This window comes from Hyla sarda, chromosome 10, assembly GCF_029499605.1.
Source record: "Hyla sarda isolate aHylSar1 chromosome 10, aHylSar1.hap1, whole genome shotgun sequence".
Lineage (NCBI taxonomy): Eukaryota > Metazoa > Chordata > Amphibia > Anura > Hylidae > Hyla > Hyla sarda.
The window spans coordinates 132,666,072-132,738,160 of NC_079198.1; the positions used below are offsets into that span (position 1 = coordinate 132,666,072).

The following is a 72,089-nucleotide window of genomic DNA, read 5'->3' on the forward strand; positions in this document are numbered from 1 at the left end:
ATTGTAATGGATGTATATGGGTATACTTGTATATATCTAAAATGCCCATTTGGGATGGGGACTCCATGCTTCTCTGCTACTTGCTCAACCCTCCCCCATCTGCTCTCTCCCGTCTCGCCCCCACTATCGAACATAGGAAATTGCTGGCTAGCGCGTAAGAGGACTTAAAGGCCCCTGAAATTTAACAAAGGACTAAACCTCATATGATGCTTAGACTAAGAACATCCCACTAGTGAGGGAGGGAACTTACGTTAATTACAAAGGTTATATAAGGTTGAACTGTTTGAAATAAAGTTCAGAAGAAGAGCACGCAGATCTTTAAAGCATTTTAAACTGACAATAGCTCTGTTTGATTTACTTTGGTATACTTCGGTATATAAATTCTGTATAATACTATAATATATATTCATTTTATATTATATAAAGATTAGAACTTTTTTATTCATATATATCAGAGTATTTATTCTGCAGTATATATTGGGAAATCTTAGGCTTGAATACAATCTAAACATTGTCTACATCTGAGTTCACACATCGTAAAATTACATTGGAATTACAACAGTGTGCACTGATGCCTCCTATTCTGAAGACATATATAAAGTACAATATTACATGAAAAGTATAGCCATTTATTACCCCATTTTATGGCTGTATTTTTCATGTGATTTTATAATGTGTGTATATTCAATATCTACTTCTCCTTGTGAGCTGCAATGAATAAGAGAGCCTTATAGTCAAATAGGTCACTCACAATCGTACTCTTCTTAACCTTACAGTAATCTATAACAAATCCTTCTCCAACTAGAGTTTTCCTGACAAAATCCTCATCATATGTAAGAAAATGGAACTTGTCTTTCCCGACTGTGAAATATGTCATATCTAAAGCTCCAAGTAATATGAGATGTCCTCCAGGTTTTAATAACCCTGAGAACTTCCTGAGATATCTCCTGTAGTCATCTTGGTCTTTGCTGATCTTATCTAGGAGCCCTGCGCTGATGATACAATCTGCTGGTGGTAAGACTATCGGATCCATCATATTTTCCTTCTCAAGGTCACATTTCATCACATGTTGAACGGCCGATCTCACTTTCTCTTCTTTATCCTGTAACTGGTCACTAAAAGAGATCAAATCATATGGACAGTCTACATCAGTTATATCAGGATAAAAGCTCAGTAGTTAATATTGGAAAATTTTTATTAAAACTTGAAGGCTGTTGAACATGATGGATATTTGTCTTTTTTCAACCACACTATGTAACTTTGGTATACTATGTATAAATCTTATAGAACTAAGCAGCAGGCCCCTTAACTCCTCTCTCTGAAAACCCTTCTTTTCCTCCAACGCTCTCCAGTGATTGCTTTTTACCTACCAGCAAGGACGAGGGGGTCACATTTCCAACTCTTCTCTCAAACCACTCAGCAATCTTGTTCCTGATCCCTCCCCATCTCCCACACACCTATTTCAATGTGACCAATTAAGATACTTTTACCAAACAAACAAGAACGTCCTGCAACTCCACCGCCCTCTTTCACAGTTCGACAGGCTGTGTGTCACCTCTGGTCCTGTGACACGTACTGTTAGTATCCTATATGCTCTTCTACTAAATATAACAACAGACCAACCCCTTCCTTTCAAGGCTTTAAGGATTAAGGTTGTCTTTCCTTGGAAGAGGACTGGCGCAAAGCGTTTATTAAATGTCACAGATCATTCATATCCTGCAAGGCTCAGGAGACTATAAAATACTGACTAGGTGGTACAGAGTCCCTGCCATGCTAGTGACATTTTACCCAGGAGTCCCTGACACTTGCTTGCGCTGTAACTCGACTAGAGGCATGATGTTGCATGTATGGTTGACCTGCCCACCCCTGCCCAACTTCTGGACAAAGGTCCTTGACGTCATACACCACGTCACTTCTGTCCACCTCACACCTACCCCTGAGGTCACTCTTCTTTCCATTCTCCCTCCCTTCGAATCTGCAGATACTTCCCGCATCCTCTCCTATCTCCTGATGGCCGCAAGGACGGTCATCCCAAGATTGTGGAAATCAACAGTTCCACCCGAGATACCATCCTGGCTTCAGGAAGTGTCCCATATTCATAGAATGGAAAAACTGGTGGCTGACACTCACAATCAGATTTCACACTACACTATGACATGACATCTATGGAATTCCTTTCTGACCTCCCCGGACTTCACTAGCTTACATCTAACTGAGTGAACTCTGTCTACACCCCCTCCTGCAAACTGGATTCTACACATCATCTCCCCCCTCACATCAATCTCCTACGTCCCTTCAGTTCCTACTGCCCTGGCTCATTGTATATGGCTGCATGTTGCTGGAGGTCCGGAATGTGTCCTACTCGCAGGTACTTTTTTGTACATCTCTGTGATGCTACCATTTCTATCTTACAACTCTTCTTCTACTTTTCCTTATCTCCCTCTATCCTTCCTCCCTTTCACTTCCTTCCTCTTTCTCTTTTCTCCCTCCTCTCTTCCTCCATATTCCTTCCTTATCCTTACCTTTTGGCCATTGATTGTTGTGTACCTGTTACCTGCTTAGGCTCTTTCAACAGTCATTAATATATCTTATTTGACACCTCCTTAGATGAGATCCTCATCACTTGCTCCAGTATGGCCAGCAATATTGCACCATGTTATATTAATATTTGTTCGTTTAACTTGTCCTGCCTTGCAATTTATTACTGTTTTGTGTCTTTTGACTTAGGAATGATGTGTTGTGGAGATATTGCTACCACTATACTGGTCGCTTTATTCGATTATTACTGCTGATTCAACTTGTGAGTCTTTGACTCCTCTATTTCAATTCTTTTTGTTGTATGAAAAATTTGAAAATACTTTTTGAATAAACTTTGACTTTGAAAAAAAAAAGAACTGAGCACTGCCAACGGAAGGTGTGAGCACTGGCACCGCAGCTTATTTGCCCTGAGCTCCCACCTCCTGATAAGGTGAGATAGAGTGACAAGCGACACTGCAAAGTGCAGGACTATCATCAAGATGACAAGAGACACCATGGACTACACAAAGGAAGGGCCAGAGGCGGTGCTGGAGCCCAGACAGGTACATGTTACAATCAAGTGTCAAAAAGCTATACAGCTTAAAGGAAATACGGTCATCCTGTTCACCCACACTAAACCCAATACATCGGGTTATAGTACGGGTTAACAAGAGAGCGATGCGGGTCTCTGACTAACATACAGTACATACTTGCAGCCCGACGCCTGGTCCCTCTGAAGATCCTCACCTATCTTCCCTGAATTGCGCGCTAGAGGTGGGCCCGCCGGCTGAATATAAATATTCATGGTTGCTGGTCAAGTGCCTATTGAGAGCTCAAGTGACCAGCGGCCATGAATATTCAAATCCAACCGGCAGGCCTGCCTCCAACATGCAATTCAGCAAAGATAGAAGAGGATCTTCCGAGGAACCGGGTGCCCGACAGAAGGTATATATATATATATATATATATATATATATATATATATATATATATATATAAGTCAGAGATCCCGCATTGGTCTCCTGTTCACCCGCACTGTAACCCGTTGTATTGGGTTTAGTGTGGGTGAACAGGATGACAGTTTTCCTCTAACCCGACTGAGACCAACGACGTACAGGTACGCCCTTGCGTCCTGGGACTTAACCCCATGTCGCCGATTACCGCAAATCATCAGTCAATTCAGACTGGCGATTTGTGATGATTCTTTGTCAATTGGGTACATTCACATGGGCGGGGTTTACAGTGAGTTTCCCGCCTCAAGTTTGAGAAGCAGCAAATCTTTCGCTGCAGCTCAAACTCCCAGCGGGAAACTCTCTGTAAACCCATGCCTGTGTGAATGCACCCTAAAAACACCACACTACACTACACAAAATAAAGAGTAAAACACTACATTACATACACACCCTTACACAGTTAACCCCCCCCCCCAATAAAAATAAATAAATAATGTCTCGTACGGCAGTGTTTCCAAAATGGAGCCTCCAGCTGTTGCAAAATAACAACTCCCTGTATTGCCGGACCGCCACTGACAGTCCAAGCATGCTAGGAGTTTTTCAACAGCTGGAGGCACCCTGTTTGTGAAACACTGCCGTAGATTATTTTGGCGACAGAGCCAAGTACAATGCCTGTATCCGGGTCCGTCCCTATACAAACCCCTAATTTAGGCCACAAATGTGCATGGCACTTTCTCACTTTGGAGCCCTGTCATATTTCAAGGCAACAGTTTAGGGCCACATGTGGGGTATTTCCCTATCCGGGAGAAATTGTGTTACAAATTTTTGGGGAATTTTTCTCCTTTTACCCCTTATGAAAAGGTAAAGTTGGGGTCTACACCAGCATTTAAATGTAAAATTTTTTTTTCTACCCTAACATGCTGGTGTTAACCCATACTTAGCATTTTCACAAGAGGTTAAAGGAAAAAAAATTCTCTTGAGTACGTAAATACCCCACATGTGGATGTAAAATGCTCTGCGGGTGCACAACAGGGCTCAGGAGTGAGAGCAAGCAAAAAAAAAAAAAAAAAGAACATTTGGAAACTACACCCCTCCCGGAATGCAACAAGGGGTATAGCTGCGTTTCCAGGCTCGGAAACTGGAAGTTTTCAGGACTGGAGATGTAACGTAACGCCACGCCACACCCCTCTCGTGATGTCACATCATGCACCCCCCTTCATGTCTATGGGAGGGGGCATAACGGCAATTACCCCCCTCCCATAGACATGAAGGGAGGGGGCGTGTTGTGACTTCACGAGGGGACATGGTGTTAGGTCAGGTCTCCAGTCCAGAAATTTCCGGTGTCCGAGCCTGGAGAGGCAGATGCACACAAAATGTGGGTGTTGCAGGGAGATCACGGGGGGTCCCATCGGCGGGCCCCCTGCGATCAGACATCTTATCGCGTATCCTTTGGAAAGCGATAAAATATCTAAAGCCGGAATATCCCTTTAAGGTGAAAATGGGCTTGGTCCTTAAGGGGTTAAAAAATTCTAGGATCTACCTTCATATCTCTTGTACAGTAGCAACATGACCAAAAGTTTTCCACTAATATTAAGCCAAATACTTCACCTTTTATTTTCTTTTTCTACATGAAGTTTTGTTGCATGTCCCCAATCGAATGCTCCTGTCCGTGTGTCCAGCCATCTCTTCAGCTCCAGGATACATCTGTCAGTGACCTTCAGGACTATGATGTGTCTGAAAAAATCACAGGCTGAATATAGATGATGGACCATGGGACCAGCGCTGAGGTCAATCAGGACATCTCCTTTCATGTGACCTGCAATAAAACAAAATAAAAATAAATAAAAATATAATAAATAAATAAATATATACATACACACACACACACACACACACACACACACACACACATATATATATATATATATATATATATATATATATATATATATATATATTTACATATACAATACAGACCAAAAGTTTGGACACACCTTCTCATTCAGAGTTTTCTTTATTTTCATGACTATGAAAATTGTAGATTTGGGCCTCTTTCACACTATGAAATAGTTCCGTTTAGGAACTTCTGTCACAAGTTCCGTCACTATTTCGGGAAACCCGGCCGTTAGAAAACCCCTGACGGCCATGACTAAATCGCATTGCAGCCTCTGGGATTTTGTAACTGCCCGTTTGCACCCGTATATGCCTGTAATTCATTACGGACTTTATATAGTGACGGGACATTGTGGCGGAAAAATTACACCTGTGAAGTGAAAACCATTTAAGGTGACTGCCTCTTGAAGCTCATCAAGAGAATGCCAAGAGTCTGCAAAGCAGAAATCAAAGGAAAAGGGGGCTACTTTGAAGAACCTAGAATGTGACATATTTTCAGTTGTTTCACACTTTTTTGTTATGTATAGAATTCCACATGTGTTAATTCATAGTTTTGATGCCTTCAGTGTGAATCTACAATTTTCATAGTTATGAAAATAAAGAAAACTCTGAATGAGAAGGTGTGTCCAAACTTTTGGTCTGTACTGTATATATATACACATATCATACTGGAACATCTAACATATTAAACCCTGAGAGATGTTGTAGACAAATGATAATTGGGGATGAGCGAATTTAGTCTGATGAACCCGAATTCGTTACGAATTTCAGGAAAAATTTGATTTGCAATGAATGCGAATATCTTTGCGATTCTGTTGCGTAAATTGCTTCATTAAACTCCATTTAGTGCGGTCCAGGCTCCAGGGCATCTAAAATGGCGGATCCACATGTGAGGACATGGGGCAAGGAATCTTGTGAAGGCGGGAACAAGGATAGGTGGGATGACCCTGAATCACATGCAGGATTGCAGGATGCAGCCTATCAGCAGCCAGTAACCCCTGTGATGTCACCACCCTATAGAATCAGCAGCCATATTGCGGCCAGTCACTTCATCCTTACACTGCAGAGAGATAGATAGGGACAGACAGCGCTGTGTGTTACACAGAAAAGCTTTTCCCAGCAGTGATTTACCTCCTAGTCAAGTCATCATTCTGTTGGACAGAGAGCAGTTTGTTTTTCACAGGAAAGAATTCTTACTGCAGCGATCCACCTCCCATTCACTGTCTACAGCGTTCTATTATAGAGAGGGGCAGAGAGCTGTGTGTTGCACACAAGAACAGCACAAGCACAAATCCGGCCTAGAAGCACTAATAAGGAAGGTAGTTAGTTTGAGAAAGTCCGGGCGTTCGTACCTGGGACCGCCCGCATGCATCTAACCGCTTCTAACCTCTACCGGTGACAGCAGTGACAACAGCTACCTCTAGCCACGCACCTTATCTGACAGCAAGAAGGAATACATTAAGGGATGCCTCATCACGGCACGGGGACCTGAAATCATCAGGCTCTGTATTATAAAGTATTACATCCCCTATCTACCTATTTCTAAGGTGGCGGCTTGCGTTATAGTATGCTACATCATCAAGCTACACTGTATCCCCTCTTTTAGAGATCAGGCTACAACTGGATGCGACTCCTAGGTCATTTATTCTTAACGGGCATTCCATACCGTTCTATGACCCAAGCACATGCTTTTATATCTACACCTCCTTCATATGATCAACTTGATATTGTCTAAGTGAGAAGTTGGATCTAGATGTTGGTATCTTCCCATAACATCTACTCCATCTGCACTACTCCCTGAAGAGTTGTGCCGCTTTGTATTTGGCAACAACAAAATGCGTTGGAATTTATGCATTGTATAACTGTGTGCAAATATTACATATTATGCAAACTTTGCAAAATTGCAAGTTATATACCTCACTAGTGGTTTGGAGGTCTAATAACTATACACTACTGTTGACCAACATATCGTCCTGTCCTATTCCTTAATTAGGGTAAGGTAGGAGGTTCCAGCTGCTGGCTGGCCATCGCAAGGAGAGCCTCCCTGCAGTAATAGGCAGGGGGCCTGGTGCCTAGCAGGGTCAGGTTAGTTGTGGTCACAGTGTTTGGCCAATATCTATTTGGCTAAGTACGGTGCTTTGTAGTACTTGATTAACTTTGTGGACGTTATATCTGTTTTATGCCTGTTTAAATTAATAAAAGCTATATTTTACCACCATAAAGTGTCCTGGGAAAACTCTGGCTCCGATGTGGAGGTCCACATCTCCACCATCTCAGTCAGTCATTCCTCCAGCAATCCATCGGCGGAGCCATGTCCAAGAGACAACGGTATGAGCCCACTCATCCAACAGCGCAGATGCTGAATTTTCCTCTGTCCAAGTTGCTGGTGCTGCAGTCCCTCACTTTTCACGTGGTGGACTCTGCACCTTTCAGAGAACTGATGGCTTGTGCGGAGCTGAGGTGGAGAGTCCCAGGCCGTCATTTCTTTGCGAAGAAGGCAGTACCAGCCCTGCACAATTTTGTGAAAGAGAAGGTGGGCAGATCCTTGAGCCTGTCGGTGTGTACCAAAGTGCACGGCATCACTGACGTCTGGAGCTGTAACTATGGTCAGGGGCAATATATGTCCTTTACAGCCCACTGGGTGAATTTGGTTCCTGCACAGCCCCAACATAAACTTGGACAGGTCACGCCGCATCATTCTTCACATTCTCGGCCGTTGGTCCTGTGACAGTGTGCGACTCAGCGTCCTCATCCTCCACTGTGTCCTCAGCCTCCACTGCACAGACAAGTCTCATTGCCCCTTCAGCATACCATGTGTGCAGGGAACGGCGGTGTCACATTGTTCTTCCCATGGTTTGCCTTGGCGAACGAAGTCACACAGGGAGAAACTGCTAAAAGTAATTAATTGAGAAATCGAATCATGGCTTACTCCATGAAAACTGGAAATGTGAACCAGGATGACTGACAACAGGAAGAACATCTTGTCTGCGCTGTGACAAGGAAGGCTGAGCCATGTGCCCTGCATGGCCCACATATTCAATCTGGTTGTCAAGCGGTTCCTCAAGTATTCCCCCATCTGCAAGACATCCTAACAATGGGAAGGAAAATTTGCATGAACTTCAGTCACTCATACACCGCAAAGCACACCCTCCTTGAGCTGCAGCATCAGAACATTATCCTCCAACATAGTCTGATTTGCGACATTGCCACACGTTGGTATTTCACCCTCCATATGTTGGATCAACTACATCGAACAGAGAAAAGCCATCACCAATTTCTTGATGATCCAAGCGGATAGGGGGACTCCCCTGTTTAACTTCAATGTGAACCAGTGGCAGCTCATACAGGATACCTGCAGTTTGCTCAGGCCCTTACAGGATTACGGGATGAACAAGGTCATTCCACTGCTTCACTTCCTACAACAAGTGTTGGAAAAAATGGCTGGTCAGGGCACTGGAGACGTGGCGCCCACATTTCACGGCCATATGAGCCCTGTGGGGGCTGAACTGGAGGAGGAGGAGGGGAAGGGGCACAGTGGAGCACAGTTTAGGTTTCGCAAAATGGGCGTTTTTTCGAGTCATATGACAGGAAAGATGGAGTAGGAGCAGCTAGTGGGTTATGAGGAAGGTGAGACAGAGGACCCAGACACACTGTTACGCCGAGCGCTCCGGGTTCCCGCTCCTCCCCGGAGCGCTCGCTTCACTCCCTCCGCTGCAGCGCTCCGGTCACGTCCTCTGACCCGGGGCGCTGCGATCCTGCTGCCAGCCGGGATGCGATTCGCGATGCGGGTAGCGCCCGCTCGCGATGCGCACCCCGGCTCCCCTACCTGACTCGCTCCCCGTCTGTTCTGTCCCGGCGCGCGCGGCCCCGCTCCCTAGGGCGCGCGCGCGCCGGGTCTCTGCGATTTAAAGGGCCACTGCGCCGCTGATTGGCGCAGTGGTTCCAATTAGGGTTTTCACCTGTGCACTTCCCTATATTACCTCACTTCCCTTGCACTCCCTTGCCGGATCTTGTTGCCTTAGTGCCAGTGAAAGCGTTCCTTGTGTGTTCCTTGCCTGTGTTTCCAGACCTTCTGCCGTTGCCCCTGACTACGATCCTTGCTGCCTGCCCCGACCTTCTGCTACGTCCGACCTTGCTTCTGCCTACTCCCTTGTACCGCGCCTATCTTCAGCAGCCAGAGAGGTGAGCCGTTGCTAGTGGATACGACCTGGTCACTACCGCCGCAGCAAGACCATCCCGCTTTGCGGCGGGCTCTGGTGAAAACCAGTAGTGGCTTAGAACCGGTCCACTAGCACGGTCCACGCCAATCCCTCTCTGGCACAGAGGGTCCACTACCTGCCAGCCGGCATCGTGACAGTAGATCCGGCCATGGATCCCGCTGAAGTTCCTCTGCCAGTTGTCGCTGACCTCACCACGGTGGTCGCCCAGCAGTCACAACAGATAGCGCAACAAGGCCAACAGCTGTCTCAACTGACCGTTATGCTACAACAGTTGCTACCACAGCTTCAGCAGTCATCTCCTCCGCCAGCTCCTGCACCTCCTCCGCAGCGAGTGGCCGCTCCTGGGATACGCTTATCCTTGCCGGATAAATTTGATGGGGACTCTAAGTTTTGCCGTGGCTTTCTTTCCCAATGTTCCCTGCATCTGGAGATGATGTCGGACCTGTTTCCCACTGAAAGGTCTAAGGTGGCTTTCGTAGTCAGTCTTCTGTCCGGAAAAGCCCTGTCATGGGCCACACCGCTCTGGGACCGCAATGACCCCGTCACTGCCTCTGTACACTCCTTCTTCTCGGAAATCCGAAGTGTCTTTGAGGAACCTGCCCGAGCCTCTTCTGCTGAGACTGCCCTGTTGAACCTGGTCCAGGGTAATTCTTCCGTTGGCGAGTATGCCGTACAATTCCGTACACTTGCTTCAGAATTGTCCTGGAATAATGAGGCCCTCTGCGCGACCTTCAAAAAAGGCCTATCCAGCAACATTAAAGATGTTCTGGCCGCACGAGAAATTCCTGCTAATCTACATGAACTTATTCACCTAGCCACTCGCATTGACATGCGTTTTTCTGAAAGGCGTCAGGAACTCCGCCAAGATATGGACTCTGTTCGCACGAGGCGTTTCGTCTCCTCGGCTCCTCTCTCCTCTGGTCCCCTGCAATCTGTTCCTGTGCCTCCCGCCGTGGAGGCTATGCAGGTCGACCGGTCTCGCCTGACACCTCAAGAGAGGACACGACGCCGTATGGAGAACCTCTGCCTGTACTGTGCTAGTACCGAACACTTCCTGAGGGATTGTCCTATCCGTCCTCCCCGCCTGGAAAGACGTACGCTGACTCCGCACAAAGGTGAGACAGTCCTTGATGTCTACTCTGCTTCTCCACGTCTTACTGTGCCTGTGCGGATGTCTGCCTCTGCCTTCTCCTTCTCTACAGTGGCCTTCTTGGACTCTGGATCTGCAGGAAATTTTATTTTGGCCTCTCTCGTCAACAGGTTCAACATCCCAGTGACCAGTCTCGCCAGACCCCTCTACATCAATTGTGTAAATAATGAAAGATTGGACTGTACCATACGTTTCCGCACGGAGCCCCTTCTTATGAGCATCGGATCTCATCATGAGAGGATTGAACTTTTGGTCCTCCCCAATTGCACCTCGGAGATTCTCCTTGGACTTCCCTGGCTTCAATTTCATTCCCCAACCCTGGATTGGTCCACTGGGGAGATCAAGAGTTGGGGGTCCTCTTGTTCCAAGAACTGTCTAAAACCGGTTCCCAGTAACCCTTGCCGTAACTCTGTGGTTCCTCCAGTAACCGGTCTCCCTAAGGCCTATATGGACTTCGCGGATGTTTTCTGCAAAAAACAAGCTGAGACTCTACCTCCTCACAGGCCTTATGATTGCCCTATCGACCTCCTCCCGGGTACTACTCCACCCCGGGGCAGAATTTATCCTCTCTCTGCCCCAGAGACTCTTGCCATGTCCGAATACGTCCAGGAGAATCTAAAAAAGGGCTTTATCCGTAAATCCTCCTCTCCTGCCGGAGCCGGATTTTTCTTTGTGTCCAAAAAAGATGGCTCCCTACGTCCTTGCATTGACTACCGCGGTCTTAATAAAATCACGGTTAAGAACCGCTACCCCTTACCCCTCATCTCTGAACTCTTTGATCGCCTCCAAGGTGCCCACATCTTCACTAAATTGGACTTAAGAGGCGCCTATAACCTCATCCGCATCAGAGAGGGGGACGAGTGGAAAACGGCATTTAACACCAGAGATGGACACTTTGAGTATCTGGTCATGCCCTTTGGACTGTGCAATGCCCCTGCCGTCTTCCAAGACTTTGTCAATGAAATTTTTCGTGATCTGTTATACTCCTGTGTTGTGGTATATCTGGACGATATCCTAATTTTTTCTGCCAATCTAGAAGAACACCGCCAGCATGTCCGTATGGTTCTTCAGAGACTTCGTGACAACCAACTCTATGCCAAAATTGAGAAATGTCTGTTTGAATGCCAATCTCTTCCTTTTCTAGGATATTTGGTCTCTGGCCAGGGACTACAGATGGATCCAGACAAACTCTCTGCCGTCTTAAATTGGCCACGCCCCTCCGGACTCCGTGCTATCCAACGCTTTTTGGGGTTCGCCAATTATTACAGGCAATTTATTCCACATTTTTCTACCATTGTGGCTCCTATCGTGGCTTTAACCAAGAAAAATGCTGATCCCAAGTCCTGGCCTCCTCAAGCAGAAGACTCCTTTAAACGACTCAAGTCTGCCTTTTCTTCGGCTCCCGTGCTCTCCAGACCTGACCCTTCCAAACCCTTCCTATTGGAGGTTGATGCCTCCTCAGTAGGAGCTGGAGCTGTTCTTCTACAAAAAAATCCTTCCGGGCATGCTGTCACTTGTGGTTTTTTCTCTAGGACCTTCTCTCCAGCGGAGAGGAACTACTCCATCGGGGATCGAGAGCTTCTAGCCATTAAATTAGCACTTGAGGAATGGAGGCATCTGCTGGAGGGATCAAGATTTCCTGTTATTATCTACACCGACCACAAGAACCTCTCCTACCTCCAGTCGGCCCAACGGCTGAATCCTCGCCAGGCCCGGTGGTCTCTGTTCTTTGCCCGATTTAATTTTGAGATTCACTTTCGTCCTGCCGATAAGAACATTAGGGCCGATGCTCTCTCTCGTTCCTCGGATGCCTCAGAAGTTGATCTCCCTCCGCAACACATCATTCCACCTGACTGCCTGATCTCCACTTCTCCTGCCTCCATCAGGCAGACTCCTCCAGGAAAGACCTTTGTTTCTCCACGCCAACGCCTCGGAATCCTCAAATGGGGTCACTCCTCCCATCTCGCAGGTCATGCGGGCATCAAGAAATCTGTGCAACTCATCTCCCGCTTCTATTGGTGGCCGACTCTGGAGACGGATGTTGGGGACTTTGTGCGAGCCTGCACTATCTGTGCCCGGGATAAGACTCCTCGCCAGAAGCCCGCTGGTTTTCTTCATCCTCTGCCTGTCCCCGAACAGCCTTGGTCTCTGATTGGTATGGATTTTATTACTGATTTACCCCCTTCCCGTGGCAACACCGTTATTTGGGTGGTCGTTGATCGATTCTCCAAAATGGCACATTTCATCCCTCTTCCTGGTCTTCCTTCTGCGCCTCAGTTGGCTAAACAATTTTTTGTACACATTTTTCGTCTTCACGGGTTGCCTACGCAGATTGTCTCGGATAGAGGGGTCCAATTCGTGTCTAAATTCTGGAGGGCTCTCTGTAAACAACTCAAGATTAAATTAAATTTTTCCTCTGCATATCATCCCCAGTCCAATGGACAAGTAGAAAGAATTAACCAGATCCTGGGTGATTATTTGCGACATTTTGTTTCCTCCCGCCAGGATGACTGGGCAGATCTCCTTCCATGGGCCGAATTTTCGTATAACTTCAGGGTCTCTGAATCTTCCTCCAAATCCCCATTTTTCGTGGTGTACGGCCGTCACCCTCTTCCCCCCCTCCCTACCCCCTTGCCCTCTGGTCTGCCCGCTGTGGATGAAATTTCTCGTGACCTTTCCATTATATGGAGAGAGACCCAAAATTCTCTCTTACAGGCTTCTTCACGCATGAAGAGGTTCGCGGATAAGAAAAGAAGAGCTCCCCCCGTTTTTTCCCCTGGAGACAAGGTATGGCTCTCCGCTAAATATGTCCGCTTCCGTGTCCCTAGCTACAAGTTGGGACCACGCTATCTTGGTCCTTTCAAAATTTTGTGTCAAATTAATCCTGTCTCTTATAAACTTCTTCTTCCTCCTTCTCTTCGTATCCCTAATGCCTTTCACGTCTCTCTTCTCAAACCACTCATCCTCAACCGTTTTTCTCCCAAATCTGTTCCTCCCACTCCTGTTTCCGGCTCCTCGGACGTCTTCTCGGTCAAGGAAATTTTGGCTGCCAAAAAGGTCAGAGGGAAAAATTTTTTTTTAGTAGACTGGGAGGGTTGTGGTCCTGAAGAGAGATCCTGGGAACCTGAGGACAACATCCTTGACAAAAGTCTGCTCCTCAGGTTCTCAGGCTCCAAGAAGAGGGGGAGACCCAAGGGGGGGGGTACTGTTACGCCGAGCGCTCCGGTTTCCCGCTCCTCCCCGGAGCGCTCGCTTCACTCCCTCCGCTGCAGCGCTCCGGTCACGTCCTCTGACCCGGGGCGCTGCGATCCTGCTGCCAGCCGGGATGCGATTCGCGATGCGGGTAGCGCCCGCTCGCGATGCGCACCCCGGCTCCCCTACCTGACTCGCTCCCCGTCTGTTCTGTCCCGGCGCGCGCGGCCCCGCTCCCTAGGGCGCGCGCGCGCCGGGTCTCTGCGATTTAAAGGGCCACTGCGCCGCTGATTGGCGCAGTGGTTCCAATTAGGGTTTTCACCTGTGCACTTCCCTATATTACCTCACTTCCCTTGCACTCCCTTGCCGGATCTTGTTGCCTTAGTGCCAGTGAAAGCGTTCCTTGTGTGTTCCTTGCCTGTGTTTCCAGACCTTCTGCCGTTGCCCCTGACTACGATCCTTGCTGCCTGCCCCGACCTTCTGCTACGTCCGACCTTGCTTCTGCCTACTCCCTTGTACCGCGCCTATCTTCAGCAGCCAGAGAGGTGAGCCGTTGCTAGTGGATACGACCTGGTCACTACCGCCGCAGCAAGACCATCCCGCTTTGCGGCGGGCTCTGGTGAAAACCAGTAGTGGCTTAGAACCGGTCCACTAGCACGGTCCACGCCAATCCCTCTCTGGCACAGAGGGTCCACTACCTGCCAGCCGGCATCGTGACACACACCTTGACAGTATGCAGTGGAGAGGGAGGCAGGGAGTCCCTTCAAGTCAATTGCAAAATTGGCACGATGCATGATTAGTTGCTTGCGTAGTGACTGCCTTATTGACCCTCGCTTCAAGCACAAAATGGCCCCTTTTTTACACCCACTGAGAGGGAGGACAAACTGACCTACTACAGAGAGATCCTATGTAGTCAGTTGGGATGCCTATCGTCCACATGGTCCATCCTCTTGCAGGTCTGACTTGGGGGGGCCCTCTGCACTAAACGTCCATTGCCATGGCTGCTGCGGAGGGTAGGGGTGGCAGGAGCAGTACCAGCTCCATCAGCAGTCTGAGTCTACAGTTGCTTATGAGTAGCTTTCTTCACCCGCATAGTGAAGCAACTCATCAGCAGCAGGTAGACCTGGAGCAGGACCTGAACCAGCAGGTGGTGGCATACCTTGACTCGACCATGCCAACACACCTTGAAGATCCTTCTGGAGAGGACTTCTGGGGAGGCAAACTTGATTTGTGGCCGTAACTAGCAGAGTTTGCCTTGGAAAAGCTGTCCTGTCCGACATATCGTGTGACATCAGAGTGGGAGTGTAGGGCGGCGGGGGCCATAATAACCCCATGAAGAACTTGTCTATCCACGAAAAATATGGAGAGACTGAACTTTGTGAAGAAGATGAATCAGCCATGGGTGAGCCAGGATTTCCACCCACCAATGCCTGATGCATCAAAGTAGATTGACCTTGGTGCCACACAAACACTTCACAAATATGGATAGTGCTAAACATATTTAAAGGGGTATTCCGGGCAAAAAAATATTTTCCCCTATCGAAAGGATAGGGGATAAGATGTCTAATTGCGGGGAGCCCGCTGCTGGGACCCCCTGCGATCTCCCTGCAGCAGCCCGCATTCTATGCGTAGCTGCGTCTGCAGTTTCGGAAACCGTTGAGTTTCCAAGATGGGGACGTGACGTCACGCCCGGAATACCCCTTTTAGGCGCTGTTCCGCAGTTACGAACATTCCTCCGCATCAGACCACAAGTAAGTATTGAGGATATGCATTACGTAAAACTTTACTTTTAATAATATTCTCAGAATAAAGTATATGTTTCCCAATTATTTTTTTAAATCCAACAAAAGGAAAGGTGTGCAAAAAACACCATGTGCCACCTACAGTAGGTCTTTACAGGCAAATTTTTTACCCCCACCTGCTACAATGGACAATACATTGTTCCCTTCCACCTTTTCGAGGAAAGTGTTAATTGTGTTAAAAAGTGCGGCCCCACACAGGAACCAGTCCCTATTTCCACCTAAAAACCCTTGGAAATGGCAGTGTTTGTTTGGAAATAGGGAGAGGTTCCTGTATGCGGCCGCCCTTTTTAGGGTGAGTAGCACTTGCGAAGAAGGGAATCAATAATGCAAGAGTAGGGCCTTACAGTAAAACGTTTTACCCCAACCGGTTACAATGGACCGTACATTGTTCCCTTCCACCTTTTAGAGGTCTTTGCATCACATCAATACTTGGTGGTGTAGGTGCCACATGGTGTTTTTTTTGTACACCTTTACTTTTTTTGTACTGGAATTGCCACCCATCGCATCACTCTGTCACTGGTTCACTTTCAGGACTCCTGATGCTGCTGCCTCCTTCAGGCTGTCACATTCTGCCACCAAATGTTCTCCTCATGCTGATGCCAGCTCCAGGCTTTCTCATTCTGCTACCATACGTTCTCTTCATGCTGATGCCAGCTCCAAGCTGTCTCAGACTGCCACAATATGTTCACCTCATGCTGCTGCCACCTCCAGGCTGTGTCATTCAACCAACCACTATATGGTCCCCTCATGCTGCCGGCACCACCATGCTGTGTTATTCAGTCCCTATATAGTCTCCTCATGCTGCCGCCACCTCCACGCTGTGTCATTCAGCCACGATATGGTCTCCTCATGCTTCCACCACCTCCAGGCTGTGTCATTCAGCCACTTGATGTTCTCCTCATGCTGCTGCCAACTCCAGGATGTGTCATTAGGCCACTATATGGTCTCCTCATGCTTCCGCCACCTCCAGGCTGTGTCATTCAGCCACTCTATGTTCTCTTCAAGCTGATGCCAACTCCAGGCTGTGTCATTAAGCCACTATATGGTCTCCTTATGCTGCCGCCAACTCCAGCCTGTGTCATTAAGCCACTATATGTTCTCATCATGTTGCTGCCACCTCCACGCTGTGTGATTCAGCCACTATATGGTCTCCTCATGCTGCCACCACCTCCACGCTGTGTCATTCAGACACTATATGGTATCCTCCTGTTTTTCAAACCCCAGGCTCTGTTATTCAGCCACTATATGTTTTCCTCATGCTGCCGCAAACTCCAGGCTGTGTCATTCAGCCACTTTATGTTCTCCACATGCTGCCACCTCCACGCTGTGTCATTCAGCCACTATATGGTATCCTCATACTGATGCCACCTCCAGTCTCTGTCATTGTGCCGCTCTGTGACAGTGATTCTAATAGTGACCCCTCTGATCTTCATATTATACTGAATAACAGTATTGTTTCACTAACCCAGCACACACCCTATGCGTGTAACAGCAAGGAAAAGTGTGCTACACCTTTATTGAGGTTCTCTGTATTACCATAAATAGCCATTTTTAATTGTGATTCGCTGCAAATAAATTTGGACCAAAAAAATTTTGGGGGGAAAATTCAGCAAATCCGTCCGATCAAATTTTTCAAATATTTATTCATCTCTAGCTATGACATATCATTGAACATTGTATACAATCTAATGATTGCATGTAGTAGTCCCCTATGTGAACTAAAAAAAATTGTAAAAAAGTAAAGAAAAATAGTTAATAATTAGCTTTTTGCATTCATTCCAGGCAGTAAAAGAGAGAGAGAGAGGTGGTATCTGGTAACTATAAAAGCAAGTACACTAAGCGACTGTTTGAGCTAGTGATTGTGTGTCTGTATACAAGAGTGTGAAATATACAAGTGAGTGTAAGTATAAAAGGGTGAGGGACTTAAAATTAAGGGAATACTGTAAGAATTATTGTGAGAATTGAGTGCATTTCTGTGTTTTTTTTCTAGTTATTTGTCTTGGAGGAATACAGGTGGAGAGTGGGTGGAGTAGTTAAATAATTATCAGCTGATAAATTGCAGCTGTTTGCAGCCAGCTATCCCTTTGCATTCACTTCCAAGCAGTGGAAGAGAGAAAGAGAGGTGGTATCTGGTAACTATAAAAGCAAGTACACTAAGCAATTGCTTGAGCTTGTGAAATATACAAGTGAGTGTAAGTATAAAAGTGAGAGGGGTTTTAAATTCAGGGAGTTTAACTGAAATATTTGATGCATTTCGCCATGAACCCATGCCTTCCTCAGGTCAACTTACAATGCCCAAGATAATGCTTGTTGTGGTACTGTAGAGCTGGGTAGAGTTCCTGTGTGCGTCTGTGCTGCCGCGACCAGCGACCGGCAGCAGCACAGATGCACACAGGACCTCTACCCAGCTCTACATTACCACAACAAGCATTATCTTGGGCACTGTAAGTGGACCTTAGGAAGGCATGAGTTCATGCCGAAACACGTTGTCCCCGTTATACCCATAAAAGCATTTTATTGTACTGTGCTGCTCGAGTCCTCGCTTCATGTTCTTGTTGTGTAGCGCCTCTGTCAAACCGGCTATTTTCTGCCTTATCTGTCTACCATTACTATCGGCCCGATACCGGTAGGAGCGCAGCAGCCAACTAACGCCATTGACCCAGCCCATGTTTATCGCTGCACCAACCAATCCACGGTTGTACAAGGTGGGTATCTCACTGTGGTGTGGTGAAGGGCACACACCAGCAGATACCCCTCATCAGGGAGCGCCCCCTGTGTTTTTTTATTCTTCTCCAAGCATCCAATGAAACAAAGGAAATGGAGTGGTTGATGTCTGAGGAGCATTATGACATAGTGGGTATAACTTGGTTGGATGATACCTGTGACTGGGCGGTCAACATACAGGTTTATAGTCTATTCAGGAAGGATCGGACAAAATGGAACGGGGGAGGAGTTTGCCTTTATGTGAAATTGAGTCTGAAGCTCGCACTGCGGGAGGATATATGGAAGGGAAACGATAATGTGGAGTCATTATGGGTAGAAATATATGGAGATAAAAATAAAAAATAAATTCTGATAGGGGTTTGCTATAAGCCACCAAACATAATGGAAGAGCCAGAAGATCAATTACTGAGGCAAATAAACAAGGCAGCAAATCAGAATGATGTGATAATAATGGAGGACTTTAACTATCCTGATATAAACTGGGAGACTTCTGACTATAGCGGAAGACAATTAACTGTCCTAAATGGTGCAGGGCTCGACCAGAGGGGGCACCCTACTAGACTTAATATTAACCAACAGACCTGAAAGAGTAACTAATGTGCAGGTAGAAGGACACCTAACAAATAGTGATCAAAATACAGGATGGGCCATTTATATGGATACATATAATACAGATAAAATGGGAATGGTGGTTGGTGATATTAACTTCCTGTTTGTGGCAGATTAGTATATGTGAGGGGGGAAACTTTTCAAGATGGGTGATGACCAAGGCGGACATTTTGAAGACAGCAATTTTGAATCCAACTTTAGTTTTTTCAATAGGAAGAGGGTCATGTGACACATCAAACTTATTGGGAATTTCAATGTATTTTAATGTAACTTTATTCTTTCATGAGTTATTTACAAGTTTCTGACCACTTATAAAATGTGTTCAATGTGCTGCCCATTGTGTTGGATTATCAATGCAACCCTCTTCTCCCACTCTTCACACATTGATAGCAACACCACAGGAGAAATGCTAGCACAGGCTTCCAGTATCCATAGTTTCAGTTGCTGCACATCTCGTATCTTCACTAGTGTTGCTCGCGAATATTCGCAATTCGAATATTATTCGCGAATATCGCATATTCGCGAATTCGCGAATTTCGCGAATATAGCGCTATATATTCGTAATTACGAATATTCGTTTTTTTTTCGTTTTTTTCTTCACAGTACACATCACAGTGATCACCCCTCTCTGCTTCCAGCTTGTGTGGTGTAAAGAAGGCTGTAATACTACTGTGTGAGACTGGCGTGCAAAAATTCGCATATGTGAAAATTAGCATATGCGGATTTTCGCATATGCGAATTTTCGCGTATGTTAATTTTGTATATGCTAATTTTCACATATGTTAATTTTCGCATGCGCGAAAATAAAACGAGAATGTAACGAATATGCGAATATTCGCGAATATATGACGAATATTCGTCCATATATTCGCGAATATTCGCGAATTCGAATATGGCCTATGCCGCTCAACACTAATCTTCACAGCATAGACAATTGCCTTCAAATGACCCCAAAGATAAAAGTCTAAGGGGGTCAGATCGGGAGACCTTGGGGGGGCATTCAACTGGCCCACGACGACCAATCCACTTTCCAGGAAACTGTTCATCTAGGAATGCTCGGACCTGACACCCATAATGTGGTTTTGCACCATCTTGCTGGAAAAACTCAGGGAACGTGCCAGTTTCAGGGCATAAGGAGCGAAACACATCATTATTAGCAATTTTGCATATCCAGTGGCCTTGAGGTTTCCATTGATGAAGAATGGCCCCCTTAGACTTTTATCTTTGGGGTCATCTGAAGGCAATTGTCTATGCTGTGAAGATATGAGATGTGCAGCACCTGAAACTATGGATACTGGAAGCCTGTGCTAGCATTTCTCCTGCGGTGTATATAGTAGTATATAGCAGTGTATATGGATACTGGAAGCCTGTGCTAGCATTTCTCCTGCGGTTTTGCTATCAGTTTGTGAAGAGTGGGAGAAGAGGGTTGCATTGACAATCCAACACAATGGGCAGCACATTGAACACATTTTATAAATGGTCAGAAACTTGTAAATACCTCATGAAAGAATAAAGTTATGTTAAAACCAAGCACATCATTGTTTTTATTGTGAAATTCCCAATAAGTTTGATGTGTCACATGACCCTCTTCCTATTGAAAAAACAAAAGTTGGATTCAAAATGGCCAACTTCAAAATGGCCGCCATGGTCACCACCCATCTTGAAAAGTCCCCCCCCCCCCCCACATATACTAATGTGCCACAAACAGAAAGTTAATATCACCAATCATTCCCATTTTATTAAGGTGTAAACCTTAAATGGAACACCCTGTATAATACATAATAACTTGTTCTTCAATAAGGGAATCTCTTGAGGGGCCACAAAAACATTGAACTTTAGGAAGGCAAAGTTTGATCAACTCAGGGAAATGCTTAAAGGGGTACTCAGGTGGAAAACCTTTCTTTTTTAAATGAACTGGTTCCAGAAAGTTAAATAGATTTGTAAATTACTAGAAGTAAACAAGAAACAACAGTGGCACCGATACCTTAGGCCTCCTAAGACCACGAGATGGAGACGGCGTCCCGCTAGACTGGAAATCCACCCTGGCAGCGGAGGTGCTAGGACAATAAAGACCGTAGTCACTAAATTGTAGTAAATAAAGAAAAAAGGTGTCCTGCACTCACCGCTTCTATCCAGGTAATCCTGCTCCCATCTCGGGTCACGACTCGAACACGGAGGACATGGGTTGTGGAGCGCTCAGAGGCGACTGCCGGCGGTTTCACGCATAGGAATGCGCTTCATCCGGCCTCGGATGAAGCGAGGCCGGATGAAGCGCATTCCTATGCGTGAAACCGCCGGCAGTCGCCTCTGAGCGCTCCACAACCCATGTCCTCCGTGTTCGAGTCGTGACCCGAGATGGGAGCAGGATTACCTGGATAGAAGCGGTGAGTGCAGGACACCTTTTTTCTTTATTTACTAAGATTTGTAAATTACTTCTATTAAAAAAATCTTAATCCTTTTAGTACTTTTTAGCAGCTGTATGCTACAGAGGAAATTCTTTACTTTTTGAATTTCTTTTTGTGTTGTCCACAGTGCTCTCTGCTGATACCTCTGTCCGTGTCAGGAACTGTCCAGAGTAGCATAGGTTTGCTATGGGGATTTTCTCCTGCTCTGGACAGTTCCTGGTACGAGCATCAGGTGTCAGCAGAGAGTACTGTGGACAACACAAAAAAGAAATTTAAAAAAAATAAAGATTTTCCTCCCTAGCAAACAGCTGCTAAAAAGTACTGAAAGGATTAAGATTTTTTTAATAAAAGTAATTTACAAATCTGTTTAACATTCTGGCACCAGTTCATTTAAAAAAAAAAAAAAAAGTTTTCCACCGAAGTACCCCTTTAACAATATAAATTGGGATAATGTCCTCAAAAACAAGAATACCAACACTAAATGGGATACCTTTATCTTAATTTCTCACTGTAAGATGTATGTACCTTATGGGAAATAAATTAAAGAAATCCAATATGGATGAATAAAAATGTTAAGGGGGCAATAAATGACAAAAATAAAGCATTTAAACTACTTAAACATGACGGCAGTGAAGAAGCATTAAAAAGCTGTAGAGAAAAATGTAAAATATGTGAAAAAACTGATAAAAGCCGCAAAAATAGAGACAGAAAGACCCATTGCCAAAGAGAGTAAAACTAACCCAAATATGTTTTTTAACTATAGAAATAGCAAAATGGTTAAAAATGAAAGTGTTGGCCCTTTAAAAATGATGAGGCAGAAGTTATAAATGGGGATCAGGAAAAAGCAAATATATTAAACAAATTGTTCTCCACTGTATTCACAGAGGAAAATGAAATGCCAGGTGAAATACAGCGAGATACAGGTCATGTCACCTATCTAACTGAGGAAGAAGTACAGGTCACCTGTCTAACCCAGGAAGAAGTACAGTGCCGCCTACAAAAAAATCGAAATAGACAAATCGCTAGGTTCAGATGGCATTCACCCCAGTGTTCTAAAGGAATTACGTAATGTAATAGACAGACCCCTATTTTTATATTCAGGGACTCAATAGTAGCAGGGATTGTTTCCCAGGACTGGTGCATCGCAAATGTGGTGCCAACTTTCGTTGTATGTAAATTGTTTGAGGGTTTCTAAGGGATCATATTTTAGAGTATCTTGATAAAAATAAATGTATGACTCCATATCAGCATGGCTTTATGAGGAATCGGTCAAACTAACCTGATCAGCATTTATGAGGAGGTGAGCTCCAGACTAGACCAGGGGGAATCGCTGGATGTTGTGTATCTGGATTTTTCCAAAGCATTTGATACGGTGCCACATAAATGGTTGGTGCATAAAAAGAGAATGATTGGACTGGGGTGAAATGTGTGTAAGTGGGTAAGTAACTGGCTCAGTGATAGGAAACAGAGGGTGGTTATTAATGGTACTTATTCTGATTGGGTGATTGTTATTAGTGGGGTACCACAGGGGTCAGTCTTGGGTCCTATTCTATTTAATATATTAATTAATGACCTTATAGAGGGGTTGAATAGTAAAGTAGAAATCTTTGCAGATGATTCTAAACTCTGTAAAGTGGTAAACACTATAGAGGACAGTGCACTGTGTATAGTAGATAACACTATAGAGGACAGTGCACTGTTACAAATGGATCTGAATAAGTTGGAGGTGTGGGCTGGGAAGTGGCACATGAGGTTCAACACTGATAAATGTAAGGTAATGCACATGGGGAAATAAAATCCGGGCTGGGATTATGTATTAAATAGGAGAACACTTGGGACAACTAATGTGGAAAAGGACTTAGGAGTCTTAGTTAATAGTAAATTTAGCTGTAGTGACCAGTGTCGGGCAGCTGCTGCCAAGGCAAATAAAATCATGGAGTGCATGAATAGGGGCATATATGCCCACGACATGGGAATAATTCTACCGCTGTACAAATCGCTAGTCAGATCACACATAGAATACTGTGTACAGTACTGGTCAGACCACACATAGAATACTGTGTACAGTACTAGTCAGACCACACATATAATACTGTGTACAGTACTGGGCACCAGTGTACAAGAAAGATATAGTTTGTAATACGGGGAATGGGAGGACTACAGGGTAAAGATAACCAGGGTAATAACGGGAATGGGAGAAAGAAACCCAGTACCCAGAAAGATTACCAGAATTAGGGTTATTTAGTTTAGAAAAAAGAAGGCTTAGTGGAGACCTAATAACTATGTATAAATATATCAGGGGACCGTACAGAGATCTCTCCATGATCTATTCATATCCAGGAATGTATCTATAACAAGGGGGCATCCTCTACATCTAGAGGAAAGAAGGTTTCTACACCAGCACAGACCCCCCCCCCCCCCCCCCGTTCTTTACTGTAAGAGCAGTGAGACTGTGGAATTCTCTCCCGGAGGAGGTGGTCATGGTGAACTCTGTAACAGAATATAAAAGGGGTCTGGATGCATTTTTGGAGAATAATAACATTACAGGTTATGGATTCTAGATCTATATGGACAGAAGGTTGATCCAGGGATTTATTCTGATGTCATATTTTTTGCATTCCTCTGGATCAAATCAGTAGGGTTATAGGTTGAACTTGATGGACTCTGGTCTTTTTTCGACCTTATGAACTATGTAAATGTGATTTAACCCCTTCCCTAATAAAAGTTTGAATCACCCCCCTTTTCCCATAAAAAATTAATAATAATCTGTAAATAAAAATAAACATAAATATATGTGGTATCGATGAGTGAGTAAATGTCCAAACTATAAAAATATAACGTTAATTAACCCCTTAAGGACCGGGGGGGTTTCCGTTTTTGCATTTTCGTTTTTTGCTCCTTGCCTTTAAAAAATCATAACTCTTTAAATTTTGCACCTAAAAATCCATATGATTGCTTATTTTTTGCACCACCAATTCTACTTTGTAATGACGTCAGTCATTTTGCCCAAAAATCTACGGTGAAACGGGAAAAAAATCATTGTGCGACAAAATTGAAAAAATAAATGCAGTTTTTTTAACTTTTGGGGGCTTTCGTTTCTACGTAGTACATTTTTCGGTAAAAATGACACCTTATCTTTATTCTGTAGGTCCATACGATTAAAATGATATCTTACTTATAAAGGTTTGATTTTGTTTTACTTCTGGAAAAAATCATAACTACATGCAGGAAAATTAATACGTTTAAAATTGCCATCTTCTGACCCTTATAAATTTTTTATTTTTCCATGTATGTTGCATTATGAGGGCTCATTTTTTTCGCCGTGACCTGAAGTTTTTAACGGTACCATTTTTGCATTGATAGGACTTATTGATCGCTTTTTATTCCTTTTTAAATTATATAAAAAGTGACCAAAAATGCACTATTTTGGACTTTGGAATTCTTTTGCGCGTACGCCATTGACCAAGCGGTTTAATTAACAATATATTTTTATAATTCGGACATTTCCACACGCGGTGATACCATATATGTGTCACGATGCCGGCTGGCAGGTAGTGGATCCTCTGTGCCAGAGAGGGATTGGCGTGGACCGTGCTAGTGGATCGGTTCTAAGACACTACTGGTTTTCACCAGAGCCCGCCGCAAAGCGGGATGGACTTGCTGCGGCGGTAGTGACCAGGTCGTATCCACTAGCAACGGCTCAACCTCTCTGACTGCTGAAGATAGGCACGGTACAAGGGAGTAGGCAGAAGCAAGGTCGGACGTAGCAGAAGGTCGGGGCAGGCAGCAAGGATCGTAGTCAGGGGCAACGGCAGGAGGTCTGGAACACAGGCTAGGAACACACAAGGAAACGCTTTCACTGGCACGATGGCAAAAAGATCCGGCAAGGAAGTGCAGGGGAAGAGAGGTGATATAGGGAAGTGCACAGGTGATCAGACTAATTGGAACCACTGCGCCAATCAGCGGCGCAGTGGCCCTTTAAATCGCAAAGACCCGGCGCGCGCGCGCCCTAAGGAGCGGGGCCGCGCGCGCCGGGACAGGACCGACGGAGAGCGAGTCAGGTACGGGAGCCGGGGTGCGCATCGCGAGCGGGCGCTACCCGCATCGCGAATCGCATCCCGGCTGGAGGCAGTATCGCAGCGCCCCGGGTCAGTGGATCTGACCGGAGCGCTGCAGTGAGGAGAGTGTAGCGAGCGCTCCGGGGAGGAGCGGGGACCCGGAGCGCTCGGCGTAACAGTACCCCCCCCTTGGGTCTCCCCCTCTTCTTAGAGCCTGAGAACCTGAGGAGCAGACTTTTGTCTAGGATATTGTCCTCAGGTTCCCAGGATCTCTCTTCTGGACCACAACCCTCCCAATCCACTAAAAAAAAGGTTTTCCCTCTGACCTTTTTAGATGCTAGAATCTCTTTGACTGAGAAGATGTCCGAGGAGCCGGAAACAGGAGTGGGAGGAACATATTTGGGAGAGAAACGGTTGATGATGAGTGGTTTAAGAAGAGAAACGTGAAAGGCATTAGGAATACGAAGAGAAGGAGGAAGAAGAAGTTTGTAAGAGACAGGATTAATCTGACACAAAATTTTGAAAGGACCAAGATAGCGTGGTCCCAACTTGTAGCTAGGGACACGGAAGCGGACATATTTAGCGGAGAGCCATACCTTGTCTCCAGGGGGAAAAATGGGAGGAGCTCTTCTTTTCTTATCCGCGAACTTCTTCATGCGTGATGAAGCCTGTAAGAGAGAATTTTGGGTCTCTCTCCATATGATGGAAAGGTCACGAGAAATTTCATCCACAGCGGGCAGACCAGAGGGCAATGGGGTAGGGAGGGGGGGAAGAGGGTGACGGCCGTACACCACGAAAAATGGGGATTTGGAGGAAGATTCAGAGACTCTGAAGTTATACGAGAATTCGGCCCATGGAAGGAGATCTGCCCAGTCATCCTGGCGGGAGGAAACAAAATGTCGTAAATAATCACCCAAGACCTGGTTAATTCTTTCTACTTGTCCATTGGATTGGGGATGATATGCAGAAGAAAAATTTAATTTAATCTTGAGTTGTTTACAGAGAGCCCTCCAGAATTTAGACACGAATTGGACGCCTCTATCCGAGACGATCTGCGTAGGCAACCCGTGAAGACGAAAAATGTGTACAAAAAATTGTTTAGCCAACTGAGGCGCTGAAGGAAGACCAGGAAGAGGGATGAAATGTGCCATTTTGGAGAATCGATCAACGACCACCCAAATAACAGTGTTGCCACGGGAAGGGGGTAAATCAGTAATAAAATCCATACCAATCAGAGACCAAGGCTGTTCGGGGACAGGCAGGGGATGAAGAAAACCAGCGGGCTTCTGGCGAGGAGTCTTATCCCGGGCACAGATAGTGCAGGCTCGCACAAAGTCCACAACATCCGTCTCCAGAGTCGGCCACCAATAGAAGCGGGAGATGAGTTGAACAGATTTCTTGATGCCCACATGACCTGCGAGATGGGAGGAGTGACCCCATTTGAGGATTCCGAGGCGTTGGCGTGGAGAAACAAAGGTCTTTCCTGGAGGAGTTTGCCTGATGGAGGCTGGAGAAGTGGAAATCAGGCAGTCAGGAGGAATGATGTGTTGCGGAGAGAGTTCAACTTCCGAGGCATCCGAGGAACGAGAGAGAGCATCGGCCCTAATGTTCTTATCGGCAGGCCGAAAGTGAATTTCAAAATTAAATCGGGCAAAGAACAGAGACCACCGGGCCTGGCGAGGATTCAGCCGTTGGGCAGACTGGAGGTAGGAGAGGTTCTTGTGATCGGTGTAAATAATAACTGGAAATCTTGATCCCTCCAGCAGATGCCTCCATTCCTCAAGTGCTAATTTGATGGCTAGAAGCTCTCGATCCCCGATGGAGTAGTTCCTCTCCGCCGGAGAGAAGGTCCTAGAAAAAAAACCACAGGTGACAGCATGCCCGGAAGAATTTTTTTGTAGAAGAACAGCTCCAGCTCCCACTGAGGAGGCATCAACCTCCAATAGGAAGGGTTTGGAAGGGTCAGGTCTGGAGAGCACGGGAGCCGAAGAAAAGGCAGACTTGAGTCGTTTAAAGGCGTCTTCCGCTTGAGGAGGCCAAGACTTGGGATCGGCATTTTTTTTGGTTAAAGCCACGATAGGGGCCACAACGGTAGAAAAATGTGGAATAAATTGCCTGTAATAATTGGCGAACCCCAAAAAGCGTTGGATAGCACGGAGTCCGGAGGGGCGTGGCCAATCTAAGACGGCAGAGAGTTTGTCTGGGTCCATTTGTAGTCCCTGGCCAGAGACCAAGTATCCTAGAAAAGGAAGAGATTGGCATTCAAACAGACATTTCTCAATTTTGGCATAGAGTTGATTGTCACGAAGTCTTTGGAGAACCATACGGACATGCTGGCGGTGTTCTTCTAGATTGGCAGAAAAAATCAGGATATCGTCCAGATATACAACAACACAGGAGTATAAAAGATCACGAAAAATTTCATTAACAAAGTCTTGGAAGACGGCAGGGGCGTTGCACAGGCCAAAGGGCATGACCAGATACTCAAAGTGTCCATCTCTGGTGTTAAATGCCGTTTTCCATTCATCCCCCTCTCTGATGCGGATGAGATTATAAGCACCTCTTAAGTCCAGTTTAGTAAAGATGTGGGCACCTTGGAGGCGATCAAAGAGTTCAGAGATGAGGGGTAGGGGGTAGCGGTTCTTAACCGTGATTTTATTAAGACCGCGGTAGTCAATGCAAGGACGTAAGGAGCCATCTTTTTTGGACACAAAGAAAAATCCGGCTCCGGCAGGAGAGGAGGATTTACGGATAAAGCCCTTTTTTAAATTTTCCTGGACGTATTCAGACATGGCAAGAGTCTCTGGGGCGGACAGAGGATAAATTCTGCCCCGGGGTGGAGTAGTGCCCGGGAGGAGGTCGATAGGACAATCATAAGGCCTGTGAGGAGGTAGAGTCTCAGCTTGTTTTTTGCAGAAAACATCCGCAAAGTCCATATAGGCCTTAGGGAGACCGGTTACTGGAGGAACCACAGAGTCACGGCAAGGGTTACTGGGAACCGGTTTTAGACAGTCCTTGGAACAAGAGGGCCCCCAACTCTTGATCTCCCCAGTGGACCAATCCAGGGTTGGGGAATGAAGTTGAAGCCAGGGAAGTCCAAGGAGAATTTCAGAAGTGCAATTGGGGAGGACCAAAAGTTCAATCCTCTCGTGATGAGATCCGATGCACATTAGAAGGGGCTCCGTGCGGAAACGTATGGTACAGTCCAATCTTTCATTGTTTACACAATTGATGTAAAGGGGTCTGGCGAGACTGGTCACTGGGATGTTGAACCTGTTGACGAGAGAGGCCAAAATAAAATTTCCTGCAGATCCAGAGTCCAAGAAGGCCATAGTAGAGAAGGAGAAGGCAGAGGCAGACATCCGCACAGGCACAGTAAGACGTGGAGAAGCAGAGTAGACATCAAGGACTGTCTCACCTTTGTGCGGAGTCAGCGTACGTTTTTCCAGGCGGGGAGGACGGATAGGACAATCCCTCAGGAAGTGTTCGGTACTAGCACAGTACAGGCAGAGATTCTCCATGCGGCGTCGTGTCCTCTCTTGAGGTGTCAGGCGAGACCGGTCGACCTGCATAGCCTCCACGGCGGGAGGCACAGGAACGGATTGCAGGGGACCAGAGGAGAGAGGAGCCGAGGAGAAGAAACGCCTCGTGCGAACAGAGTCCATATCTTGGCGGAGCTCCTGACGCCTTTCGGAAAAACGCATGTCAATGCGAGTGGCTAGGTGAATGAGTTCATGTAGATTAGCAGGGATTTCTCGTGCGGCCAGAACATCTTTAATGTTGCTGGATAGGCCTTTTTTAAAGGTCGCGCAGAGGGCCTCATTATTCCAGGATAATTCTGAAGCAAGAGTACGGAATTGTACGGCATACTCGCCAACGGAAGAATTACCCTGGACCAGGTTCAACAGGGCAGTCTCAGCAGAAGAGGCTCGGGCAGGTTCCTCAAAGACACTTCGGATTTCCGAGAAGAAGGAGTGTACAGAGGCAGTGACGGGGTCATTGCGGTCCCAGAGCGGTGTGGCCCAAGACAGGGCTTTTCCAGACAGAAGGCTGACTACGAAAGCCACCTTAGACCTTTCAGTGGGAAACTGGTCCGACATCATCTCCAGGTGCAGGGAACATTGGGAAAGAAAGCCACGGCAAAACTTAGAGTCCCCATCAAATTTATCCGGCAAGGATAGGCGTAGACCAGAAGCGGCCACTCGCTGCGGAGGAGGTGCAGGAGCTGGCGGAGGAGATGATTGCTGAAGCTGTGGTAGTAACTGCTGTAGCATCACGGTCAGTTGAGACAGCTGTTGGCCTTGTTGCGCTATCTGTTGTGACTGCTGGGCGACCACCGTGGTGAGGTCAGCGACAACTATCAGAGGAACTTCAGCGGGATCCATGGCCGGATCTACTGTCACGATGCCGGCTGGCAGGTAGTGGATCCTCTGTGCCAGAGAGGGATTGGCGTGGACCGTGCTAGTGGATCGGTTCTAAGACACTACTGGTTTTCACCAGAGCCCGCCGCAAAGCGGGATGGACTTGCTGCGGCGGTAGTGACCAGGTCGTATCCACTAGCAACGGCTCAACCTCTCTGACTGCTGAAGATAGGCGCGGTACAAGGGAGTAGGCAGAAGCAAGGTCGGACGTAGCAGAAGGTCGGGGCAGGCAGCAAGGATCGTAGTCAGGGGCAACGGCAGGAGGTCTGGAACACAGGCTAGGAACACACAAGGAAACGCTTTCACTGGCACGATGGCAACAAGATCCGGCAAGGAAGTGCAGGGGAAGTGAGGTGATATAGGGAAGTGCACAGGTGATCAGACTAATTGGAACCACTGCGCCAATCAGCGGCGCAGTGGCCCTTTAAATCGCAAAGACCCGCCGCGCGCGCCGGGACAGGACCGACGGAGAGCGAGTCAGGTACGGGAGCCGGGGTGCGCATCGCGAGCGGGCGCTACCCGCATCGCGAATCGCATCCCGGCTGGAGGCAGTATCGCAGCGCCCCGGGTCAGTGGATCTGACCGGAGCGCTGCAGTGAGGAGAGTGTAGCGAGCGCTCCGGGGAGGAGCGGGGACCCGGAGCGCTCGGCGTAACAATATGTTTATTTTTATTTTTATTTACACTGTTTTTTTAATGGGAAAAGGGGGGTGATTCAAACTTTTAATAGGGGAGGGGTTAAATGATATTCATTCACTTTTTTTTTCACTTTTTTTTGCAGTGTTATAGCTCCCATAGGGATCTATAACACTGCATACACTGATCTTTATCATTGATCACTGGTTTCTCATGATTCTGCCGCTTGACTGCTCATGCCTGGATCTCAGGCACTGAGCAGTCATTCGGCGATCGGACAGTGAGGAGGCAGGTAGGGGCCCTCCCGCTGTCCTGTAAGCTGTTCGGGATGCTGCGATTTCGCCGCGGTTATCCCGAACAGCCCACTGAGTTAACCGGCAGCTTTTACTTTCACTTTTATCCGCGTGGCTCAGCTCTGAGCGCGCGGATAAAGGGTTAATAGCGCGCGGCGCCGCGATCGGCACTGTGCGCTATTAGCGGTGGGTCCCGGCTTCACTATGACGTCAGGCCCGCCGTGATATGATGCGGGGTTACCGTGTAACTCCACATTATATCACGGGAGCAGGACCAAGGACGTACCTGTACGTCCTTGGTCCTTAACAGGTTAAACCGCATGGTCAATGGCGTATAGGTAAAAAAATACAAAATCCAGGATTACGTATTTTTGGTCGCTTTCAATACCCTAATTTTTTTTTTTAAAAGCAATCAAAAAGCCCCATAACATTTTTTTTTTTTTTTAAATGGTACAATAATAACTACAGACCATGGCACAAAACATTAGCCCTCATACAGCACTGTATACGGAAAAAGAAAAAAGTTATAGGGGTCAGAAAAGGACATTTTTAATTATGCAAATTTTCATTCAAAAAGTAAAAATGTCTTAAAAGAAATAAAACAAAACAAAACCTATATAAGTATGGTAACATTTTAATCATATGGACCTAAAGAATAATGGTAAGGTGTCATTTTTACTGAAAAGTGCATTGCATAGAAACGGACGGAAGCCCCCAAAAGTAAAAATATGTTTTGTTTTTTTGTCAATTTTGCCCCATAAATAATTTTGGTTTTGCCGTAGATTTTGTTGTGAATTGATTGACGTCAGTACAATTGTTGGTGCAAAAGACAAGCCCTCATCAGGTCTGTATGTGGAAAAATAAAAACATTATGCTTTTTGAAAGGTGAGGTAGAAAAAACGAAAGTGCAAAAATAAAAAAAAACCTGTGTCCTTAAAGGGTTAAGAGTGCATTCCCACATACTGGATCTACTGCAGATTTAATGCTGCAGATAACAATGTAACTAAATGAATAAACGCAGCATCAAATCTGCAGCAGATCCTGTACATGTGAATGTATCATAATTGCACATCATTTCCCACAATTCCTTTAGATTACATATACAGTGGCGAATAACTTCTAATGCTTATGGGACAGACAGTAGACTAAAACTATTATATCATCATGTCAGATCTCCATGGTGGATGCCATTAAAGGGATACTCCATCCCTAGACATCTTATCCCCTATCCAAGGATTGGGGATAAGATGTCTGATTGAAGGGATCCCGCAATCTCTCCTGCAGCCCCCGAGTCATCAGCTCTCCGGAGCTAGGTTTGCTCCATGGCTAATGACAGGGGCTGTCGGTTTGTGATGTCATGACTCCGCCCCCTCGTAACATCATGCCCCACCACCTTAATGCAAGTCCCCAGCAGCGGGACCCCTGCAATCAGACATATTTGGGGAGATTTATCAAAACCTGTGCAAAGGAAGAGTGGTCCAGTTGCCCATAGCAACCAATCAGATTGCTTCTTTCATTTCCCACAGGCCTCTTTAGAGGCCTGTGGAAAATGAAAGAAGCAATCTGATTGGTTGCTATGGGCAACTGCACCACTCTTTCTCTGCACAGGTTTTGATAAATCTCCCCCATTATCCCCAATCCTTGGATTCTAGGGGCAGTATCCCTTTAAGTGGTCATGACCAAGGCGAACAGGTTATCAACACAAAGCAGGCACATGGGGGATCAGCACTGTAAGTATATCCTGTATCTCTCAAAGAGAACATACACCAAAATGCTTAAACATTCAAAAATATTTAATTTCACATTATTATTATTTTAAACCTATTTATCTTAATTAGAAAATCATTTTAACTTTTAGGTTATCATTGTTAAGAGACCAATAAGTGGCACTGGGACAACTTTGTAAACTACAAATTCCCATAACAGATCAGATATAAAGTCTTAACATCTATAACAGTTTTATGTTTTCTAGGTTTCCGATGATTATTGAGGGTAAAACAATGACTTCACTAAACCCCATAACCCGACATCTTACATCATATTCTGAAAACAAGAGGTTGCTTTGTTCTCTATCAAAGAAAATTTATAAGAGTAGTGCGGTCGCCCCTACTAATCTGCAACATCTCAGAAAAAGTCTATCTAGTTATATTCATTTGTTTATGAATTTGTAAAACCATAAAATTTCAAGATACATACCCTCTGCAAAGGTTTTTGTAAGATTTTCCATGGGGAATATCAAGGTATCATCTCCAAAGGCCATATCAGGTTTATCCGAAAAATAATCCTCAAGATATTGTCTGGAATCATAACCGTGTACATGATAGATCTTATGGGAGCTGGAATCCATCGTCTAATCTTCTATCCCAGACAGGTGACTATCTCTACACTGGAGCTCAGCTTTATATCATTTCACAAAAGTGAGAATTACTGATCAGGTCATGAGATATAATATTCACGAGTCAGTCATGGGAAAATGAGGTATAATAGATTCATGTGTTGAATTAAACAAACTAGATAAACTATACAACATAGTAATAGCCTAGTATATCCCATAATGTAATACAATACCAAAAAGAGAAGAAAATACCAGTACAATATAATAAAATAGAAATTAAAATAAGTTTTAATTAGTCACAACAAAAGATTGATAAAAACACACAATAATATGCAACATCTGGGATATACAAGAAATAGTATGGAGTGATCTGCAGAGATATCCTGTGCTACATAGTACATAAGTTCAATCCACAGTGGTATGTACAATCTAGGTAGATAGGGAAAAATATATACAGTATACCATAAAACAAAAGTCCCAGGAGCACAATATGAAAATAAATAAATCAAAGGTAACTCTACCATGAAGAATGCCTCACGGCTCTCACACAGGTCAGCATACAATGTCAGGACCTGCTCCTCCTTCACAAGCCTCCGGATCTGCCTCCGCTCTGTCTGCTCTGCCGAGTGGCGGCCCAAACCACTCCACACCAGCGGCATACCTTCAGCCTTCTAGCTTCTCTGTTGCTCTCTCACTCAGCGCTCTGTGGAAGCGAGGTGAGCTGCATGCAGGGCTCCAAAGGCACAAAGAAGTCTTTGTATAACAGTGCCCCAGGGACCTCATAATACCCAACACAGGGTAGACACTCCAGATGCCTCACCTTCCACTGGCGGTTGCAGCACTTTAGTAACTCCTGCCTTCAATCAGGACTCTCTTGCAGCCTAAGCTATTCTCCAGGGCATTCTGCTTCCCAGGTTTTAAGGGGGAATCCAACTGCCCCTCCAGGCATCCCTATAGACATATCTGACAATCAGGGGCTTCCCTTTAATCCTGCTACAAGCATTTGCATGCCCTATATTGCTACTGAGGCTCGAACGCAGTTTTGCCTGCTCTCGCAACTGTGCTGACAGATTATACTCTTCTCCCCCAGTATTGGAGACTCTACCTAATATGTCTGATATGGATCATCTGACTGGGCACATGGTGGGCACACAAACCTGTCCAGGATAATACCTCCATCCAAGAACAATCTCCTATATGAACTTTAAGTTTAACTGACCTCTTTCAATGAACGTTGACACAGAGAGCCACTTCGAAACCCTTATTGTCTCTTTCCTATGAGAAACCAATGATCAATGTAAAAGATCAGTGTGTGCAGTGTTATAGGTCCCTATGGGAGCTATAAAATTGCAAAAAAGTGAAAAAAAAAAGTGAATAAAGATCATTTAACCCCTTTCCTAATAAAAGTTTGAATCACCCCCCTATTCCCATAAAAAAAAAAACTGTGTAAATAAAAATAATAATAAACATATGTGGCATTGCTGCGTGTGGAAATGTCCGAATTATAAAATATATATAGTTAATTAAATTGAACGGTCAATGGCGTACGCGAAAAAATTACAAAGTCCAAAATAGCGTCTTTTTGATTACTTTTTAAATCATGAAAAAATGAATAAAAAACGATCAAAAAGTCAGATCAATACAAAAATGGTTCCACTAAAAACTTCAGATCACGGCACAAAAAATGAGCCCTCATTCCGCCCCATACAACGAAAAATAAAAAAGTTATAGGGGTCAGAATATGACAATTTTAAACTTATACATTTTCCTGCATGTAGTTATGATTTTTTTCAGAAGTCCGACAAAATCAAACCTATATAAGTAGGGTATCATTTTAACCGTATGGACCTACAGAATAAATATAAGGTGCAATTTATTCCCAAAAAATGTACTGCGTAGAAACAGTTACAAAATTGTGTTTTTTCTTCAATTTTGCAGAACAATGATTTTTTTTCCGTTTCGCTGTAGATTTTTGGGTAAAATGACTGATGCTATTACAAAGTAGAATTCGTGGCACAAAACATTAGCCATCAAATGGATTTTTAGGTGCAAAATTGAAAGAGGTTATGGTTTTTTAAAGGTAAGGAGGAAAAAACAAAAGTGCAAAAACGGAAAAACCCCAGGTCATGAAGGGGTTAAAGTATTACATTAATAGAAAAACAATATAAACTGAGTATTGTGTTAACCACATTGAGCTACAGAATAAAGATAATGGCCCTGATTTACTATTGTAAACCCGACATGTTTTGTCAGGTTGTGTGCCAGATTCTGGCGTAATGCGCCATAAAATTCTGTTTGTGCCGGAATTTGCACCAGAATTTTGTCTGCGCCAGAAATCAAAAACCCAACCAACTCTCCATTTTACTTAGAAAACCCGAAAAAGGGGGGGTGTCTGTTGGGCCAAGGTAGTGTGGTCACAGAAAAGGGGTGTGGTCCCGAAATTTTCACAAAAAAACAACATATTTACTAAGGTTTTCACAGAAAATGTGGTGGATTTGAGCTGAGGAAAACCAAACAGATCAGAGCTGGTGTAAAAAAGAAAAATGTAGGGAAAATTGGAAAATGTGGGAAACCTTAGTAAAAATTGTAGAAAAAAAATTGTAGGGAATTAAAACCCACAAAGAAACCTACACAACACTCTTAGTAAATCAGGGCCAATTAATAATTTTTTTTAACCAAAAAGTGCACTAGGTAAAAACCAAATTCCCTAAAATATGCAAAACTAATGAAAAAAGTTTTCTCTTCAATTTTCCTCTCAAATAATACTTTTTTTGTTGTTTGTTTTTCTGTACATTTTATGGCAAAATTAAAGGTGTAATTTCAAGAGTACAATTGGTCTCTCAAAAAACAAGATCTCATATGGGGATGTAGGGTGAAAAATAAGGTGTTAAAAAAAAAACTTTAGGGGTTTAAAAAAAAGTTGAAGAAACGTAAAGCTGGGTTTGGGTTTCTTGTAGGTTTTTTTATTTTATTTTTTAAACCTTTGCTGCTGTTTGGTGTTTTTTGCGGGAATTTTAGGATGTTATATACAAAGGAGATATTCTGCCTTAGGCTATGTTTACACGAAATGTCCGCACAAAAGATCTGTGTGCGGACATTCCACAGACAGCGAAGTGCCAGAAGAGGATGCCGTCGCTAGGACCACTCAGAAATTTGCATGTGAAGTATAGAAAAATGAAGTCGCACTCACCCAGACTGTTGCTTCAGCATACGATAGTTTTATTCCAATATCGTAGCTGTGCAGACATAGATCCATGGCGGGGAGCGAGAGACGAACATGACTTTCAGAAGCGGGGCACACCACTGATAGGCTACTAGTTTCGCGTCACTGCCAACGCTTATTCCGGCCTAGGTGTACGCCTCTTTCAGGTGGCAGGTGTCTTATATATTGATGATCCGCCATGTTCACTAGACAAAACGCAACTATAACTAATATAGTGTGAACTTTCACCAAAAAATATATATATATAAAAAGACAAAAAAACACATGAACACTTAAAAAAGTAAGTGTGCAAATAAATCACCTGTAAACATATATGTTAAAACCACTTGAAAAAGGCTAAGCGATCACAGGAACGAAGACAAGTCATTTCTTTTGTTTAATCCAAGTGGACCTGTTGCGTTCAACCTAATTATCCAGAGTGCTTCTCTGCGTAATAGTAAAACAAAGGAAGAACAGGCGCTCCCTTGTGGAGAATCAACGGGATCACAGGTGTGTGGGGAGGGAGGGTAAAATGAAGGCTCCCCCTGCCAAGTTGTGCAAATTCCCACACAACAAGGATATGCGTTTTGCTGTAGTGAATTAGGTCTGCAGCCTTCCTGGAAACGATAGAGATGTGAGGGCGAAAACTTCAGGGGTGCAGGAATACAGGCGCTGACCAAGAAGGGGACCAGTGAAGCCAGGTAGGTAGCAAACAGCTTTAATCCAATGTGACGCGTTTCACCGCGCTTGCGCGGTTTCATCAGACATCTCTCTGCGTAATAGGTAGGTATCATTATTTTCTCCACTTGGAACATCTGTTATTCTCTCCAGACCCGCAAATTTTAGGCATCTACCATCGTTGCCATGACATTTAGCCATATGGGACACGAAATGGGATGACCCTTTGCCGGTCCTTAGAGAGTACAGATGCTCTCTTCCACGTATTTGCAGTTTCCTTTTTGTCTTGCCTATATAGTAAAATTTACAAGGGCATAGAATGCAATATACAATGTAGGTAGACTTGCAAGTAATAAGCTGATTTACATAGATATCATTGCCTCCCAGAATGAAGTTTTGTTTTGCTAAATTAAACTGGCAGAAATAAAAGTTTCTGCACGGAAAATTCCCTTTGGGTTCTATGTTTTGCAGCCAATTTTTATTTTTAGTAGCCTGGAATTTTTGTTTATTTAGTTTGAGTATATTGCCTATGGAGGTAGATTTTCTGAATGTAATTATAGGTTTTTCCCTTGCATTCTCACCCAGCTCCTGGTCTTAAGCAAAAAAAAAATACCAGTTATCCATAAAACTTTTTCGTATAATATGATTAATAGGAGAATTTGCAAAGGAAAAAATTATGCGATTATCATTTTTAGTCTTTCCATTGGACTTATTTTGTTTGCGTCTTTTAGGTTTTAATAATTCTTCTCTTGGTTTATTTTGTGTTTTTATTAAGGCTTTTTGTAAAATATCCGTTGAGCATCCTCTTTTCTCCAATCGTAGTAGGAGGTTGTCTGCTTGTTCATTAAACGTGGTTTGCTCGCTATTCACTCGTTTGAATCTAAGCAACTGACTACAGTGATCCCTCAACTTCCAATGGCCTCAACATACAATAGTTTCAACATACAATGTTTTTTTTTCTGGACCATTGTAACTTGAAACCAGACTCAACATACAATGCTACAGACAGTCCAGATCTGTGCAACATGTCACAACCGGAGGAACTTACCAATCAGAATGGGCATTTTACTTGTAAATTACCTGTATTATTGAAGTGCATGCACTGACTGGCTGTCTGGTAGCGCCCCCTACAGTACAGGGAGGAATTACAAGTTCTGTACTACTCCTTACCTGTGCCAGGGTTAGCTGCTCCTTTGGACACCAAGTAAGGGCGGCTCCATTTGGGACACTGTGTGTACTGTATAGGACCCTGAAGAAGCTCCTGTCCTCTACATAAACCATTGTTTCCAAAACCAGGGTGCCTCCAGCTGTTGCAAAACTACAACTTCCAGCATGCCCGAACAGCCAACGGCTGTCCGGGCATGCTGGGAGTTGTAGTTTTGCAACAGCTGGAGGCACCCTGGTTGGGAAACACTGACATAGACAGTGATTTACAGCTCCCAGCAGATCTTTTTTACTTTTATATGTAAGGATTTGCTTCATCTCTATTTGTTATCTACTTACCTTTGTTTAATCCTCACTTTTTCCTATTTTTTGGATGACATTTTGGTGGCTTCAGAACCAATTACCAGGTTTCCATAGAGTTATGGTCTCAACATACAATGGTTTCAACATACAATGGTCGTTCTGGAACCAATTAATATTGTGACTTGAGGGACCACTGTATAGGGAATATTGTCTTTTATGTATGTGGGATGGGAGCTGTAGTAATGTAATATGGAGTTCTTCGCTATTGTCTTTCTAAAAAACTCATAGACGACAATGCTTTTCCTTTGCGGAATCCACAAAAACATTGAAGATGTTAAATGTTTTTGCAGACAACTGAATCAGGATTTCTGCTGCGTAAATTCTGTTGTGTGGACAGAGCAGCAGAATCCTATTGAAATCAATGGGACTCTGCTGCTACAGAATCCCCCGTGTGGAAGATTCATGCAGAATTCCTCATGGACATTCTGCCGTGTGAACTCGACCTTAGAAGAAAACCTCTTTGTATTTGTCATCATACCCTCATCTGATGGAGCATTCCGCAATTTTTGTATGATGTTCAAGAGAAAACATAATCTCAATCTGTCCCCATATGAAACAGTGAGGGCCCTTGCGCACTACTGAAATTTGACTGGGAATTATTCTGGGTCTAACTCAGGTGCAGCAGAATTCCATTGATCTCAATGGGTTTCTGCTACACTGTGCACACTACAGAAATACTGCAGCAGGACTTCCAAGGTGGATCTGGATTCCATCCAAAGAATTAAGGATGTTGATTATTTTACCAGAATCATCCCAGAATTGCATTGCAGTTAATAGGAAGGTGCTTTATGGCCTTCTGGTCATTAACCCCTTAAGGACTCAGCGTTTTTCAGTTTTTGCATTTTCGTTTTTTCCTCCTTACCTTTTAAATATCATAACCCTTTAAATTTTCCACCTAAAAATCCATATTATGGCTTATTTTTTGCGCCACCAATTCTACTTTGCAGTGACATTAGTCATTTTACCCAAAAATCCAGGAGAAATGGGAAAGAAAATCATTGTGCAACAAAATTGAAGAAAAAAAAACAATTTTGTAACTTTTGGGGGCTTCCGTTTCTACGCAGTACATTTTTGGGTAAAAATGACACATTATTATTCTCTAGGTTCATACGGATGAAATGATACCCTACTTATGTAGGTTTGATTTTGTCGCACTTCTGGAAAAAATCATAACTACATGCAAATTTATTTGTTTAAAAATGTCCTCTTCTGGCCCCTATTACTTCTTTTTTCTGCATATAGGGATGTATGAGGGCTCATTTTTTGGGCCGTGATCTGAAGATGTTATCTGTATCATTTTTGTTTTAATAAGACTTTTTTCTTCATTTTTAAAAAGTGATCAAAAATACGCTATTTTGGACTTTGGCTTTTTTTTTTTTTTTTACGTGTACGCCATTGACCGTGCAGTTTAATTAACAATATATTTTTATAGTTTGATCACAAACGTCCCCATAAGGAATTCTGGGATCTGAACTAAATATATCACAATTACCCCAGAGCACAAGGCCTGGGGTACAGATATCCCTATTGGGAGGGGATTCCTTAAAACATAACTTTTATTAGTATACGTTAATATGTAACCAAAACAAATGGTGCTCAAAAGTGAGTTTAAAAATACATGTACTATATGCCAATATATTTTATATTAATCGGTGGAACACCACTCTCTATATATCCTAATGTGGGGTTAATATGTAAGAACCCACAAGAAAGGTCATATGTGCATGTTCTTAAAAACAATCAGTGCCCGCTCTACATGTTTCAGCGATAAATCGCCGTCATCAGGAGGTGTGGCAATAGTTATGCCCGCGGCGATACCACATATGTTTATATTTATTTTTATTTACATATATTTTTTTTTTAATGGGAAAAGGCGAGTGATTCTGACTTTTATTAGAGTTATTGAATCCTTGTAGGAAAATGATCCTTCGTGGCGCTCCTTTGTTGAAAATGGTCATAAACCGAAGCGGACAAAGGTTAAAATAAAAATGAAGGAATTTATTCTTAATAGCGCTACGGACTACGCGTTTCTGGGGGCTTGCTCCCCCCTTCCTCAGGTCCAATGGACCTGCGGAAGGGGGGAGCAAGCCCCCAGAAACGCGTAGTCCGTAGCGCTATTAAGAATAATGTCCTTCATTTTTATTTTAACCTTAACAACCTTAACAAAACAAATCTATAATAGGTCCGTGCGCCTGAGCTCGAAGGATGAGGAAAATTCATGGAAAGTGTTTCTCATATTTTATTTGCTTTGTGATGTAATAGAAATCTATGAAACATAAAGCTAGATCATAATTCTTATTCTATGGAGAAGACAAAAAGCACAAATCGCCTCAAGAAAAGCGCAGACAGTCCAGAGTTATATATTTACCTTTATTACACTTTTGGTATAATGCAAATAACCAGAAGCCTCGTAATACACCATGATGTCCAAGAAGAAGACAGATTGTTTAACAAGAAATGTGTAGTAAAATTAATATTCAATCATAGCAAAGCCTATTGTGCTTCTTAGTACATGTCTGCCTATCATTATGTGTAAGCCGTGTATATTCAGAAGTAGAAGGAGCAGTAAATATGGAGCCTTGAGGCATTTCTACTTCTTAGTCTAGATAGGTCCATAATGCTGCACTGATTCATTTTACATTATATATTATATAAAGATTAGAGCTTTTTTATTCATATATATTTATTCATATATATATATATATATATATATATATGTATTCAGTATATATTGGGAAATCTTAGGCTTGAATACAATCTAATCAGACGCCTGATGAAGTACGTGATGATGTAGGAAACAGCTGTCACGCTGACTCCTAATTCCTGCTGTCATCATTACAGCTCCCCGCCTCAGTGTCTATGTTACCACATGAAATCTGGATAAATAAATAAAGACTGAATTTACCGGTATTGGTGAGTTGCCATTGTTTCTATTTGCTCTACAATATATGACAATCTCAACATTGTCTACGTCTGAGTTCACACATCGTAAAATTACATTGGAATTACAACAGTGTGCACTGATGCCTCCTATTCTGAAGACATTTATAGAGTACAATATTACATGAAAAATATAGCCATTTTTAACTTCTATTTTATGGCTGTATTTTTCATGTGATTTTATAATGTGTGTATATTCAATATCTACTTCTTGTGAGCTGCAATGAATATGAGAGCCTTATAGTCAGATAGGTCACTCACAACCGTTCTCTTCTTAATATTACAGTTATCTATAACAAATCCTTCTCCAACTAGAGTTTTCCTGACAAAATCCTCATCATATGTGAGAAAATGGAACTTGTCTTTCCCGACTGTGAAATATGTCATATCGAAAGCTCCAAGTAATATGAGATGTCCTCCAGGTTTCAGTAACCCAGAGAACTTCCTGAGATATCTCCTGTAGTCATCTTGGTTTTTGCTGATCTCATCTAGGAGCCAAGCGCTGATGATACAATCTGCTGGTGGTAAGACTATCGGATCCGTCATATTTTCTTTCGCAAGGTCACATTTCATAACATGTTGGACGGCCGATCTCACTTTCTCTTCTTTATCCTGTAACTGGTCACTAAAAGAGATGAAAACATATGGACAGTCTACATCAGTTATAGCAGAATAAAAGCTTGGTGGTTAATATTGGAATTTTTTTTTTGAAAACTTGAAGGCTGTTCAACATGATGGACATTTGTCTTTTTTCAACCACACTATGTAACTTTGGTATACTATGTATAAATCTTGTAGAACTAAGCAGCAGGCCCCTTAACTCCTCTCTTTGTTAATCCTTCTTTTCCTCCAATGCACAACAGTCATTGCTTTTTTACCTACCAGCAAGGACGAGGGGTGACATTTCCAACTCTTCTTAATAAACTTCTCTCAAACCACTCAGCAATCTTGTCCCTGATCCCTCCCCATCTCCCACACACCTATTTCAATGTGACCAATTAAGACACCTTTACCAAACAAACAAGAACGTCCTGCAACTCCATCGCCCTCTTTCACAGTTCGACAGGCTGTGTGTCACCTCTGGTCCTGTGACAAGTACTGTTAGTATCCTATATGCTCTTCTACTAAATATAACTACAGACCAACCCCTTCCTTTCAAGGCTTTAAAGATTAAGGTTGTCTTACCTTGGAAGAGGACTAGCGCAAAGTGTTTGTTAAATGTCACAGATTGTCCATATCCTGCAAGGCTCAGGAGACTATAAAATACTGACTAGGTGGTACAGAGTCCCTGCCCTGCTAGTGAGATTTTACCCAGGAGTCCCTGACACTTTCTTGCGCTGTAACTCGACTAGAGGAACGATGTTGCATGTATGGTTGACCTACCCGCCCCTGCTCAACTTCTGGACGAAGGTCCTTGACGTCATACACCACGTTACTTCTGTCCACCTCCCACCTACCCCCCCCTGAGGTCACTCTTCTTTCCATTCTCCCTCCCTCCGTATCTGCAGATACTTCCCGCCTCCTCTCCTTTCTCCTGATGGCCGCAAGGATGGTCATCCCAAGATTGTGGAAATCAACAGTTCCACCCACAATACCATCCTGGTTTCAGGAAGTGTCCCACATTCATAGAATGGAGGATGAGAAGACGGGCTTCGGTGGAATGCCAGCTTTAAAACGGTGCAGGACATAGTCGAACCAACAGGTAAGTAAAGTGCTAGAGTCGTTTATTCTCCCAACATGCAACGCGTTTCACTGCTACAGCAGTTTCATCAGGCATCATGCCTGATGAAGCTGCTGTAGCAGTGAAACGCGTTGCATGTTGGGAGAATAAACGACTCTAGCACCTTACTTACCTGTTGGTTCGACTATGTCCTGCGCCGTTTGAAAGCCGGCATTCCACCGAAGCCCGTCTTTTCATCCTCCATTGCTCAGTCTGGCTGGCTGCGGACATTACATGCGCTCACCATTGTTTTGTATGTGGGTACACAACTCTACCAGGTGAGCCTCTTTGCTAATTGCACATTTACCCTACGGGTCTCTCTTTTATTACACCATGGAGCGCTATATCTTTTATTTTTTACAGCTACATTCTTAGAATGGAAGAGCTGATGGCTGACACTCACAATCAGATATCACGCTACACTATGACATGGCATCTATAGAATTCCTTTCTGACCTCCCCGGACTTTACTAGCTAACATCTAATTGAGTGAACTCTGTCTACACCCCCTCCTGCAGACTGGATTTTATGTATCCTCTCCCCCCTTACATCAATCTCCTACGTCCCTTCAGCTCCTACTGTCCTGGTTCATTGTATATGGCTGCATGTCGCCGTAGGTCCGGAATGTGTCCTACTCGCAGGTATTTCTACCTCTCTGTGATCCTACCATTTCTAGCTTTCAACTCTTCTTCTACTTTTCCTTATCTCCCTCTATCCTTCCTCCCTTTCGCTTCCTTCCTCTTTCTCTTTTCTCCCTCCTCTCTTCCTCCATATTCCTTCCTTATCCTTACCTTTTGGCCATTGATTATTGTGTACCTGTTACCTGCTTAGGCTCTTTCAACAGTCATTAATGTATCTTATTTGACACCTCCTTAGATGAGATCCCCATCACTTGTTCCAGTATGGCCAGCAATATTTCACTGTGTTTTATTGATATTAGTTCCTTTAACTTGTCCTGCCTTGCAATTTATTACTGTTTCCTGTCTTTTGACTTAGGAATGATGTGTTGTCAAGATATTGCTACCACTATATTGGTCGCTTTAGTCGATTATTACTGCTGATTTAACTTGTGAATCTTTGACTCCTCTATTTCGATTCTTTTTGTTGTATGGAAAATTTAAAAATAATTTTTGAATAAACTTTGACTTTGAAAAAAAAGAACTGAGCAGCTGACAAGATTAAATCTTCTGCCAACGGAAGGTGTGAGCTCTGGCACCGCAGCTTATTGGCCCAGCACTCCCACCTCCTGAAGAGGTGAGATAGAATGACAAACGACACTGCAAAGTGCAGGACTATAATCAAGAAGACAAGAAACACCATGGACTGCACAAAGGAAGGACCAGAGGCGGTGCTGTAGCCCAGACAGGTATGTGTTACAATCAAGTGTCAAAAAGCTATACAGCTTAAAGGAAATATGGTCATCCTGTTCACCCACACTAAACCCAATACATTGGGTTATAGTGCGGGTGAACAGGAGACTGATGCAGGGTCTCTGACTAATATACAGTACATACCTGCAGTCCGATGGCTGGTCCCTCTGAAGATCCTCATCTATCTTCCCTGAATTGCGCGCTGGAGGTGGGCCTGCTGGCTGAATTTAAATATTCATGGTTGCTGTTCAAGTGAGCACTTGTGCCTACTGAGAGCTCACGTGACCAGCAACCATGAATATTCAAATCCAAGAGGATCTTCTGAGGAACCAGTCGCCCGACAGAAGGTATATATATAAGTCAGAGACCCCACATCGGTCTCCTGTTCACCCGCACTGTAACCCTGTGTATTGGGTTTAGTGTGGGTGAACAGGATGACAGTTTTACTCTAACCGCTCTAAGACCAAGGGCGTACAGGTATGCCCTTGCGTCCTGGGACTTAAGGACCAAGGGCGTACCTGTACGCCCTTAGCGTTTCCGTTCACTGCTGGTAACCGGGCGGTGAACAGAATGGGATGCCTCCCATGCAAACCCGTGGGGGGGGGTCCTGTCCCCCCCCCCCATGCCGCCGATTGCTGCAAATCGTCAGTCAATTCAGACTGGCGATTTGCGATGATTCTTTGTCAATCGGGTACATTCACATGGGCGCGGGTTTACAGTGAGTTTCCATCCTCAAGTTTGAGATGCGGCAAATTTTTCGCTGCAGCTCAAACTCCAAGTGGGAAACTCACTCTAAACCCCCGCCTGTGTGAATGTACCTTAAAAACACCACACTACACTACACAAAATAAAGAGTAAAACATTACATATAGATATGCACCCTTACACAGTTACCCCCCCCCCCCATAAAAATAAATAATGTCTCGTACGGAAGTGTATCCAAAACGGAGCCTCCAGCTGTTGCAAAACCACTCCCAGTATTGCCGGACAGTATTGCCGGAGGCACCCTGTTTGTGAAACACTGCCGTAGGGTATTTTGGCGACAGAGGCAAGTGTAATGCCTGCATCCGGGTCCATCCCTATGCATATCCCTAATTTAGGCCACAAATGTGCATGGCGCTCTCTCGCTTTGGAGCCCTGTCGTATTTCAAGGCAACAGTTTAGGGTCACATGTGGGGTATTTCCCTGTACGGGAGAAATTGTGTTACACATTTTGGGGGGCTTTTTCTTCTTTTTTCCCTTATGAAAAGGTAAGGTTGGGGTCTACACCAGCATTTTAGTGTAATTTTTTTTTCTACACTAACATGCTGGTGTTACCCCATACTTAGCATTTTCACAAGAGGTAAAAGGAAAAAAAGACCCCCAAAATTTGTAATGCAATTTCTCCTGAGTACGTAAATACCCCACATGTGGATGTAAAGTGCTCTGCAGGCACACAACAGGGCTCAGGAGTGAGAGCGCACCATGTACATTTGAGGCCTAAATTGGTAGTTTGTACAGGGGTTCTGACATACACGCAAAAAAAAAAACCACATTTTGGAAACTTCACCCCTCACGGAACGCCCCATCCCATAGATATGAAGGGGGGGGGCGTGATCTGACGAGGGGGCATGACTTTAGGTCAGGTCTCCAGTCCCGAAAACTTCTGGTTTTCAAGCCTGGAGATGCAGCTCCGAACAAAATGCGGGTACTGCAGGGAGATTGCAGGGGGGGGTCCCAGCGGCGGGCCCCCCGCGATCAGACATCTTATTGCGTATCCTTTGGATAGGGGATAAAATATCTAAAGACGGAATACCCCTTGAAGGGGAAAATGGGCTTGATCCTTAAGGGGTTAAACAATTCTAGGATCTACCTTCATATCTCTTGTACAGTAGCAACATGACCAAAAGTTTTCCTCTAATATTAAGCCAAATACTTCACCTTTTATTTTCTTTTTCTACATGAAGTTTTGTGGCATGTCCCCAATCGAATGCTCCTGTCCGTGAGTCCAGCCATCTCTTCAGCTCCAGGATACATCTGTCAGTGACCTTCAGGACTATGATGTGTCTGAAAAAATCACAGGCTGAATATAGATGATGGACCATAGGACCAGCGCTGAGGTCAATCAGGACATCTCCTTTAATGTGACCTGCAAAAAAAAAAAAAAAAAAAAAATTTAATTAATATATAAGTATATATAAAAAAAAAAATATATATATATATATATATATATATATATATATATATATATATATCATACTGAAACATCTAACATACCAAACCCTGAGAGATGTTGTAGACAAATGATGATTGGAGATGAGCGAATTGAGTCTGGCTGTAGTACACAGCGACTGTGTGCTGCAACACTGGTGTCTACTGCTGGTGTTGTGCACAAAAGCTTTTTTAACGTACATCTGAGTGTTGTATCATTTTTTTCCTGATAAAGTTTTAAGGGCCTAGTTCCCGTAAAAGGCTTGTCAAAAGTGCACCCCTGCTGCTGTTCAAGACAAATACTGTTTTAAGAATAGGAAAGTGTATTGTACTCTCCTCATATTCGCACAAAGTATGTTAGGCAGAGAAGTGCCAGGACGTGCACAGAGGAGTGGCAGAGTCCTAAATCCTTCAGGCAGAGGTTGCAGCTGACTAGGGGCGAGTGGCAGCAGAAGTCGCAGCGAGGGGCCTGATCTCCGTGTATCAGCTAGCGGTTGTGTCTAGACCAGCAACCCATCTGCCGTCATCGATTGGTTAACACGGTCATCCACTTCATCACAAGCGACATCTGACACCCCCAGTCAACTGTTGATGGGTTCCTCAGACACAACCCTCAGTTGGCATGGCCCGTTAGCTGTCCCTGTCCTCCCATTACATCAATCCTATGCTGTTCCCTCCTCTACAGAAGAATCTAATGCTGTGGGTTCAGCTCCACTATTCACTGAGGATGATCTAATAGAGGACAGTCAGCAGCTACTGCCCAGCCAAGAAGTGGAGGAGAGTAGTGATGAGGAGAGTGACGTGGGAGGTGGAGTTTCCAGCGTTCAGGGTCCTGAAGCAGACACTGTTGAGGAATATGAGGAGAACATCAGTGACGTGCAGGCACAACTCAATGATGATGAAGCCGATTGCAATTGGGAGCCGGGTGCAGAAGGGGCTTCATCATCATGAGGAGAAGAGAGTTACAGGTTTCCCGTGAGGCAGGAGCAGAGCCAGCAAGGTGGTAGCATGGTTTGCGGTCAGCATGGTGGCAGAAGTGGAAATTCTGGACCCAAACATGCCCAGGGGAGACCACCTGCTTAGCAGCAGCCTACCTACCCGGGAGGTAGTGGAACAGGGGTTCCTGGAGACGGTGGCAGTAGCAGTCAATTAGTGCGGACTGTTGGTGAGAAAGTCAGCTACTCGGCTGTGTGGCAGTTTTTCATCAAGCATCCGGAGAAGGTTAACACAGCCACATGCAAGATGTGTGGGCAGAAGGTGAAGCGTGGCCAGGGTCCCAATGTTGGCACCACGGCCCTGCGTCAACATATGCTTCACAATTATAAAGTGGCCTGGGAAAATTTGGTGGTCCAGCCTGCTGCATCACCCAGTGCCACGCCGCTCCCTGTTTCGGCCATCCAAGGCTCCACCATCTCAGTCAGTTATTCCGCCAGCAATCCATCGGTGAAGCCATGTCCAAGAGACAACAGTAACTCATCCAACGGAGCAGAAGCTGAATGCGCTCCTGTTCAAGTTGCCTGGTGCTGCAGTCCCTCCCTTTTCAAGTGGTGGACTCTGCACCTTTCAGAGAACTGGTCTTGGCTTGTGCCGAGCAGAGGTGGAGAGTCCCAAGCCGTCATTTCTTTGCAAAGAAGGCAGTACCAGCCCTGCACAATTTTGTGGAATAGAAGGGGGGCAGGTCCTTGAGCCTGTCGGTATGTACCAAAGTGCATAGCATTGCCGACGTCTGGAGCTGTAACTGTGGTCAGAGACAATAAATGCCCTTTACGGCTCACTGAGTGAATCTGGTTCCTGCACAGCCGCAACAACAGCAGCTTGGACAGGTCACGTCGCTTCTGCCTCCACGCTCTTAGGCCGCTGGTCCTGTGACAGTGTGCGACTCCACCTCCTCATCCTCCACCGTCTCCTCAGCCTCCACTGCACAGACAAGTCTCAGTGCCCCTCCAGCATACTATGTGTGCAGGGCACAGTGGTGTCACGCTGTTCTTCACATGGTTTGCCTTGGCGAACGGAATCACACAGAGGAGGAACTGCTAAAATTCATTCATCAAGAAATTGAATCATGGCTTACACCACGAAAACTGGTGATGGGAACCATGGTGACCGACAATGGGAAGAACATCTTGTCTGCGCTGCGACAAGGAAGGCTGAGACATGCTCCCTGCATGGCACAAGTGTCTGCTTGTCAAGTGGTTTCTGAGCTGTTGCCCCCATCTGCAAGACATCCTAACAATGGGAAGGAAAGTTTGCATGCACTTCACCCACTCGTACACCGCAAAGTACACCCAGCGTCAGAACAGCATCCCCCAACATAGTCTGATTTGCGACGTTTCCACACGTTGGAATTCCACCCTCCATATATTGGACCGACTATACGAATAGAGAAAAACAATCACCAATTTCATGATGATCCAAGCGGATAGGGGGACTCCCCTGTGTAACTTCAATGTCAACCAGTGGCAGCTCATATGTGACACCTGCCATTTGCTCAGGCCCTTTGAGGAAGCCACATTATTAGTCAGTCGCCAGGGTTTTGGGATGAACAACGTCATTCAACGTCAACACATATTGACGTATTGGAAACGATGGCTGGTCAGGGCACTGAAGACATGGCACCTACATCTCACGGCCACATGAGCCCTGTGGAGGCTGAACTAGAGGAGGAGGGGGGGGGGGCACAGTGGAGCACAGTTTAGGTTTCACGAGATGGGCGGTTTTTCTAGTCATCTGACAGGAGAGGAGGAGCAGGAGCAGCTAGAGGAGCTTGAGGGTTATGAGGAAGGCGAGACAGAGGAACCAGACACACCGTGGCAGTATGCAGTGGAGACGAAGGCAGGGAGTCCCTCTGAGTCACTTGCACAAAAGACACGATGCATGCTCACTTGCTTGCGTAGTGACCGGCAAATTGTCATCTTATTGGACCTTTGCTACCGGCACAAAATGGGCCCTTTTTTACACCCACTGAGACGGAGGACAAACTGACAGACATCATACGTAGCCAGTTGGCTGATGCTTATCTGTGCCATCGTCCATCCTCTTGCAGGTCTGACTCGGGGGGCCCTCTTCACTCAACTTCCCTTGCCATGGCTGCTGGAGAGGGGTGGCAGGAGCAGTACCAGCTCCATCAGCAGCCTGAATCTACAGTTGCTGATGAGCAGCTTTCTTCACCCACATGGTGTATCAACTATCAGCAGCAGGTGGACCTGGAGCAGGACCTTAACCAGCAGGTGGTGGCATACCTTGACATGACCATGCCAACACAACTTGAAGATCCGCTGGACTTCTGGGGAGCCAAACTTGATTTGTGGCAGCAACTAGCAGATTTTGCCCTGGAAAAGCTGCCAGTAGTGTGCCATCAGAGCGGGTGTGTAGTATGGCGGGGGCCATAATAACCCCATGGAGAACTCGTCTGTCCACGAAAAATGTGGAGGGACTGACCTTTGTGAAGATGAATCAGGCATGGATCAGCCAGGATTTCCACTCACCAATGCCTGATGCATCAGAGTAGATTGACCTTGGTGCCACACCAACACATCACAAATATGGATAGTGCTAAACATATTTAAGGCGCTGCTCCCCAGTTACAGACATTCCTCTGCATCAGACCACAAGTAAGTATTGAGGATATGCATTACGTAAAACGTAACTTTTAATAATATTCTTAGGATAAAATATATGCATCCAATTTTTTTGTTTTTGTTTATCAAACAAAAGGAAAGGTGTGCAAAAAACACTATGTGCCACCTACAGTAGGTCCTTACAGGCAAAGTTTTTACCCCCACCTGGTACAATGGGCAATACGTTGTTCCCTTCCACCTTTTCGAGGAAAGTGTTACTCGTCTTGAAAAGTGCGGAAACCCTTGGAAATGGCAGTGTTTGTAGGTGGAAATAGGGAGAGGTTCCTGTATAGGGCCGCCTTTTTTAGGGCGAGTTGCTATGATGGCAATTAATAATGCGAGAGTAGGGCCTTACAGGGGAAGATTTTACCCCCACCGGTTACAATGGACCATACATTGTTCCCTTCCATCTTTTAGAGGTCTTTGCATCACATCAATATTTGGTGGTGTAGGTGGCACATGGTGTTTTTTGCACACCTTTACTTTTTTCATACTGGAATTGCCACCCACCGCACCACTCACTGGCTCATTTTCAGGACTCCTGATGCTGCTGCTGCCACCTTCAAGCTGTCTCATTCTGCCACCATATGTTCTCCTCATGCTAATGCCAGCTCCAGGCTTTCTCATTCTGCCACCATATGTTCTCCTCGTGCTGATGCCAGCTGAACGCTGTCTCAGACTGCCACCATATGTTCTCCTCATGCTGCTGCCACCACCATGCTGTGTCATTCAGCCCCTATATGGTCTCTTCATGCTGCTGCCACCTCCACGTTGTGTCATTCCACCACAATATGGTCTCCTCATACTGATGCCACCTCCAGTCTCTATTGTTATCCCATCATTCACCGGATGATTCATTCAATATCTCTGCATGGGACTTGGAAAGGCTGTCTACTTTTCTTTTTATTAAACCTCCAGTTTCTGTCATTGTGCCGCTCTGTGACAGTGATTCTAATAGCGATGCCTCTGATCTGCATATCATACTGAATAACACTATTATTTCACTAACCCAGCACACACCCTATGTGTGTTACAGCAAGGCAAAGTGTTCTACACCCCTATTGAAGCTCTCTGTAGGCCATAAATAGCCATTAATTGTGATTCGCCGAAATCGGCCCAATCAAACTTTTCAAATATTCGGTCATCTCTAGTTATGACGTATCATTGAACATTGTATACAATCTAATGATTGCATGTAATAGTACCCTATGTGGACTAAAAAAAATTGTGGAAAAAAAGTAAAGAAAAATAGTTAAAAGCAAGTACACTAAGCAATTGTTTGAGCTAGTGATTGTTTGTCTGTATACAAGAGTGTGAAGTATACAAGTGAGTGTAAGTATAAAAGTGAGAGGGACTTAAAATTAAGGGAATACTGTAAGAACTATTGTGAGCATTGAGTGCATTTCTGTGTTTTTTTTTTTTTTTTCTCTTGTTCTCTGTCTTGGAAGAATACAGGTGGAGAGTGGGTGGAGTAGTTAAATAATTAGCAGCTGATAATTGCAGCTGTTTGCAGCCAGCTAGCCCTTTGCATTCACTTCAAAGTAGTGGAAGAGAGAGAGAGAGGTGGTATCTGTTATCTATAAAAGCAAGTACACTCAGCAATTGTTTGAGCTTGTGATTGTGTGTCTGCATACAAGTGTGGGAAGTATACAAGTGAGTGTAAGTATAAAAGTGAGAGGGACTTTAAATTCAGGGAGTTAATTGAAATATTAGATTTTTTTTACTGTTAATTTTTGAAATCCCCAAATCTAGAATGGCCTCCAAGTTGGAAAAAGCAGTCCAGTGTGCATCTTGCACAATGTATGCAAACCTTGACCAGCAGCATATTGTTGTGTGAGATGTATGCAAGTTGTTCATTTGGAAGCCCAGATCTTGGATCTAGAGGAGCAACTGGCAACACTGAGATGCATTGACAACTTGGAGAGAAGTCTTCTGCTCTCTGAGCAAGTACTCTCTGGGGTAGAGGTGGGGGAGGATAGTGGTACGGAGATGCAGGACAGTCAGGCAGCTAGCTGGGATACAGTTAGAAAATGGGGTAGAGGGAAAAGTGTCAGGAAGGCTAGTGTCAGAAAGTTTGCCCAGTTGGCAGATGAGGGAGATGACATTTCAGAGCTAGCAGTACTGCAGAAGGACTCTGCCTCCGACCGCCAGGGGGTGTCTGTTCCAGTAAGGAGGGAGGCGTGTAGGGCAGGCCAGACAGGTACTGATAGTGAGAGACTAAATTATTAGGGGGACAGACAGGGCGATCTGTCACAAAGACCAGGATCTTCGAACAGTGTGTTGTCTTCCTGGTGCTCGAGTTCAACATATCGCAGATCGGGTTGACCAGTTGCTGGGTGGGGCTGAAGAGGACCCAGCGGTCATGGTACATATTGGCACCAATGACAAAGTAAGAGGTAGGTGGAGTGTCTTTAAAAATGATTTCAGGGACTTAGGCCACAAGCTTAAGGCAAGGACCTCCAAGGTAATATTTTCTGAAATATTACCTGTAACACGAGCCACACCAGAGAGGCAGTGGGAGATTAGGGAGGTAAATACGTGGCTCAGAAGCTGGTGTAGGAAGGAGGGCTTGGGTTCACAGAGAAATGAGCCGACTTTGCTGTCGGATACCAGCTCTACTCTAGGGACGGGCTACAACTCAATGGGGAGGGTACAGCTGTGCTTGGGGAGAAGATGGCTAGTGTAACGCCGAGTGCTCCGGGTCCCGCGGTTTCCCCGGAGCGCTCGCGGTGTTCTGTTAACAGCAGCGCTCCGGTCTCTATCTCTGACCGCGAGTGCTGCTGTGTTCGTGCCGTCGGGGACGCGATCCGCGTGGCGGCTCAGGTCCGCTCACGGATCGCGCCCCGTTCTACTCACCCTCCTCCGGTGTCTGTTTCGTCCCGGCGCGCGTGGCCCCGCTCCCTAGGGCGCGCGCGCCGGCTTTCTAAGATTTAAAGGGCCAGCGCACCGCTAATTGGTGCCTGGCCCAATCTGTTCAATCACTTCCCCACACTATATTAACCCACTTCCCCTTCCTGTCCCTGCCGGATCTTGTTGCCTTGTGCCCTGAGAAAGCGTTATAGTGTGTTCCCTAGCCTGTGTACGCAGACCTTCTGCTGTTGCCCCTGACTACAAACCTCGCTGCCTGCCCTGACCTTCTGCTACGTCTGACCTCGCCTCTGTCTAGTCCTTGTGTACCGCGCCAGTCTCAGCTGTCAGAGAGGTCGAGTCGCTACTGGGGAACACGACCTGGTAGTTACCGCCTCAGCAAGTCCATTCCGCTTTGCGGGGGGCTCTGGTGAACACCAGTAACTGCTTAGAACCGATTCCCCAGTACGACCTGCGTCATCCTCTCTGGCACAGAGGATCCCCCTCCAGTGTCCTCATCAGCCGCTAGTCCGGACCCTGACAGCTAGAAGGATGGAAGAGTGTTTAAAATAGGGACTGGGAGGGGAGGGAACCTACAACTTAGAGGGGAAAGATAGTGTAGATAGAGAGGGGGGACTTATTTAAATACCTGGGGGTGGAGCAGAGGGAGGGGTTAGAATAGTTAATAGGGATAGGCTTCATAGGAAGAAAAAACATACACATTTGAACTGCATGTTGACTAATGCCAGAAGTCTGTCCAATAAAACAGAGGAACTGGAGTGGTTGATGTCTGAGGAGAATTATGACATAGTGGGTATAACAGAGACTTGGTTGGACGATAGGTTTGACTGGGCGGTCAACATACAGGGTTATAGTCTATTCAGGAAGGATCGGACAAAACGGAAAGGGGAGGAGTTTGCCTTTATGCGAAGTTGAGTCTGAAGGCCACACTGCGGGAGGATATATGGGAGGGAAATGATAATGTGGAGTCATTATGGGTAGAAATATATGGAGATAAAAATAAAAAAATAAATTCTGATAGGGGTTTGCTATAAGCCACCAAACATAATGGAAGAGACAGAAGATCAATTATTGAGGCAAATAAACAAGGCAGAAAATCAGAATGATGTGATAATAATTGGGGACTTTAACTATCCTGATATAAATTGGGAGACTGAGACCTGTGAATCTCATAAAGGAAACAGGTTTCTGACTATAGCTAAAGACAATTATCTGTCCCAAATGGTGCAGGGCCCGACCAGAGGGGCGCCCTACTAGACTTAATATTAACCAACAGACCTGACAGAGTAACTAATGTGCAAGTAGAAGGACACCTAAGAAATAGTGATCATAATATAATACATCATAACTTGTTCTTCAATAAGGGAATCTCTCTAGGAGCCGCAAAAACATGAAACTTTAGGAAGGCAAAGTTTGACCAACTCAGAGAAGCCCTTAAAGAAGTACTCCGGTGGAAAAAAAATGTTTTAAATGAAATCGTGCCCGAAAGTTAAACAAATTTGCAAATTACTTCTATTAAAAAAAATCTTAATCCTTTTAGTACTTTTTAGCAGCTGTATGCTACAGAGGAAATTCTTTACTGTTTGAATTTCTTTTTTGTCTTGTCCACAGTGCTCTCTGCTGACACCTCTGTCCGTGTCAGGAACTCAAGAGTAGCAAAGGTTTGCTATGGGGATTTTCTCCTGCTCTGGACAGTTCCTGATATGGGCATCAGGTGTCAGCAGAGAGCACTGTGGACAACACAAAAAAAGAAAAAAAAAAGATTTCCTCTGTAGCAAACAGCTGCTAAAAAGTACTTAAAGGATTAAGATTTTTTTTTTTTATAAAAGTAATTTACAAATCTGCTTAACTTTCTGGCACCAGTTCATAAAAAAAAAAAAAAAAAAAAGTTTTCCACCGGAGTACACCTTTAACAATATAAATTGTGATGATATCCTCAAAAACATGAATACTGACACTAAACGGGGGGAATTTTAAAAATATCTTAAAAGGGTCAGAAATAAAAGAAAACCAATATGGATGAATAAAAATGTTAAGGGGCAATAAATTACAAAAACAAAGCATTTAAACTATTAAAACAGGACAACAGTGAAGAAGCATTAAAAAGCTATAGAGAAAAATGTAAAATATGTTAAAACAAAACTGATAAAAGCCGCAAAAAATAGAGACAGAAAGACTCTATTGCCAAAGAGTAAAACTAACCCCAAAATGTTTTTTAACTGTATAAATGGAAAAAAGGTTAAAAATGAAAGTGTTGGCCCTTTAAAAAATGATGATGAGGAAATTGTAAATGGGGATCAGGAAAAAGCAAATATATTAAACAAATTCTTCTCCACTGTATTCATCGTGGAAAAAAGAAATGCCAGGTGAAATACAGCGAGATAAGGTACATTTCCCAGTACAGGTCACCTGTCTAACCCAGGAAGAAGTTCAGGTCACCTGTCTAACCCAGGAAGAAGTACAATGCCACCTACTAAAAATCTAGATAGACAAATCACCAGGTTCAGATGACATTCACCCCCCCCCCCCCCCCCCCCCGTGTTCTAAAGGAATTAAGTAATGTAATAGACAGACCCCTATTTTTATATTCAGGGACTCTATAATAACAGGGACTTTTCCCCAGGACTAACTCAAAATTAATGATCACAAGGATCAATGACCCTAGTGAGGGGTGGACTAAACATATGTTTATTTAATACCTCAACTCAGCCCAAAAGGACTGAACAAAAAGTCCACTTTTTATCCCTCACTTTATTAAAACTTAACTTTTAATTAAACAATAAGGTGAATATTCAGAGCTATAGGTGATTTTAAAAGATCCAGCATTTTAGCACCACATGTATTATTGTGCTTGTTGTCCCTGGGGACCAACTGGATTTAGGAATCTACTCAGCGCATCTGCAGAATGCGCTGATAAAGGGTGCTTATGCTGATATTTAAAATGCTAACACACTGTCCCCCCTAACATGTTTTGCCACCAAAGTGACGTCTTCAGAGGTTAGGGAACAATGGCTGTAAAAACGCCACGTAGAGGGTTTATATAACCTCCCTTACCAAAGTCACAGCCCCTTCCTGTGTTTAACCATCCAATTAGAAACTATCAATAAGATTGGCAGTTCACCTTCCCAATTACCAGGATTATTAGATTAACCAATCATAATGATGACACCTGGGCAGGTACTTACCTCCCCAGGTATACGTTAGCTTACCTGTCTATCTTCCCCAACTGTAATCTGGTAGGTCAATTCATTAACACTCACGGAACTCCGTCAGTTCCGGTTCCTTCTGCGCTAAATCGCGGCAGGTCTCTAATGCGCCTGTGTGAAAACCACGCTTGCGTGCCGGATTATAAACAACAACGTCACCATGTAACATAGCGCATGCGCCCGTCTACCAACCAATCGCGCATGCGAAAAAACTTAGAAAATAGAACGTGGTGGCCGGAATCAAAGCGCACATGCGGGAAAACTTAGAACTAGAAGGGTAGTAACTGCAGATTAACATGCATACGGGAAGACTAAGTTTAATGGATATTCACTAATGATAGCTTAAATCAGACCTAAAAATGTTCTGTTAATCACTATATCAGAACCAATATGGACATTCTTTACCAATATATTAATACAATTATGTATCCAATACTAGGTAAGTATCTCCCAATCAAAAAAAGTGGGGGGGGGGGGGCAGGCAATTGTCAACCACATAAGATTTATTTGTAAAATATTGTGTATAAAGGATTATGATTGATGAGACTCAGTATACAATATTGGATATAATGGGTAATAAACCGAATATACTATATACATCTACCTTTATTGTGTATACGCCCCATACTACATACTGGACCATTATTAAAGGATTGATTGCTAGCCAGCAATAAATCCTAAATGGACCTACACAGATCACCAAGTTACAATGTGAAAGGATTAATGTAGCAAACTCAATGGTTTATGAAAATGTAAACATACAAAAGTATGCATCAGAGAATTTACCTTGATTACAAGCATGTTTCCACATTTGTAAGGTAAGTAGTCCAAAGAAAATTTACAATAAATGGAATCCATAATCTTCATACACATAAAACAAAATGAAAAAAATATATATAAAGGAAAAACAGGAAGGGAGACTGTCATAATATATCGTGGGCGTAGCTCAACAAATAATACTACTGTCAATACACATATTTGTATAATTTACACAAACTGTCACTGCTGGAGGTATGTCTCACTTTACAGAAATGTCTTACTTTACAGAAAGGCTGAAAATGTAAAGCCCTCATTTAGACCTAATGGGCTTCTAGATTTCAATTTGAAAATCCAAAATGCTTCTTCCTTGAGAAGTTTACGGTTCAAATTTCCCCGTCGTGGGCCTAAGTTGCACTTTTGAATGCCCCAAAATTTTAACAAGGTGACATTACCACTGTGGACTTCCCTAACATGTCTTGACAGAGGGGTATCCATATGGGTGTTAATTGTGCTCGGATGTTTGGATATTCTCCTCCGTAGTTGTTCAATAGTTTTGCCCACATATCATTTTGGACATGGGCACTGGGCCGCATACACCACCCCAGTCGTTTGACAATTAATAAAGGTCTGAATCTTATAACTCTTATTTTCCACCGGATTAGTAAATTCTTTGGTTCTAGGCATAAACTTAGAAAAAGTGCAACTCCCACAGGGGTATGAGCCAGTAGTTGGTGACTTCAGCCACATTTGCGTATTGTTCTCAGAGTAGAAACTATGAACAAGGGACTCTTTCACATTTCGTCCTCTGCGATACGTTATTGCTGGTCTTTTGGGTAATACTTCTCTGAGGTCCGTATCATAAGTAAGGGCCAAGGACTTTTCCCCAGGACTGGCGATTCACAAATGTGGTGCCAATATTTAAAAAGGGGTCAAAAGGTGACCCCGGGAATTATAGACCTGTTAGTTTAACCTCCGTTCTATGTAAATATTTGAGGGTTTTCTAAGAGATGCTATTTTAGAGTATCTTGATAAAAATAAATGTATGACTCCATATCAGCATGGCTTTATGAGGAATCAGTCCTGTCAAACTAACCTGATCAGCTTCTATGAGGAGGTGAGCTCCAGACTGGACCAGGGGCAATCGCTGGATGTCGTATATCTGGATTTTTCCAAAGCATTTGCCACATGAAAGGTTGGTGCATAAAATGAGAATGCTTAGACTGGGGGCAAATGTGTGCAAGTGGGTAAGTAACTGGTTCAGTGATAGGAAACAGAGGGTGGTCATTAATGGTACTTATTCTGATTGGGTGACTGTTACTAGTGAGGACCACAGGGGTCCGTCTTGGGTCCTGTCCTATGTAATGTATTCATTAATGACCTTGTAGAGAGGTTGAATAGTAAAGTAGCGATCTTTGCAGATGATACTAAACCCTGTAAAGCGGTAAACACTATAGAGGACAGTGCACTGTTACAAATGGATCTGGATAGGTTGGAGGTTTGGGCTGGGAAGTGGCAGATGAGGTTCAACACTGATAAATGTAAGGTAATGCAAATGGGGAAGAAAAATCCTGGCTGGGATTATGTATTAAATGGGAGAACACTTAGGATGACTGATGTGGAAAAGGACTTGGGAGTTTTAGTTAACAGTAAATGTAGCTGTAGTGACCAGTGTCGGGCAGCTGCTGCCAAGGCTAATAACATCATGGGGGCATCAATAGGGGCATAGATGCCCACAACAAGGAAATAATTCTACCGATGTACAAATCACTAGTCAGACCACACATGGAATACTGTGTACAGTACTGGGCACCAGTGTACAAGAAAGATATATTGGAGCTGGAGAGGGTTCAAAGAAAGGCAATCAGAGTAATACGGGGAATGGGAGGACTACAGTACGCAGAAAGATTATCAGAATTAGGGAAATTTTAGGGGAGACCTAATAACTATGTATAAATATATCAGGGGACAGTACAGATATCTCTCCCATGATCTATTTATACTCAAGACTGTATCTATAATAAGGGGGCATCCTCTACGTTTAGAGGAAAGAAAGTTTATACACCAGTACAGAGGGGGTTCTTTACTGTAAGAGCAGTGAAACTGTGGAATTCTCTGCCTGAGGAGGTGGTCATGGTGAACTTGGTAAATGAATTTAAAATGGGTCTGGATGCATTTTTGGAGAATAATAACATTACAGGTTATGGATTCTAGATCTATATGGACAGAAGTTGATCCAGGGATTTATTCTGATGACATATTTGGAGTCGGGAAGGAATTTTTACCTCTAGTATGAGGGTTTTTTGCCTCTTCTGGATTAAATCAGTAGGGACTCATTAGGGTTATAGGTTGAACTTGATGGACTCTGGTCTTTTTTTGAGCTTATGAACTATATAAATGTGATTTAACCCCTTCCCTAATAAAAGTTTGAATCACCCCCTTTTCCCATTAAAAAGAAATAAAAATATATAAACAAAAATAAACATAAACATGTGTGGTATCGTTGAGTGCATAAATGTCCGAACTATAAAAATATAACGTTAATTAAACCGCATGCTCAATGGCGTATAGGTAAAAAAAAATACTAAAATCCAGGATTGCGTATTTTTGGTCACTTTGTATACCCTAAAAAAAATTATAAAAAGTGATCAAAAAGCCCCATAAAAAAAATGGTACTGAATACGGAAAAATAAAAAAGTTATATGGGTCAGAAAAGGAAATTTTTAAACATGCTCATTTTCATTCAAAAAGTTATAATTTCCTAAAAGAAATAAAACAAAAGAAAACCTATACAAGTATGGTAACATTTTAATCATATGGACCTAAAGAATAAAGCGTTTTAGTTTTTTTTGTTGTCAATTTTGCCTCATAAATAATTTTGGCTTTGTCGTAGATTTTGTTATGAAATGATTGATGTCAGTACAATTATTGGCGCAAAAGACAAGACCTCATCAGGTCTGTATGTGGAAAATTAAAAAGGAAGGTGATTTGGAAAAAACGAAAATGCAAAAATGAAAAAACCCTGTGTCCTTAAAGGGTTAAGGGTGCATTGCCACCTACAAGATCTGCTGCAGATTTAATGCTGCAGATATCAATGTAACTAAATGATTAACCCCTTAGCGCAAATGGATGTTTATAAACGACCATATGCGCGTCCCCAGATACCTAGTGAGCGTGCATCATACCGGGTGGGTTCTGGTTGCTATAAGCAACCAGGACCCAAGTTAATGCCGGGTATCGCCGATCGGGCTGATGTCCGGCATTAACTCTTTAGACGCAGCGATCAACCGCCCCGTATGTGGAAAAATAAAAAAGTTATAGGGGTCAGAAGAGGAAAATTTTAAACGTATAAATTTCCCTGCATGTAGTTATGATTTTTTTCAGAAGTAATACAAAATAAAACCTATATAAGTAGGGGATCATTTTAACCGTATGGACCTACAGAATAAAGATAAAGTGTCATTTTTACCGGAAAATGTACTGAGTAGAAACAGAAGCCCCCAAAAGCTACAAAAGGGCGTTTTTTCTTCCATTTTGTTGCAATATGTTTTTTTTTCCGTTTTGCTGTAGATTTTTGGGTAAGATGACTGAAGTCATTACAAAGTAGAATTAGTGGCACAAAAAATAAGCCATCACGTGGCTTTCTAGGTGCAAAGTTGAAAGTGTTATTATTTTTAGAAGGTGATGAGGAAAAAACAAAATGCAAAAACTGAAAAACCCTCCGTCCTTAAGGGGTTAACCCCTTAAGGACCCAGCCAATTTTCACTGTAGGACCCGGCCATTTTTTGCACATCTAACTACTTTCACCTTAAGCATTAATAACTCTGGGATGCTTTTACCTTTCATTCTGATTTCGAGATAGTTTTTTTCGTGACATATTCTACTTCATGTTAGTGGTAAATTTTGTCGATACTTGCATCATTTCTTGGTGATAAATTCCAAAATTTGATGAAAAAATTGAAAATTTTGCATTTTTTTTTAACTTTGAAGCTCTCTGCTAATAAGGAAAATGAATATTCCAAATAAATTATATGTTGATTTGCATACACAATGTGTCTACTTTATGTTTGCATCATAAAGTTGACATGTTTTTACTTTTGGAAGACATCAGAGGGCTTCAAAGTATAGCAGCAATTTTCCACAAAATTTTTCAGGGAACAGTTTAGTTTTGAGTAAATTGAAGTGGATTTGAAGGGCTTTCATATTAGAAATACCCAATAAATGACCCCATTATAAACCCTGCACCCCTCAAAGTATTCAAAATGACATTCAAAAGGTTTGTTAACCCTTTGGGTGTTTCACAAGAAGAGCAGCAAATTGAAGGAGAAAATTCAAAATCTTCATTTTTTACACTGGCATGTTCTTGTAGACCCAGTTATTTAATTTTTACAAGGGGTAAAATGTGTAACTTAATTTCTCTTGAGTAAGAAAATACCTCATATGTGTATGTCAAGTGTTCGGCGGGTGCACTAGAGGGCTCAGAAGGGAAGGAGCAACAGTGGGATTTTGGAGAGTGAGCTTTTCAGAAATGGTTTTTGGGGGGCATATCCCATTTAGGAAGCCCCTATGGTGCCAGAACAGCAAAAATAAAACCGCATGGCATACTATTTTGGAAATTACACCCCTCAAGGCACGTAACAAGGGGTCAAGTGATCCTTAACACCCCAAAAGTGTTTGACAACTTTTCATTAAAGTTTGATGTGTATTATTTTTTTTCACTAAAATGCTAGTTTACCCTCAAATAAAAAAAAATTTCAAGGGAAAATAGGACAACATGGCCCCCAAAATTTGTAACCCCATCTCTTCTGGGTATGGAAATACCCCATATTGGGACGTAAAATGCTCTGGGGGCGAACTACAAGGCTCAGAAGAGAAGCAGTCACATTTGGCTTTTGAAAAGCAAATTTTGATGAAATGGTTTTTAGGGGGCATGTTGCCAGGACAGCAAAAAAAAAAAAAAAAAAACACATGGCATACTATTTTGGAAACTACACCCCTCAAAGCACGTAACAGGTGGTCCAGTGAGCCTTAAAACCCAACAGGTGTTTGAAGACTTTTCGTTAAAGTTGGATGTGTAAATGATTTTTTTTTCCACTAAAATGCTAGTTTTCCCTCAAATTTAAATTTTTTACAAGGGATAATAGGACCAAATTACCCCCAAAATGTGTAACCCCATTTCTTCTGAGTATGGAAATACCCCATGTGTGGACGTCAAGGGCTCTGCTGGCGAACTACAATGCTCAGAAGAGAAGGAGCGCCATTGAGCTTTTTGAAAGAGAATTTGTTTGGAATAGAAATCAGGGGGTATGTGCGTTTACAAAGCCCCCCATGGTGCCAGAACAGTGGACTATACCCCTCACCGAATTCAATAAGGGGTGCAGTGAGTATTTACACCCCACTGGCGTTTGACAGATCTTTGGAACAGTGGGCTGTGCAAATGAAAAATAAAATTTTTCATTTTCATGGATCCCTGTTCCAAAAATCTGTCAGACACCTGTGGGGGGTAAATGCTCACTTTACCCCTTATTACATTACGTGAGGGGTGTAGTTTCCAAAATGGGGTCACATGTCCATTGTTCTGGCACTATGGGGGCTTTGTACACACACGTGGCCTTCAATTCCGGACAAATTTTCTCTTCAAAATCCCAATGGCGCTCCTTCTCTTCTGAGCATTATAATTCTCCCGCAGAGCACTTTACATCCACATATGGGGTATGTTTTTACTCAGAAGAAATGGGGTTACAAATTGTGGGGGGCTTTTTTCCTATTTAGGGTAACACCAGCATTTTAGTGATACATTTTTTTTTTCATTTTCCCATCCAACTTTGATGAAAATTTGTCAAGCACCTGTGGGGTGTTAAGACTCACTATAGCCCTTGTTACGTTCCGTGAGGGGTTTAGTTTCCAAAATTGGGTCACATGTGGGTATTTATTTATTTGCGTTTATGTTAGAACCGCTGTAAAATCAGCTACCCCTGTGCAAATCACCAATTTAGGCCTCAAATGTACATAGTGCACTCTCTCTCCTGAGCCTTGTTGTGTGTACGCAGAGCATTTTACGTCTATATATGGGGTATTTCCGTATTCAGGGGAAATTGTTACAAATTTGGGGGGTCAATTTTGCTTTTACCGCTTGTGAAAACAAAAAGTAAAGGGCAACACCAGCATGTTAGTGTAAATTGTTTTCTTTTTTTTACACTAACAGGCTGTTGTAGCCCCCAACTCTTCCTTTTTGTAAGGGGTAAAAGGAGAAAAAGCCCCCCAAAAGTTGAAGTGCAATTTCTCCCGAGTACGGAGATACTCCATATGTGGCCCTAAACTGTTTCCTTGAAATACGACAGGGCTCCGAAGTGAAAGAGCGCCATGCGCATTTGAGGACTTAATTAGGGATTGCATAGGGGTATTCTACGCCAGTGATTCCCAAACAGGGTGCCTACAGCTGTTGCTAAACTCCCAGCATGCCTGGACAGTCAGTGGCTGTCCGGAAATGCTGGGAGTTGTTGTTTTGCTACAGCTGGAGGCTCCGTTTTGGAAACACTGCCATACAATACGGCTTTCATTTTTGTTGGGGGGGGGGGGACAATGTAAGGGGGTGTATATGTAGTGTTTTACCCTTTATTATGTGTTAGTGTAGTGCTTTTAGGGTAAGTTTGCACTGGCGGGTTACGGTGAGTTTCCCACTAGGAGTTTGCGCTGCGGCGAAAAATGTGTACATTCACATGGGGGGAGGGGGGCAAACCTCCAGCTGTTTAAAAATTACAACTTCCATCATGTACTGACAGACCGTGCATGCTGGGAGTTGTACTTTTGCAACAGATGGAGGCACACTGGTTGGAAAACCTTCAGTTAGGTTCTGCTACCTAACTCAGTATTTTCTATCTAGTGTGTCTCCAGCTGTTGCAAAACTACAACTCCCAGCATGTACTGATTGACGAAGGACATGCTGGGAGGTGTAGTTATCCAACAGCTAGAGGTACGCAACTACAACTCCCAGCATGCCTAGACAGCTGTTTGCTGTTTGGGCATGCTGGGTTTTGCAGTTTTGCAACATCTGGAGGTCTACAATTTAGAGACCACTGCACAGTGATCTCCGACTGTGGACCTCCAGATGTTACAAAACTACAAATCCCAGCATGCCCAGACAGCAAACTGCTGTGTGGGCATGCTGGGAGTTGTAGTTTTGCAATATCTAGAGGGCTACAGTTTGGAGATCACTATGCAGTGGTCTCGAAATTGTAGACCTCCAGCTGTTGCACAACTACAACTCCCACCATGCCCAAACAGCTCTCTGGGCATGCTGGTAGTTGTAGTTTTGCAACATCTGGAGGGCTACTGTATAGAGACCACTGTATAGTTGTCTCAGACTGTAGCCCTCCAGATGTTTCTAGGCAACTTACCGGCTTCCGTAGGATCCAGGGAGCCAGCCACACGACATCGCCGCGCCGATCACCGTTGCCCGCAGCCTCCGCAGATCGGTAAGTGACCTTCGGCGCCGGTCCCTGTCGGTTTCCCCGTCCTGCCCCGCCTATTGTGGGTGGGCATAATGGGGAAAACGAAAGTAACCCCCCCCCACCCCCGATCTGCTACTGGTCATCGCGTCTATACGACCAATAGCAGGGATAGGAGGGGTGGCACCCCTGCCACTTCACTTCTATCCATTCAGGGGGATCGTGGGTGCCTTGGACAACCGCGATCCCCCTTATATTCCGGGTCACCGGGTCACCATAGACCCGTAATGACCCAGAATCGTGCAAATCGCAAGTATGAATTCACTTCTGATTTGCGCCGATCGCCGACATGGGGGGTCTGATGATCCCCCTGGGCATTTGCGCGGGGTGCCTGCTGATCGATATCAGCAGCCACCCCGGTCCGATCCCTGCCCGCTGCACGGCAGGGACCGAAATTCCCACGCCCGTTCATGTACGTCATGGGTCCTTAAGTACCAGGGTCCCTTAACGTACCGGTGCAACATGTGTCCTGAAGAGGTTAAACACAGTATCAAATCTGAAGCAGATCCTGTACATGTGAATGTATCATAAATGCACATCATTTCCCACAATTCCTTTAGATTACATATACAGTGGCGAATAACTTCTAATACTTATGGGACAGCCAGATCTCCATGGTGGATGCCATTAAAGGGATTCTCCGCCCCTAGACATCTTATCCCCTATCCAAGTATAGGAGATAAGATGTCTGATTGAAGGGATCCCGTAATCTCTCCCTTAGCCCCCTGAGTCATCAGCTCTTTGGAGCTAGGTTTGCTCAGTGGCTGATGACAGGGGCTGGTGGTTCGTGATGTCATGGCTCCATTCCCTCGTGACATCATGCCCCGTCCCCTTAATGCAAGTCTATGGGAGAGGGCATGGCAACAGTCACGCCCCCTCCCATAGACTTGCATTAAGGGGGCAGGACGTGATGTCATGAAGGGGCGGATCCATGACATCACAAACCTTTGGTCCCTGTATTGTAAGTTATCAGCCACGGAGCAAACTCAGCTCCGGAGAGCTGATGACTCAGGGGGCTGCGGGAGAGATTGCGGGGGTCCCCAGCAGTGGGACCCCTGTGATCAGACATATTATTATCCCCTATCCTGGGATAGGGGATAAGATGTCTAGGGGCGGAGTACCCTTTTAAGTGGTCATGACCGAGGCGAACAGGCTATCAACACAAAGCAGGCACATGGGGGATCAGTACTGTAAGTATATACTGTATCTCTCAAAGAGAACATAGTCCAAAATGCTTAAACATTAAAAAATATTTAATTTCACATTATTATCATTTTAAACCTATTTATCCTAATTAGAAAATCATTTTAACTTCTAGGTTATCATTGTTAAGAGACCAAGAAGTGGCACTGGGACAACTTTGTAAACTACAAATTCCCATAACAGATCAGATATAAAGTCTTAACATCTATAACAGTTTTAAGTTTTCTAGGTTTCTGGTGATTATTGAGGGTAAAACAATGACTTCACTAAACCCCATAACCCGACATCTTACATCATATTCAGAAAACAAGAGGTTGCTTTGTTCTCTATAGAAGAAAATGTATAAGAGTAGTGCGGTCACCCCTACTAATCTGCAACATCTCAGAAAAAGTCTATCTAGTTATATTCATTTGTTTATGAATTTGTAAAACCAATTAACCATAAAAAATTCAAGATACATACCCTCTGCAAAGGTTTTTGTAAGATTTTCCATGGGAAATATCAAGGTATCATCTGCAAAGACCATATCAGGTTTATCCGAAAAATAAACCTCAAGATATTGTCTGGAATCATAACCGTGTACATGATAGATCTTATGGGAGCTGGAATCCATCGTCTAATCTTCTATCCCAGACAGGTGACTGATCTCTACACCGGAGCTCAACTTTATGTCATTTCACAAAAGTGAGAATTACTGATCAGGTCATGAGATATAATATTCATGAGTCAGTCATGGGAAAATGAGGTATAATAGATTCATGTGTTGAATTAAACAAACTAGATAAACTATATAACATTGCAATAGCCTAGTATATCCCATAATGTAATGCAATACCAAAAAGAGTAAGAAGATACCTGTACAATATAATAAAGAAGAAATTGTTTTAATTAGTCACAACAAAAGATTGATAAAAACACACAATAAAGTGCAATATCTGGCATATACAAGAAATAGTATGGAGTGATCTACAGAGATATCCTGTGCTACATAGTACATAAGTTCAAACCCCAATGGTATGTACAATCTAAGTAGATAGGGAAAAAAAAAAATATATATATATATATATATATATATATATATATATATATATATATATATACAGTACAGACCAAAAGTTTGGACACACCTCATTCAAAGAGTTTTCTTTATTTTTATGACTATGAAAATTGTAGATTCACACTGAAGGCATCAAAACTATGAATTAACACATGTGGAATTATAGACATAACAAAAAAGTGTGAAACAACTGAAAATATGTCATATTCTAGGTGGAAAGTGTCCCCAAGTGCAGTCACAAAAACCATCAAGAGCTACAAAGAAACTTGCTGACATGCGGAGCGCCTCAGGAAAGGACGACCAAGAGTCACCTCTGCTGCGGAGGATAAGTTCATCTGAGTCACCCGCCTCAGAAATTGCAGGTTAACAGCAGCTCAGATTAGAGACCAGGTCAATACCACACAGAGTTCTAGCAGCAGACACATCTCTAGTAGTGTTGAGAGGCATAGGCCATATTCGAATTTGCGATATTTCGCGAATATATGGACGAATATTCGTCATATATTCGCTAAATTCCATATTCGTAATATTCACGTTTTATTTAAAAATTAGCATAAACCAAAATTAGCATAAGCAAAAATTCACAAATGCGAAAATTAGCATATGCAAATTTTCGCATATGCGATAATTCGCATGCCAGTCTCACACAGTAGTATTAGAGCCTTCTTTACACCACACAAGCTGGAACCAGAGAGGGATGATCACTGTGATGTTTACTGTGAAAAAAAAAAATTACAAAAAATAAAAAGAATATTCGTAATTACGAATATATAGTGCTATATTCGCGAATATTCGCGAATTCGCGAATATGCGATATTCGCGAATAAAATTTGCATTGTGAATATTCGCGAGCAACACTAATCTCTAGAACAACTGTTAAGAAGAGACTGTGTGAATCAGACCTTCATGGTAGAATATCTGCTAGGAAACCACTGCTAAGGACAGGCAACAAGCAGAAGAGAGAACACAAGGAATGAACATTAGACCAGTGGAAATCTGTGCTTTGGTCTGATGAGTCCAAATTTGTGATCTTTGGTTCCAACCACCGTGTCTTTGTGCGACGCAGAAAAGGTGAACGTATGGACTCTACATGCCTGGTTCCCACCGTGAAGCATGGAGGAGGAGGTGTGATGGTGTGGTGGTGCTTTGCTGGTGACAATGTTGGGGATTTATTCAAAATTGAAGGCATACTGAACCAGCATGGCTACCACAGCATCTTGCAGCGGCTGCTATTCCATCCGGTTTGCATTTAGTTGGACCATCATTTATTTTTCAACAGGAAAATTACCCCAAACACACCTCCAGGCTGTGTAAGGGCTATTTGACCAAGAAAGAGAGTGATGGGGTGCTGCACCCTGGCCTCCATAGTCACCGGACCTGAACCTAATGCCAACAAGTGCTAAGCATCTCTGCAAACTCCTTCAAGACTGTTGGAAGACCATTTCAGGTGACTACCTCTTGAAACTCATCAAGAGAATGCCAAGAGCGTGCAAAGCAGTAATCAAAGCAAAAGTTCGCTACTTTGAAGAACCTAGAATATGACATATTTTCAGTTGTTTCACACTTTTTTGTTATGTCTGTAATTCCACATGTGTAAATTCATAGTTTTGATGCCTTCAGTGTGAATCTACAATTTTCATAGTCATGAAAATAAAGAAAACTCTGAATGAGAAGGTGTGTCCAAACTCCTGGTCTGTACTGTATATATATATACCATAAAACAAAAGTCCCAGGAGGAGCACAATATGAAAATAAATAAATTAAAGGTAACTCTACCAGGAGGAATGCCTCACGGCTCACACACAGGTCAGCATACAATATGCAAATATTGTATATGCAAATCAATAAATAAAAGAGAACTGAAGGAATGAGCTGCGGCTCTCACACAGGTCAGCATACAATGTCAGGACCTGCTCCTCCTTCACAAGCCTCCGGATCTGCCTCCGCGCTGTCTCCTCTGCAGAGTGACGGCCCAAACCACTCCATACCAGCGGCATACCTTCAGCCTTCTAGCTTCTCTGTTGCTCTCTCACTTAGCGCTCTATGGAAGCGAGGTGAGCTGCATGCAGGGATCCACAGGCACAAAGGAGCCTCTGTATAACAGTACCCCAGGGACCTCATAATACCCAACACAGGGTAAAGACTCCAGATGCCTCTCCTATCATTGGTGGTGGCGGCACTTTAGTAACTCCTGCCTTCAATCAGGACTCTCTTGCAGCCTAATCTATTCTTCAGGGCATTCCTGCTTCCCAGGTTATAAGGGGAACTCACACTGCCCCTCCAGGCATCCCTAGGGGCATATCTGACATACAGGGTGTCGTGAGGTAATAACTCAATTATGAATTATGGTCATAAAAATTATTAATTATGAAAAATTAAAAATTATGAAAATTATAAACATTCTCAAAATTATGACCTGCTGAATTGTAGACAAAGCTAATCAACACAATTCACTTCTGAGTCCGACTATTTCCTCAGATATTAACAAGTTCTTTTTATGACGGGATGACAGTAATGCTTAAGGATGTAGTTTTGCAATATACAATAATACACATGTATTATAAAAGTATGCATATTTATTGGTTATAAGATTATAAACATAAATGAGTAATAAACACAGTGATATATGCAAATGAATATCAATTAGATATTAGTAAACAGTACAAGTTTGTTAAATTGTCTACATTTAGTAGAACAATACATGTGAGTAATTAGTAACTTGTTACAATAAACAAAAGCTACTTGGTTAGAATATCATAAAAGAAAAAGATTATGAGTCTTGATTCTTCTGCAGGTAGAATGAAGCCCCACAATATTCTAAAACTATGATCTCCATATCAAGATAATTCATTATTTTATTTAATTAATTTAGTCGCCAATCTAAATGATAAAATTCCATCCACATTATCCCAATTAGTCTTAATTAAGTGGAATACCATTTTTGTGTCTCTTACCAATACTTTGTAAGAATCTTACTTCGGCTCTGAGGAACACTGAACGGTCCATCTCATCGTCAGGGACAGCCATTGGGTCGGTACCTTGTAATCAGTCCGGCATCTGGGATCTCTCATGGCTTCTATGGCATCCATCTTGTGGACCTCTTCCCTTTGTCTTTGTGTTCTCAGTTAGAGCAGTTCAGTTCACTTCAGAAATCAGTATCACCTCTCAGTATCTGCTTTCAGTCTGTAGAGAACTAACATCTGGTTTACCAGACTTTTTAATTAGTTAGATACACCCTCCTAAATTGGAATTCCCCAATGAATGTAGGTTGGGCGTGTACATATGGTAATGACTATGACATCACCATACTACCCAGAATGCATTGAGCATATCACCCATAATGCCTTTCCTGTGGTGTAATGTCACCAACCCATACACTAGGGGTTGCTATTGCAAAAGCAATTAACATCATTACCATTAAGGGTTAACTGTCAATAATTGGTCTTAAACAACATTCCACACTTTGACGAATGGACCAATAATTAACAGACAAGGATTACTTTTTGACACCTATAAGTAATCAGACCCTGGATTCTCATAGACATATTGGAGCCTATTAGACATCCTAAATTTATTGGAAAGATATAATCATGGAGGTCTCTAACACAGATGTGTGAATGTTTATGTCCAGTCAAATGAGTAATTAACTGTTAAACAGGATATCATTCACAAAGTCTTAGGAATACTCCACTAGTCGTTATCTCACCCCCCTTTACCTGGGTGAATTTTAGTAGTGATGTCTAGAGAATGTAACCAGACCCCATATTAGTCCCTTATCTCAAACACCATAAATAAACTACAGATACAAGGAGCATTGTACTCCCAGACTGTCATTAGAGATGCAGTAGAGATGAAACTTCAGAAATTGGCTTATTTTGATTATACACAAAAATGGCTGACATCATGCGATTATGTCATGAAACATTAAAATATAGTGATTAATTTTGGGGTGTCCACAAAATGCATGACAAATCCCCCCTTTCAGCTTATCCACTTCATTATTAGAAGATTGATTAAGCTGAAATGCAATTAAGGGCTAAATGCTCCAAATCATTGTAGATTTGAGAACGCAAGTTTTACCTTGGAATAAATGAATCACAACTTAGTGTGTACTTTTACGACACATATCTAACGCACAAACTTTATGGTTAGTTTACTTCACTTCAAGTATGTGACTTTACTCGTATTAGTAGTGAACACACCAGTTCATTGAACACATATCTTGTTATAAACAAAAAATTTGATGACCACTGTAGAGAGAAAAATAATTTTGTCATAGACTTTCTGGAAACGTGTCTCCAGTTAAATTGTTTCTTTGGTCCTCCAACTTAAAGTAATGGCTTCCTTGCTTATCAGGCACTTGGCAACTCACATTAGTGAGCGGTGCTTTGGCATCATGTCTTCATGTCTGCGACCTCAATACGTCATGTTGAACCTGGTGTGATGTACTTCGGATGCGGCTGACAAATCTCTTGTCCCTCCTGGTTACATTTTGGATACATCTGGGATGGCTCCGACTGGACGTCTCTTGCGTCTCGGGAAGCTCTGTTCCCAGGATCTCTTGGTTCCGGATAAAAAAAAAAACGTTAGGACTCCGCCATCAGTCTTTCCATTCACACGTGATCCCATCTTGGTCTATCACCTAGTCTTAAGAAAACAAACAGTATGAGCAAAAGGCAACATAGACTTTATCAGACATACACCTGCCTATTTTAGGCCTTTTGACTTATGCCACATATCAGCTAGTAGTTAAGTTGAGGATACTTCGGTTTCTACCAAAGAAAACAAACTACGGGGTGATCATGAATAAATTTAACTATTCATCCTCTGTTAGGCTATTACTGCCCTAGGCTTTACGTCTATTTAGGATAATAATCCAATCAATATTTGAGACTACCTCTAAACAGAGTTACATATGTTCAATGGAACACGGTGACAACGAGTTAGTCACAGATGAGAAACAAAAACAACATGAGTTAGTACTCAACTGCTCATTTTCAGTTTTACGATACCACCACCAATTATATGGAATTCATGATGT

The 72,089-nt window shown here is 43.6% G+C and overlaps 2 protein-coding genes across 3 annotated transcripts; both read right to left on the minus strand.

Annotated features, from left to right (window-relative positions):
- Positions 1-691: 691 nt before the first annotated feature.
- On the minus strand, positions 692-33,218 carry LOC130294300 (nicotinamide N-methyltransferase-like). Of its 2 annotated transcripts, none has more exons than XM_056543913.1 (3): positions 33,068-33,218; positions 5,079-5,286; positions 692-1,115 (listed from the first exon to the last, which is right to left on the minus strand). In XM_056543913.1, the coding sequence occupies exons 1-3, from the start codon at positions 33,216-33,218 to the stop codon at positions 692-694; spliced, it is 783 nt and encodes a 260-aa protein (XP_056399888.1). The 2 variants fall into 2 exon arrangements, with proteins under 2 accessions (XP_056399888.1, XP_056399889.1); XM_056543914.1 differs by lacking the exon at positions 33,068-33,218 and adding an exon at positions 6,495-6,538.
- Positions 33,219-41,757: 8,539 nt separating this feature from the next.
- On the minus strand, positions 41,758-66,604 carry LOC130294409 (indolethylamine N-methyltransferase-like). The gene is made up of 3 exons (XM_056544138.1): positions 66,454-66,604; positions 46,564-46,771; positions 41,758-42,178 (listed from the first exon to the last, which is right to left on the minus strand). The coding sequence occupies exons 1-3, from the start codon at positions 66,602-66,604 to the stop codon at positions 41,758-41,760; spliced, it is 780 nt and encodes a 259-aa protein (XP_056400113.1).
- Between the last annotated feature and the right edge of the window lie 5,485 nt (positions 66,605-72,089).

Bases quoted from the DNA above. Each gene is read 5' to 3' on its own strand.
- LOC130294300 (XM_056543913.1), bottom strand. From the start codon at position 33,218: ATGGATTCCAGCTCCCATAAGATCTATCATGTACACGGTTATGATTCC. The intron at 5,287-33,067 runs GTATGTATCTTG...GTTTTATTGCAG, and splicing joins TACAAAAACCTTTGCAGAGG to GTCACATGAAAGGAGATGTC. The intron at 1,116-5,078 runs GTGAAGTATTTG...GATCTCTTTTAG, and splicing joins GTAGAAAAAGAAAATAAAAG to TGACCAGTTACAGGATAAAG.
- LOC130294409 (XM_056544138.1), bottom strand. From the start codon at position 66,604: ATGGATTCCAGCTCCCATAAGATCTATCATGTACACGGTTATGATTCC. The intron at 46,772-66,453 runs GTATGTATCTTG...TTTTTTTTGCAG, and splicing joins TACAAAAACCTTTGCAGAGG to GTCACATTAAAGGAGATGTC. The intron at 42,179-46,563 runs GTGAAGTATTTG...CATCTCTTTTAG, and splicing joins GTAGAAAAAGAAAATAAAAG to TGACCAGTTACAGGATAAAG.